At 45.7% G+C, this 72,089-nt stretch overlaps 2 pseudogenes; one reads left to right on the top strand and one right to left on the bottom strand.

The window, feature by feature from the left end:
* The first annotated feature begins 22,230 nt into the window (after positions 1-22,230).
* Positions 22,231-25,597, top strand: LOC123131348 (polyamine oxidase 1-like; annotated as a pseudogene).
* A 12,388-nt stretch (positions 25,598-37,985) lies between these two features.
* On the bottom strand, positions 37,986-39,915 carry LOC123131349 (acetylserotonin O-methyltransferase 1-like; annotated as a pseudogene).
* Positions 39,916-72,089: the final 32,174 nt, after the last annotated feature.

A 72,089-nucleotide genomic window follows, 5' to 3' on the forward strand; every position in this document is an offset into this window, starting at 1 on the left:
AACTTGGCAAGAGCCTGCGGATGACGTCGTGCAAGCGTTCTTCGACAACTTGGAAGAAGTGCCGGTCCACGCTGACGAGCAGAAGAGCCTCACCCGTGACACCACCGACGAGGAGCTGCAGCGCATCGCCACTAGGGCGGAAGAGGTTGCGGCCGCAGCTGCCGCGGGCGTGTTTGGGTTCACTGTGGAGGAGGCGGAGGCTGCAGAGGCGGCAAACCTTGCCGAGCGCGCGGAGTTCATTGGCGAGGAGGAGCCTGCCGGTTCCGAAGCCGAGCCGAGCGAGGCCGGCGAGGAGGAGCCCGAGCCTTCAGAAAACTTGCCGCAGGCGGAGCCCCCGGCCCCGCCAAGAAGGCGCCTTCGCAGGGCCGGGGACGCAGCGGGGCGGCAGCCGGGTCAACAGCCGCCGAGCCGTGCGACGCGCTCTACCGCGGCAAGCAATGTTGCCGCGGGAGCGCCTCACGCAACAGCGGCAACTGGAGCGGGATCTTCCCGGGCCACCGCCACCGCCCCCGCCAAGCGGGCAAGGGATCCTACTCCTCCGCCTCGCCGCACCGGAGGAGGGCCGGACTTCGATCTTTCCGCGCTCAGCTCCGACGAGGAGGAAGAAGAGTAAGTTTCTTTGGTGCTCTTGTAGTTCTTCAATCTTGCTGTTTATATCTTGTATCTGACTTGCTCCAATCTGGACTCCTTTCTTTTCAGGACGCTGGCCCAGAGAGCGGCGAAGAGGGCCAAGGCCGCGGTGATTGTCATCGAGGATGACCCCACCGTGTCAGCAGGAGGTGGGTCCGAGACCACCTTGACGGACCCGGCAATCACTCCTCAAAGCAGCCCCCAGCGCAGCCCCCAGCGTAAGTTCATAGTTTAGCCTTCTGCTGCCGGGCGCGCTTGAGTGCTTTTTCCTTTGTTGATATCTTGCTTGTTGATTTGTGTAGGAGCAGAGCAGCCACATCAGGAGCGCCCGGAAGCTGGTCCCGAAGTGCCATCTGCTTCGACTACGCCGCCAAGGGAGGGGTTCCCGGTAAGGGAGCGCTCTCCGGCAAGGGAGAACTCTCCGGCAAGGGACAGCACCGTCGATCCTGCGGCGACCGAGACCGCAACTGCAGATCTTGGCGCAGGTAATTCACTTGTCCAAAAACTTTCCCTTGGGTTCTTCTTCTTCTGATTTTCTTCTCTTGGATTTTTGATTGATTTTTCTCCCTTCTTCGTTCTTCAGACCCCTCTGCTACTGAGCCAATGGAGACAGAGGGCGCCGGCGAGGAAGGGGCCGGTGCTGATGAGACCGCCGGCGAGGAGGCCGCCAGGGCTGCCGCTGCAGAAGCCGGCGAGGGGTCGGGCGATCGCACTGACGACCCTGAGGCCGCAGGAGCGCCAGGCGCTGCGCCGACCGCCGATCCCTCTGCCGCTTCTGCGGAGCCGGGCTCCGAGGAGCCCCAGCCCGGCGCCTACTTGAAGGCCGGCGACAATATCTTCATCAAGCTACCCTGGGCGTCGAGCTCCAGGGCGCCGGTCGAGGGGGAAACTTTCGACGGGGAGGTGCTCGCCTCTGCTGGACTGTCGTTGGTCGACGCGCCCAGCAGCAGCAGCGGCGAGCCTGAGGAGGAGCAGCTGCTGCGGAAGCTGCTGTCACTCTACCGCGCCCGGCAAGCCAAGCTGGCTTCCCGGGAAGCGCTTGTCGCGAAGGCGGGAGTTGACATGGAGAAGCGCGCGGAGGAGCTCCGGGGCCACAATCAAGAAGCTCTCCGGTCCCTGGCGCAGGAGCGGGAGCGACTCGACGAGGAGCGCACGGCCTTCCTTCTCGAGAAGGCCGAAGCTGAGGAGGAGCAAAGGCTGGCCGCCGAGAAGCAGTCCGCGCGGGAAGGTGAACTAGTGCAGCGGAAGGCCAACCTCGACAGCTACGAGGAAGAGCTCGCCGAGCGCGAGCAAGCACTTGGCGGGGCGCTCAAGGAGGCAAAGGACGCTGCGGCAATTGCAGAGGCCGCCAAGAAAGAGCTGGAGGAGAAGGTGGCGCAGCTGGAGGCCAACATTGGGAAGAGCGGCGAGGAGCTTGCCGCGCTCAAGCGTGAGCGTGAGAAGGATGCTGCCGCCCACGGTGAGCTGCAAGGTCTTCTCGCTGAGAGGGGCAAGGAGCTCAGCGCCGCCAAGGATTCCAAAGCAGACCTGGAGCTGAAGCTGGCCACGCTGACGCAGACGCTGGAGGCCGCCAAGGAGCGGGAGAAGACCTTGTCGGAGAAGGTCAAGGCTGACGCGGCGCTGCTGGAGAGCATTGCAGTTACCCAGAACTCGTTCAGAGACACTGTGGAGCACTGGACCGAGGGTCTGGTGAACATTGCCGCAGTCATCAACGAGGAGCTGGCGCAGCTGGGGATGGAGGACTTTGGGTATCCTTCCGACGAGAGTCTTCAACCCAGCGCCAAGCTCAGCCTGTTCTTCAAGGGCGTGGCGACGGCACTCCAGCGGCTCCGGGAGAGGATCCCGAAGCAGCTGGCCGACGAGTCGCGCAAAATCTGCGCCGGGGTTCTCCAGAAGGTGCTGATGAAGGTGGCCTTCCGCAATCCAGGCCTCAGCTTCACCAACGTCCTCAGGTCCTTGCCGCCTGACGCCGATCTGGATGCACTCAAGGCCCTTGTCGCACCCATTGTGGACAAGGTGAGCGAGATCAAGAGGGTCGAGGGCGGACGCGTAGACTAGGCCGTCCATTTCTTCTTTTCCCTTGCCGCTGCTAATCATGTTATGAAAACATTCTGTTAGAGCTGCGACAAGTTATCTTGTAATATAACTTTATTTCTGTTATCAATTGCTATGTTATTTCCTCTACTAGATTCCTTCCTTTGTATGTTTTTACCCTACGCTTCTAGGGAACTTGTCGGCGCAGGCACCCGAGCCGCGAGCGCTGAGTGCGGAACTTCAGCAGCCTGCTGGCGGCGCTGCTTCCGACAAGAAACCTTGTCGCGACTAGATGCAGCACACTTAAGCTGTTGAGCGGACTCGAAACAAAGTAAGGGCGCAACTAGCCACGAGTTGGTTCCTCCGCGCACAGGTTTTCCATACAAAGCAGGGTCGTTCGAGGAAGATAACTCAAAAATTTAAAAACTGATTGCTCAAACTTTGGCAACTTAGCTTTTCTGTCGTTTGCTTCCCGGCAAGGCAAGACTTCGCTTGAACGACGCCTGGTCCATACCACAATCTTCTCCTTCCCCCCCGGCAAACATGTGTGCGAGGGAACCTTCTTTTCCTTTGTTGAAAAAGAAGAAAGAAGAGAAAATAACGATATGGAGCCCTTCGGCTCGTTACTGCTTACCGGATGTAGGTGCTGCACAAAGTGTCAGATAACGCATGCGAGAAAGAAACTAATGCATGAAATGGACAAGTTGTGCGGAGCACATGGGGTTCTTTTTATGCACGGGATCTGCGCCCGGCTTTGTACAAAGGATTACATGCAACAGCGGCAAGACTTGTACAAAAGGTGGTTGCCGGAACGGGGTTCCGGCAACCGCGCCCTACGGGAAAAACTTACGAAGATGTTCTATGTTCCAGGAGTTGCTCACCGGAATGCCATCTTCGGTCTCAAGGCGGACAGCGCCGGGCCTTGTGACTCGTCTCACCCGATAAGGGCCTTCCCACTTCGGCGTCAACTTGTTGGAATTCTTGGCGGACTGAACGCGCCGAAGAACAAGGTCGCCTTCCTCGAAGCTTCTGGCCTTAACTTTGCGGCTATGGTAGCGGCGCAAAGCTTGCTGGTATCGAGCAGCTCGTACAGCAGCCTGAAGACGATCTTCCTCAAGGAGCAGCGCGTCGTCTTGTCGCAGCTGTTCTTGCTCAAACTCATCATAAGCGAGCACTCGAGGCGATCCGTATACGAGTTCCGTGGGGAGAACTGCCTCTGCTCCGTAGACTAGAGCGAAAGGTGTCTGGCCAGTGGCTCGATTTGGCGTCGTTCTGATCGACCAAAGAACCACCGGCAGCTCCTCGATCCAGTTTCTTCCGCACTTGCGCAGCCTGTCGAAAGTTCTGGTCTTGAGCCCGCGCAGCACTTCAGCATTTGCCCTCTCTGCTTGACCGTTGCTTCTCGGATGAGCAACAGAAGCGAAGCAGACCTTGGCGCCAAGGTCTTGGACGTACTGCATGAAGGTGCGGCTCGTGAATTGCGTGCCGTTGTCGGTGATGATCCTGTTAGGGATCCCGAAACGGCAAACAATTGACCTGAAGAACTTGACTGCTGACTGTGCTGTCACCTTCCTCACTGGCTGCACTTCCGGCCACTTTGTGAACTTGTCGATTGCGACGTACAAGTACTCAAAGCCCCCGACAGCTCGGGGGAAAGGGCCGAGGATATCGAGCCCCCAGACCGAAAATGGCCAGGATAAAGGGATCGTCTGGAGAGTTTGAGCTGGCTGGTGTATCTGTTTGGAGTGGAACTGGCACGCTTCACACTTGGTTACTTGTGCAGTTGCATCCTGGAGGGCTGTCGGCCAAAAGAAGCCTTGCCGGAAAGCTTTGCCGGCAAGTGCCCTTGCGCCTATGTGGTGGCCACATATGCCTCCATGTATCTCTGCCAACAGCTTTTGTCCATCTTCCCGGCAAATACACTTCAATTTCACACCGTTGAGTCTTCTTCTGTACAGTATGCTATCGACAAACTGGTACATACTTGACTGCCGGGCTACTCTTTCCGCTTCTTCTTGCTCTTCGGGAAGTTCTCCTGTCTGAAGGAAATGGACAATCTGCTGTGCCCATGCTGGAGCTTGTGGCTCGACAACAAGGACTAAAGGCACATCTGCTGCTGCGGGAACATCCGCTTCTACGGCAAGGACTTGCGGCCCTGCCGGAGCTTGATGTTCCCCGGCAAGCTTGCCGGAGCAAAACTTGTCGGGAGCGTCTGCTTCAACGGAACAAACCATAAGGTTTGCCGGAGCAGACTGCCCCTCAGCATTCTTGGTGTTGATCTTGGGGACTTTCTTGGCGGCGGCTTCGGGGAGCTCTGCCGGAAAGTAGTCGCCAGAAACCAACTTCCTCTTCTTGCTTTGTCCAGTTGAGGGTGTTACGGATGGTTGAGTCAACTTGAGCACAAAGATCCCTGGTTCCACAGGTAACTTTAGTGCGGCGCACTTTGACAGGCCATCAGCAATGTCATTCTGAGCTCTCGGGATATGTTCCATCTGTAGGCCGTCAAAGTGCTCTTCTAGCTTCCTCACTTCATCAACATATGCTTCCATCAATGGACTCTGGTAGTTCTTGTTCACTTGGCGGACGACAAGCTGTGAGTCACCCCTGACAATGAGCTTCTTGATCCCAAGGTCTGCTGCGATTCTGAGACCGGCAAGCAATCCTTCATACTCTGCAGTATTGTTGGTTGCTTGCTCCTTGGGAAAGTGCATCTGGACTACGTACTTGAGGTGCTCTCCGGTGGGTGCGACAAGCAGCACGCCCGCACCAGCGCCTTGCAGCGAGAAGGCACCATCAAAGTACATCAGCCACTCTCTGCTTGCCTCTTTGACGGGGATGCTCGTCTCTGGAATTTCTTCATCTGGGGTTGGCGTCCACTCTGCTATGAACTCTGCCAATGCTCTGCTTTGGATAGTTGAAGTGCTCTCAAACTTGAGGCCAAAGCTTGACAGTTCCAGCGCCCACTCGACAATCCTGCCTGTTGCTTCTGGATTTTGCAGTATCCTCTTCAGCGGAAAGCGAGTGACGACTGTGATTTCATGTGCTTGGAAGTAATGGCGCAGCTTTCTCGAGGCCATGAGGAGGCCGAAAAGCAACTTCTGCACACCAGAGTACCTTGATCTAGCCCCCTGCAGAAGGGAACTGACAAAGTAAACTGGACGCTGCACCATTCTCTTCTGCATCTTATCATGCTCCTGCGCAGATCCATCTTTGTCGGGACCAGAGCTTGTCGGCGAAGCCCCCTGCTTGTCGCTGGATGCATCTGCCGTGGTTGCTGGCTCATCATCTGCCTCTCTCTCCGCCACTAACGCAGCACTAACCACTTGATTGGTTGCCGCTATATACAGCAGCAACTTCTCTTGCGGCTTAGGTGCGACAAGTGTTGGAGTGGAGGACAGGTATCTCTTCAAGTCCTGCAGCGCAGCCTCCGCCTCCGGAGTCCATTTCATTGGACCTGCCTTTTTCAAAATTTTGAAAAATGGCAGGGCGCGCTCAGCAGATCTAGAGATAAACCTGCTGAGAGCAGCCACGCAACCGGCAAGCCTTCGTACATCCTTGACGCGCTTTGGTGCTTCGATCTGCTCAATGGCCTTGATCTTGTCGGGATTGGCTTCAATTCCCCGCTGAGACACGAAGAACCCGAGAAGCTTGCCGGAAGGGACTCCAAACACGCACTTCTCGGGGTTAAGCTTGAGGTTGATCTTGCGCAGATTTGCAAATGTCTCGTCTAAATCTTGAATCAGGGTCGCCCTGTTCTTGCTCTTGACCACTATGTCATCCATGTAAGCTTCCACATTTCTGTGCATTTGCGGCTCAAAAGCGTGGTGGACTACCCTTGCGAATGTTGAACCAGCATTCTTCAAACCGAAAGGCATCCGTACGAAGCAGTACGTGCCACACGGGGTGATAAATGCGGTTTTCTCTTCATCCTCTTCTGCCATGAAGATCTGATGGTATCCTGAGTATGCATCAAGAAATGAAAGCAAATCACATCCGGCTGTGGAGTCAACAATCTGGTCAATGCGCGGCAAGGGAAATGGGTCTTTGGGACAAGCTTTATTAACATCAGTGAAGTCAATACAAAGTCTCCATTTCCCGTTAGCCTTGCGCACAACAACAGGATTGGCCAACCACGTGGGATGGAGCACTCCTCTGACAAGGCCTGCTGCTTCCAACTTCTTGATTTCTTCTGCGATGAATTCTTGGCGCTCCACTGCCTGCTTCCTGACTCTCTGCTTGACGGGCCGCGCATGAGGACAGACGGCAAGGTGGTGCTCAATTACTTTCCTGGGAACACCGGGGATATCAGACGGTTGCCATGCAAACACGTCGACATTCGCCCGCAGGAAAGCAACGAGCGCGCTTTCCTATTTGGGGTCAAGAGTGGCGCTGATGGTGAAGGTACCACCAGCGCCATCCTCCTTGGCGGACACCTTCTTGGTCTCAGGTGGAGCTGCCATTGCCTTCTTACACTTGCCGGTGGAGCTCGATGGTGCGTCCTCGACGGTAGCGCAGCACTCCGAAGAGGTGCGCTTGCCGGAGTGGGCATCAGAGCTCTTGCCGGACTTGGTCTTCTTCCCCCGGGAGCTTCAGCGGCAAGTGTCTTGCGTTCTGCTGCGGCTGCTGCTTCCCGGTAGATCTTGTCGGCACAGATAAGAGCATCCTTCTTGTCGCCAGGGACAGAGATGACACTTATCGGGCCTGGCATTTTCAGTACGTTGTACGCATAGTGAGAGGCTGCCATGAACTTGGCGAGTGCCGGACGGCCAAGGATTCCATTGTAAGGTAATGGAAAGTCAGCAACATCAAATGTGACCCTCTCAGTCCTGAAGTTCAGTTCGCTGCCAAATGTTACCGGCAACGTGATCTTTCCCTTCGGCTTGCTCCTTCCCGGGTTGATTCCTTGAAATGTACCGGTCTCTTCGAGCTCGCTGTCAGGGATCTGGAGTTTCTGGAGCACCGCGGAGGAGATCAGGTTCAAGCCGGCCCCGCCGTCAACTAGCATCTTAGTGACCTTGAGGTTGCGGATTGTTGGTGAAACCAACATCGGCAAGCACCCGACCGCAGTTATGCGATCCGGGTGGTCCTCAATATCAAAGATGATAGGCGTGCCGGACCATTTCAGAGGCTTGCGTGACTCGATGGGTGGTTCTGCTGCATTAACTTCCCGCACCCACTGCTTGAGCTGACGGTGCGAGGTATGCAGAGAAGCACCACCGTCAACGCACAGGACCTCTGTGGCTTTCTGGAACTCCTGCTCATCAGTCTCCTCGTCATCCATGTCTTCATCGTCGTTGTCATCTTCATCCTTGTCGCGGCCGCGGGGAGGTCTGTCTCCTTGCCGCTGCTTGGCCTTGCCGCGGCGTCCTCCTCGGCCGGGACGTTTCTTGCCGGATCCCCCAGCACCTTCCTGGGCCTTCTCCTTGTCGCGCCGCTCGTATTCAGCTTTCTGTTGCTCAACAAGCTGCTCGACTTTCTTACAGTTCTGGAGATCATGGCCCTTGGTGCGGTGGATCTTGCAATACTGCTTGTTGGTGCCGTCCTGCTTGTCGGCGACCGCCACCTCCGCGGCAACCTCCTTGCCGGAGTCACCAGCTTTGGCTTCCTTGGCGCCACCACCGTTGCCGGACTGCTCAACAACTAGCACCTCTTTGCCTTTCCTCCTTCTGTTGTTCCGCCGCCGGTTTTTCCTTGACGGGGTAGCATCTTCACTGTCAGATCCTCCCGCTCCTACATTCTCTCCGGGGAGTCTCCTCCCTTCCTCAGCACGTGCACACTTGTCGGCCAGTGCATATAACTCACTGACGTCCCTGATCTTGCACATCGCCATTTCCTCCCGCATCCTGCGGTTCCGCACGTTCTGATGGAACGCGCTGATCACCGCGGCAGGGTGGACGTCTGGGATGTTGTGCTGCACACTGCTGAATCTCTGAATGTACTTGCGCAGGGGCTCTCCTTCCTTCTGGGCGAGCAGATGAAGATCACTCTCCTGGCCATGAGGCTTGTGTCCGCCTGTGAAGGCGCCGACGAATTGATGGCACAGATCAGCCCAAGAGGATATTGAGTTGTCCGGCAAGTGCATGAGCCAAGATCTGACGTTGGGCTTGAGCACCAGCGGGAAGTAGTTGGCAAGGATCTTGTCATCCCGTCCCCCGGCAGCCTGCACCGCGATGGTGTAGATGCTGAGGAACTCTGACGGATGCGTCTTGCCGTCGTACTTCTCCGGTACGTCTGGCTTGAAGTTTTTCGTGCTGGGCCACTGGACTTGCCGCAGCTCACGAGTGAACGCAGGGCAACCTACCGCATACGGCAGATCGCCTGGTTCCCCTGGCGCATGCATGTCATCAGAGGGCCCAGCGCGCTTGTCGGATTGACGTCGCGCTTCTCTTCGGCGCTCGATGCGAGTTCGAGCGTCTTCTTGTTGCCGATCATGAAGGACTTGGCGCTGATCGCGACGAGCTCGTGGATCCGACGATGCAGTGGAGTCGCTGTCGAGGTGGATCCGGCGAGTCGGCGATCTTGGCCTTCGGGGCGGTGATTGCATGGTAGTTGCACCTCCACCCGTTTCGTCGCCACCGGCTCGCGCCTGGCACCCTGCCGCGGCGGTGACGCGCTCGGCCGCTGTGGAGTGTCGCCGTTGGCGTAGCCGATGAGACTCTGAATCGTGGCCCTCCATTCGTCGATCTTGTCCGACGTCGGAGGGTAATCTAGGAGAAGTTGAGCTCGCGCCAAAGCTTCTGCTGGAGTGGTGGGTGGCAGTGGCGGACGGCGCGAGGAGCGGGACGTGCTCGAACTTCTAACTATGTTGGAAGGAGCAGTATCCCGTCCAGGCGACCGTGCCCCGCTCGTGCCAGCACGCTGGCATGCATGCTGGTCTTGAGCGCCCCGAGATCCACCAGCTTGGTCTTGGCCTATCATGCGTATGGCACTGCTAGTGCCATGACGCTGTTGGTCTTGCGCCTCCTGAGAGTGGCGTGGAACATGTACAGTCGCCGAGGTTTGTGCAGCCTTGTTCTTGGACCTGGCGGCATCATGAGCTTCCTCGTCGACGTCCATTCTTCCGCCGGCGTCCATTCCACCACCCGTTTGCTCCAACGGTGGCGGAAGTGACGTGGATGGAGCGGCTGCCGCCGAAGTCTTCTTCTTCGGTGGCATGTTGATGAAGGGAATGAAGATCTAGCTCGTGTGAACGCCGGATCAGGTTCACACAATCTCGACGCCCCCTACCTGGCGCGCCAAAGATGTCGGGGAAACTGATCCTCGAACACCTATGGGGCCGGCGGACCGGGCCCCTTTCGGTTCGGCGGGGGGCGGAGATCGCACGAAGAGCAGATCGAGGCGAAGCACACGAGCGATTTACCCAGCTTCGGAGCTCTCCGGAGAGATAACACTCCTACTGCTGCTTGTCTGGTTCTATTCTGTTCTTGCTCTAGAGAGAGAGAGCGTAGTGTCTTTCTGGGTTACGAATGAGTCGAACCCAACTGAACCGAACCCCCTCTACGTTGCGCATGGGCCTCCTTTTATACGCCAAAGGGGTCACCGACAGGTGCCAACGCAGAGAAGGGTACAAATGTAAAAAGTGAGGTGGTTGGTACAGTTATTTGTACAGTGCACCCTACCTAACCCTGACGGCAGGGGACAAGGGCATTAAATGCCCGTCTGAGTCGCCCAAACAGTGCAGAAAAGGACCGTTAGGGGCGCCACCGTTCGCCACGATGGCGATCTTGTCAGCTTCGCATGCCACTGCGCACCGCTGGCTGCACAGCCTCCCGCCACGCGCGCCTGGAGAGGCCCCCAGAGCGACACGTTGGTGGATGTGCTGGAGCGTGGGCACAGAGTGGCCGCCTGCCGCGGCAAGCGCCTTGCCGCTGCTGTTATCTTGTTGGGTCCAGAGGCTTGTCGCTCACCGGGCCTCGAGGTACCTTGGTTGGTCTTCCCGGCAAGCTCCTCTTGCCGGGGCCTTGTTGCCTTGCCAGAGCGCGTAGGCGCGTCGCGGCAAGTTCCTTGGAGTGCCTTGTTTGGCCTTCCCGGCAAGCTCCTCTTGCCGGGGCCTTGTCTCCTGAGCTTAAATACTTTGTTCTTGAATGGCTCCAATGGAACCATGGAGGATCTTGGCGTTCGCCCGGCAAGCCTTGCCGCGGGGTGCTGCAACTGCCCGTGCACAAGTTCGGGGTACTAGGGTACCCCTATTCTAGTACACCGACAGACGTCATCCAACTCCGGGAAGAAGGAATGCCACCCCACTAGTGGGTGGTGCTGAGGTTTGCGTCACTTGCAAAGATCCTGGACATGTCCCCATGTGCTGTCCTAGGGCATTTTGCGGTAGATGTGGTTTAAATGGTCATCTGGTGCCTATTTGCAATACTGTTCTTTCTTGGGAATGTGTAGCTCCTATGTGTGGCTTTCAAGCTAAGGGGAATGGTTTCTTCTATATACATGACGCTAGTACACCCAAGCAAAATACTGATAGGAACAAATATATTGTCATCTCTGTGATAGAAGGGCAAGCTAGTGGCAGGCAGTTGGAGGAGTTCTTTAATGCATACATTAACACAAATTCGAAGTGTTCCGCTAGGTCGATTGGGCTGAATACATTTGTGATGAGATTTCCTTCACCTAGGGATGTTGACAAGGCTTGTTTTGCTGAAACTATGAATATTAAGAGCTGTGGTGACGTGGTGAGTCTCAAAAAATAGTCTGAATCTGTGCGTGCTAAGGGTGTACTTAACATTGCTTGGGTCAATGTTAGCAACATTCCTTTGGATAAAAGATGTGAAAAAAATATTGCTTATGTTGGATCTGTGGTGGGTGTAACTCTTGACATCAACAAATCCACTGTCAATAGACCCGAGTCGGTCAGGATTAAGCTGGGTTGTAGAGATGCTGAGAACATCCCAGCTAAGGCAGAAGGGGTGTTGGGAGATCATTTTTATGATTTCTTCTACTCAGTGGATAAAATTCTGGTTAAAAATAATCCTAAAGAACCTGTGACAATTACCCAGGATGCAAACAAGGGGGTATCACCCAAGAGAGCTAGAATTACAGAAAATGTGCACAATGGTGACCAGGGGGGCTCTTCGTCGACTTTGGGGAACTTCTCTGCTCCACCCAATTCTGTTGGAAGGGGAGTGTGCATGCCGGCTTTAACAGAAAATCTGGAAGAGGGGAATGATGATGGAAAAAATCAAAAAGAAAATGTGGAGAATTTCTCTGAGGAGGAAAGTGAGGAGATTGATAATGAGCTTCTCATTGACTCTATTGCTGCAGAAAACAGAGAAAAACAATTGGAGGGAGGAATATCTCCAGAAACTATATCATATGATAATATTATGGTCAACGCTATGTAGATCATACCCAGTGTTCCACTTGTCAGAGAAAAAACATCTTATCTGGATGCTGTGTTGGGGCGACCTTATGTCACTGAGCTGGAACCTGATGATATCTCATGCCATCAAGTGCCATCGGTTTATTCTGTGCAATCTCCTGACACTTCTGAGGAAGAGAACATGGAGGTGATCCCTACTCCACCTATGGTGGAGGAAATGCAGGTCAGGATGAGCTAGAGAACTGCCGGGGATAACATGGAACATATGGGGGTCCGAGCTGAAAAATTGACCAAGAAGAGAAATCTTCAAGGTAATGAAACATTTCCTAATTCCAACTCATTTGAGATTTTGTCCAATTTAGAAATTGTTGATAGTGCTTCAATGATGGGGGTGGATATCCCTGACAACAACTTTACTGTTATTGATGTGATTAGAGAACTGGAAAAATCCAGAGCCAATATAGCTGAGAAATCTGAAAATATTGAGAAACAAAAAGATAATATGCTATTTATTACCAATGCTGCTGGGGACAAATCCCCACTAAATACTGACTGGATAAGGGATGGTGAGGTGGATGAAGAGGAGTTTACTGTTTTTAGATCTAGAAAGAAGGATAAGAGGAAGGTTAATGTGGTAATTTCCAAACCTGTGACTAGAAGTCAGAAAAACAAAGTGTCTTTTGATGCTGGTTCGACCATGCTTCCTGGTAAACCTAGCAACAAAAGACAATCCCCCAAATGTAAGAAAAAATGATTAGCCTCTTCTGGAACTGTAGGGGAGTGGAAAAGAGGGGTATGGCTACTTGCTTATCTGATCTAATTAGAGATTATTGTCTAGACTTTGTTGGTATTCAGGAAACAATGAAGAAGGATTTTTCCTCTAAATTCTTGAGGAAAATTGATCCAGGGAAGTATTTTGATTGGAGGTGGATCCCTTCAATAGGCAAATCTGGGGGAATTCTTTGTGGTACTAAGGATGATACTTTTGAGGTTAGATCCTGTGTGACAGGTAAATACATCATGAAGCTTGACTTTTGGGATAAGAGGAAAAAATGCTATACTGTATTATGGTTGTGTATGGTTCGGCTCATGAAGAGTATAAAATGGAATTTTTGACAGAGATGTCTAATATGTGTGGCACCACTACTTGCCCTTACATTGTGGGGGGAGACTTCAATATTCTTAGATATGCTAAGGAGAAAAATAAGAAAACCAGAATGAGTCATGCTACTGATCTCTTCAACTCTATCATTAATACATTCGGTCTAAGGGAAATTGACATGAATGGTGGTATATACACTTGGTCTAATAATCAACAAATGCCTACCCTTGCAAAATTGGACCGTATACTTATGTCCAGTTCTTGGGAAAGGCAATTTCCTTTGACCTTTGTCAGGAAACTAACTAGAGAGATTTTAGATCATAGTCCTTTGATCTTGAATACTGAAGATTTTATCCCTAATACAGGGCATAAGAGAGATTTCAGATTTGATCTTAATTGGCTCAAAAACCCTGAGTTTATACCCTTAGTTGCTAAGGTGTGGGTGAAACCTGTGAATGCAAAAGATCCCATTGATGTCTTAAATATCAAAATGAAGAGATTCAAAAAATATTTCAAAGGTTGGGGATCTAACTTGTTTGGGAAATCTAGAAAGAAAAGGAGAGAGCTTAGAGAGGAACTTGAACATCTAGAGAAACTAGAAGAGACTGATGTGCTTTCCCCTGAGTTATACTGTAAAAAGGTTGAGATTTTGGTAGAATTACATAATCTGCTAGTGGAAGAGGAGATTGCATGGATGCAAAAGTCCCATGAAAACTGGTTGCTGAAAGGGGATAGTAATACTGACTACTTTCACATAATAGTGAACGGTAGAAGGAGGAGGAATACTATTTTCTCACTTAGCTGTGGAGATGAGATGATAGAGGGAACAAAAAATCTGTTAAAACATGCAACTGAGTTCTATAAAGAACTTTTTGGACCTGCAGCTGGAAATCTATGCAAATTGAGGGATGATATGTGGGAGCCAAATGAGAAGTTGACAGATATTGACAACTTCATTCTTACTAGGCCCTTTTCTGAAACAGAAATAAAAAATGCTCTCTTCTCTATGAAACCAAATAAAGCTCCAGGTCCAAATAATATCCCCATTAAATTTTTCCAACATTGCTGGGAGATAGTAAAAAACGAGGTAATGCTCCTGTTTGAGTGGTTTCATGACAATAAGCTAGATGTGCAGCGCTTGAATTATGGAATCATCACGCTACTACCTAAAGTTGCTGGTGCTAATAAAATTCATCAGTTTCGCCCCATATGCGTGCTGAGATGCATTTATGAACTAATCACTAAGACGCTTACTATTAGACTAGAACCTTATGTGGATATCCTCTTTAGTAGACACCAAAATGCTTTTATTAAGAAAAGAGATATTATGGATGGAATCATGTCTTTACATGAAATTCTCCATCATACTTATAGTAAGAAAAAATCTGGGATCGTGTTGAAACTAGACTTCGAGAAAGCTTACGACAAAGTTAACTGGGATTTCCTGTTAAATTGTCATAAGATGAGGGAGTTTCATCCACAATGGATTGAATGGGTAAGGAAAATTCTGGTAGGATAGTCAGTGTGAAGTTGAATAATGAGGTGGGGCCCTATTTTCAATGTTCGAAAGGGGTGCGCCAGGGAGACCAATTCTCACCTTTCCTCTTTAATTTAGCCGCTGATTGCTTGACCAAAATGGTGATTAAAGCTTAGCAGAATGGCTTGTTCAAAGGGTTAGCGTCTGATTTGATCCCCAATGGGGTGGCTATCTTGCAGTATGCATATGACACGATCCTGTGGTTCGAAGATAATCTTAGAAATGCTCTTAATATTAAGCTGCTGTTATATCTCTTTGAAGTCATGTCTGGGCTGAAGATCAATTTTCTAAAGAGTGAAATCTTTTCGATACGTGCTGATGATACTACTATGCAAAAATATGCTGAGATATTTAATTGCCAGATAGGTAATTTTCCTATCAAATACCTAGGCATGCCTGTGAGCTATGATGGTTTGAAATGTAGTGATCGGGCCTTTGTAGATGACAAATTCATTGATCATTGTGAAAATTGGATTAGTGAAGCTCTCTCCATGGGGGGGAGGCTGATTAAAGTGAACGCGGTACTATCGCATATTCCTACCTTTTACATGTCTATGTTTCTGCTGAACAAGACTACCTTGGAAAAGTGGGACAAACCCTGAAGAAAATTTTTCTGGCATAGAAAAGGAAAAAAGAAAGGTTACCATATGGTTAAATGGAGCCGTATTTGTCGATCCAAAAAGAAAGGGGGTCTGGGTGTTAAAGACTTGAGGAAATAGAATATCAGTCTTCTAGTGAAATGGTGGTGGAAGCTTGAGAAAAAGAAAGGGATCTCGACAAGATATAGTTAAGGCTAAGTACTTAAAGAAAACTTCGGTTGCTGTGGTTAGACACAAGGCCAGTGACTCACCTTGCTGGAAATCACTCCTGAGAGTGAAAGACCTTTATATGCTGGGTAGAGGTATTAAGTTGAACAGGGGAGATGTGGCTAGGCTCTGGCTTGATAGCCTGGATGGTAGAATCCCCTTCAAAGACAGATTCCAACTGCTCTTTGAGACTTGTATTGATCAAAATTGTACTGTAGACAATTTTAAAAATCTCAACCAGATCTCCTCTTTTAGGAGGAGGATGTCTCATGAGATGATGAAACGATGGGGAGAAATGAATAAAGAGATGTTAACATTGAAACAAAGTGATTTGCCAGATGAGGTTTATTGGAAATTGGATAGTTCGTGCAAATATAATACAAAATCCATGTACACATGGCTAGAAAAGGATATAGCATGATCTAACTTTAAGTGGATCTGGGACGCTAAACTTCCTCTTAAAATTCAGATATTCCTGTGGCAGATGGCACAGAATGCCATCCTGACTAGGGACAACATGAAAAAAAGATTATGGCCTGGGGAGCCTTGCTGTTCTTTCTGTGACAAATTAGAAATAGCTCAACACCTGTTATTTTTGTGCCCTGTTTCCAGGGTGGTGTGGAGAACCGTAGGTTCCATGCTTGGAACCGATTGCTGCCCTAATTCCGTTTGGCAATATTATGCGTGGATGTATAGTTTCTTACCTGGGCTGGACAAAATTTACACCGTTGGCTTGGCTGCTATATGTTGGGCTATTTGGCTAGCCAGGAACCGAGCCACTTTCGAGCTCAAATGGATTAACTCTCCATTTGAAATTGTATTTACAGCTTGTGCCTTCTTGATGTACTGGGCAGGTCTCCAGAAACCAGAGATAGGAGAGATGGTGAAAAAAGGAGCGGAGATGCTGAAGGAGAACACAACACAGATGATGCTGCTTTGTGGTCCCACGATTCCAACCAGGGACGGACATGATGGGAACTGAGGGAGAAGTCGCTGTGGAACATGATCAGTAAGTGTCTGGCGGTCTTGGCGAAGAGTAGAGCTGATGATGCATCCTGGAGTGCGTGCTTGAGGAACCAGGGGTGGTATACTTTCGGTCCTTGCTATGGGTGTCTCTGGTAGTCTTTTCTTTTGGGTTTCTTTTGTTTTGGTTGCTGTGGCCTGGTGCCTGATGATGGAGTTTGTAAGACTTGTGATACTTCCTGTAGGTGTGCGTAGTGCGGTTTTGGGTGACACCCAGGTTTTCGCCCCATGATCTGTTGTTCCTGATGACAGGCGCAGATAGTGGGTTTCCTGGTGTTGCTCCGAACTCGCTTTTCCTCTTTCTCTCTTGCCGTGCTGGTTTCAGTTCCTGAGACAATGTATTTCCGTTATGAAAGTAATGGAAAGGGGAAAAGCCTGGTACAAAAAAATGAATCATTTCCTGTTTGTTCTGCAGAAATCTATACATAGCTTCAAGTCGAAGGGGCACAATCTTACTCACATAGGACAAAAAGGAGTTTTTTTGCCCACGTCCAGGTTGTGGTAATGTAGGCATTCACTAAGTTTATATTGCATGACAACCTTTTTGCTTCTAATTTTCAACAGCAGGATGAGTCTATAGTTGTAGTGTTCTCCTATCTAATGACGCTATCTATTCTACCCTACCTGCTATGTTTCACTAATTTGATTACATGAACAGGCATGCCAATTCTACATAACTTAAGATGTTTTGCTGATTTCATTACATAAACTTAATGAAACTTCCTCTAACGGGATATTGAAATTCCAAACTTCTGATAGACATGTTTATTGATAGATATTTTTTTAAGAATCACGATGTGATATTTACCTGTCATTTGTTTCAATTATCTTTGTTGCGGTTCAACAACCTTGAAGACGGCTACCTCTCCTTCCTCAAGACTAGCTATCGTACGACATCGCTGGAATAAGAGGATCGAAGTTGAAGAGTCGTCAGCTACTGCATCGAGCGAGGGTCCTGGAGAAGAAGTGACCAGTGCTCCCAATCCCAAAAATTCAGCGGCTCACCTTGTTCGAGATGGATGATATGGTCTTGATCCAGGATGGTGGCATGCAGGCAAGGTGGCTCTGGAGATTGAGGGGACAGCCTTGCTTTGCCCGGATTTCAAAGATGGGGAACATGGTGATGTCAGTAGGTATTGGAGGGAGCATACGAGAGGATAGGGGCCCTGTCGGTGATGGACGAGATGCTCTTGATCCGGAGAAAGACGTGTTTGCTGCTCTGTGTTTGTGCTTGATGTGTTTGCAGAGGTAGGTGAGTTTGCACCCTCACTACAATAGTGTATTGTTCCTGACCCTAGATTAAACTATTGTGGAAATTTTATGCAAGGGGGTAACAACATGGAATTGAACTGAAACTAGAGAATAAGTAATGAGTTAGTGTGAATGTGATACCATTCTAATTTTCGCAGTTTGCTCTTCAGTTCTTGTATAGCCTCTCTTATGTTGCTAGGTAACCATGGGGTTTCATCTCTCCCAAATATCAAATTGCAGCAGTTACACCTTTCTTAAGGTGGCTCCAACAAGCAAGAGGTCCACAGGCTCCTGCTAACCGTACTCCTCTGACTGCCCCGAATGATGGCAATGATCAACCACCTGGTAGCTATCCTTTACCACATACACTCCATAATCTATAGCTATACACTGTGTGTGGTGTATTCTGAACACCAGATTCACCCCTGTAAATATCTAAACATGACCATAATATTATAATCTTCCGTTTCACCAATATCGCTTCGGTAGAGGTTGGTACTTGGTTCTTTGAGGCTTACAAGGAAAAAGCTTCCTAGCACTTGCATCACCTTAAGTTGTATTTCACAAATTGGCCATCGGTAGCACTAATAACTAGGATGGGTGTGGAAGCTGTTTTGTTATGTTGACCCCCTACTTCTTGTTGTAATATGTTTGATACTTTTCTGCTTGTCAAACATTTACTCTATTACTAATATCCTTATTTTAACAAGGGGCACCAATAGTCAGTACATGTTTCATTTAGTAGGCAGTATGATCTAATTAATTCACTGTCAGCTTCTCAGGTGGAAATCTTACAGATCCTGCAAACCCTGACCAAGCTGTAGAGAAGCAAGAAGCAGGTGCAGAAACAGGTAATGAGAACCAACCAACAAGTGCCAGAAAGGAGAAGGAAACCCACACAGCTTGCTCGACGACATCTTGAGAGAGGTGTAACTGGTTGTTGTAGGGTTTGTCGCATTACGACGTCCTAAATGTATCTTTTCAAGGTGTCCCTCAACTTTATTTTTGGATAATGCTCCTATATGTTAGTTTTCTGGCGCAACAGATAAATGAATTACGTGCCACCTTTTACAGTATTTTCATCTAAATATGGTTGTTCTATCTGTAGCAAGTCCAGTTTAGAAATTTTTAAACACATCTCTGTGATCCTTTATGACATGAAACTTTGAAGCATTTGTATTTTCACTTGTGCTCGTATAGAAAAGGCTGTCATGGGAAAGGATATAATATGATTCTTTTATTTTTCTAATTGTTTTTTGACTTTGTGTATAGCCGCTAATAAGAAGTCCTTTGATCTCAGATGCGAGTTTTTGGACGAACCCAAATATCTTGCGTCACTGATATACATGCTGACTAGAATGCTCCTTTATTTTGTAAATAGTGCGTGACAAACTTTTTGTTAGAAACATAGATGGAGCATTAAAAGGAGAGAGGGGGGGGGGGGGTGTGCGGAAGGGAGGGAGGAAGAGAGAGAGAGAGAGATAGAGGGAAGGAGGATTGTGAGCTGGATTAAGGGCATCTCCAAGGCGAACCCGCAAACCGCCTACATTCGTCCGGATCACTTTGTCCGAACCACGGAAGCCATTCAACTCGGTCCTATATTGGTCCGCAGGGTGGTCCAGACGCGTTTTCTTTCGCAAACTGAAGACAAAAATGGGGGGCATTTGCGGAAGTCCGGACACCAGACATGTATGACTCTGATACCCCCGGCCAACCCAAAACCCTTTCCGGGCCACGCGCCACCATCCTCCCCATTTTCTCTTCTTCTTTCTCTCCCTCTTGCCTTCACTGCCGCTCCACCACCCTGGCCGCAACGCCACACCCTTGCTGGAACTCTACGTCTGTGTCGCGTCTAGCACTGTAGCAAGGCTCCACCTCACTTTTCCTCGGTCGCCGTTAAAGGTGAAAACAATGTTGGGACGTAATATTTGAACTACTGTTGCGCTATTTGAACGTCCGTACCCATTGTATGCGGCTATTTGAACGTCTGTACCCATTGACTGCGGCTATTTGATCGTGTAGACTTAAAAAAAATTGAGGAATGTCGGATGTATGCGGCTACGGTTGGATGTCGTCATCCCGCATCCGTGTCCGCAGACTGGTCCCCCTGTCTATGCACAGATGCGGGAGGAAATTTGTGGGCTACCGTTGGAGATGCCCTAACGGAGATGGTGAGCGAGCTTGTATTTTTATGGCGAAGAAAGTAGGTGGTGAAAGAAGAAGAAAAAAAGTGATTTGGTGATAAAAGTATATGATAGGCATAATTAGTATTGAGCAAATCGAATATGTATGGCCCGTTACAACACACGGGCAATTAACTATGTAAAAATCATAGAGCCTAGATCTAGCTCTAGCAGAATGTAGCCTGCACATCGAGTTTGGTCATGTGAAGCAAAATAGGTGAGCTGGTGACATGGCACATACGCCGCCTCTTCTCTTCGTCTCCAGAGACGCATGCGCCAAAGAACAAATCCAAGACATGCTACCTGCTTCTACTGATTTCTACATAGAGGGACTCGCTTAGATCATAGGCCAGTCGATTGCTGTCGAGCGTGCCGAGGTGATTCTACCATACTACCAGGGATTGCTCGTAATTTCAATTATCTTTTGTTTGTTAATGACTATCTTTTCTTTACATGTAAAATTTGACATGCATTATATTTATATATATGCAACTGGTACAAACATTCAAAAGCCCGTGGCAACGCACGGGCATTCTACTAGTGTTAATAGTTTCCGACCTTGTCGGCGATGAACGATGGATGTTTAGCTTATTCGGCGAGGACACATTAATAACTTCTAGCCTGATTGAACATTTTAATCATGGAAACACGTTTCTTCTCTGTTAGTTGAACACATATAGATCCTCTAGCATGTTCCTCCATTTGTTTCTTTTAAGAAAAAAGCTTGGTGGTGGAAAAGGTGAAGAATGAGTCAAAAGTCATACTGTCATGTTCGCTTCCATGCTCTAATATAAATTGTGAAGGTGACATACTGAAATTTGTTTGTAGTTGACCATACATTTCAGTTTTTCTTTGATGCTATCATTCAGATGGTCACAAACAATGTTACCATGCATGATGGGAAGAATGTTATTCATCAACCTTCGCCTCCTTTATTACATGATGCCTCTAAGCCTATTCGATGCTCGTTACAATGCTAGAAATGTCATTGATGTTTTGAGTCCTCATACCACTACATGCTAGATAAAAATATCCACTTGGTCTTTCTTGTATGAAGTAAAATTAACACAATGTGGCAAGGGATAATTCAAAACATGTTGCGTTTTGATTGATTTATTTACACTAGCCAGGTAGTCAAAAGTTCGCCAAATATTAGTTCATGCAAGAGGTTTCCTTCATTGCATTTCTAGTTTATAAATTTTCCAAAGAACGGTTTATAATGCGTCTACTCTATTTTTGTTTGTTCATGATATATTATTAAACAATAAAGTTGTACTAATTCACTTGAAAGGACATTATCACAAATAGATATTTTAATTTGTACATCATTGCTATATGTATATCTACAACCCAGTTTTTTTAGTCAGATATTTTTTGTTGTAGAGGTTAACTTGTTTTGCAAATTTGTAAGGATATTTGACATTGTAGTATTGTCATTGATAAAAATACAACTATTTATTTATAAAATTGTATGTTACTATTTTCAATGCACAAGTTTTGACTTCGATACATGCATTCCATATTAGGTGAATATAAATAAAAAATATATTCCTGTATGAGTTATTTTAGCTAAACTGTCTAGAAAATAGTTTGCATCAAACATGAAACATGGTATTTCAGTTACATATAAAAGAATCATGCTTCATGATGTTGCCTGCCCATTGGTTAAGCCATATGTGTTTAGTCACCAAGGAGGGAGGAGTTTATCATACTAATCATCATCGAACACATTATTCTTTGCTGTCTTGAGTAATTGGGCTTCTAACATCCCATGTTGCTTCCAACTCATCCCACGTTAGCCAAGAATAACTTAAGTACCTAGAACTAACAGTGGTTAGTAAAGCAAAGACTAAGCCGATGTCAGGAAAGGGGAAGGAACGACAAACCCGAAGTCAACTGAAAAAGAGACTAGATGCATTGCCTCGCTGCGCCTCGAGTTCACACTATGCAATCTGAACACAAAACAAAAAAAAATTATACGCAGTGCAATTGAAATGGAAGGAATACATCACAAGCTACACATGAAGAATTAATACGAGAACCACATGTGTACACACTATTTCAATTTAAGCGACATGTGCACACACTATTATATCAACGCTAGAAAGCAAATTAAACGACCCCAGTCCCGCTGCGTCTTGCACCGTGTCTCTTTATATACACAACGGCCGAGGGACCACACTATCGTTCAAGACAAGCTAGTAGCAATCTAGCAAGTATCTAAGCTGTGTAAGGAACAGAGGGCGAGAGAGAGAAGGGTGCAAAAGAGGATGAAGCCGCAGGCAGCCGGTTTCTGTGCACGTAACGGACGCAAGTTATTGTGCTTGACACATACAGCCATGGCTTTGGTGCTCGTCGTACTAGCACAAGCTGCCTCCCTGGGCACCGCCGCCGGTCCCAGAGAAATCATCGTCGGTGCTGGCATGTCCTGTAAGATCCTATATATAGCTATGCACTACTACACACATACATTGGACACGGGATAGTTGCAACACGTCACTACACGCAGGCATCATGCTCGGACATTCTATTTGGCCATTAATTATTATTTTGCGCTCTCTCTCTCTCTCTCTCTCTCTCTCTCTCTCTCTCTCTCTCTCTCTCTCTCTCTCTCTCAAACAACACATGATGCACGTTTGTACTACAATGTATATAATTCTTTTCAGATTTTTGGCTTCACTTTTAGTATCTAAAATGAGAATTTTTTAAATAAACTCTGTCATTTAGAGTATTTTTTATTTTGCAAAAAATGAAGTATTAATTATCATGTACAAAAAACCCCGAAAATTATACACACTGTGGTACTAAAATGTTGTTGACCTGCAAAAGGTCTATAATATATGTTATCTGAATGGGTTTGGACCACCGTAATACGGTAAAAAATGTTATCGAAGAGAAAGAAAAAAGTGAAATCATTGTGAGTGGGCTGTTTTGAGGCCACGTAAGTAATGCACAGATGCAAGTTATTTTTTTTGCGAAGAGCACAGATGCAAGTTATTGTGCATACAACATATATATACATTACTAACCGTCATATGTATATGCTTTAGGGATCTCGGCTGGGAAGAGGCGCCGGGATAACCGACCTGGTGATCCTGGAGGCGACGGACCGCATGGGCGGGCGCATCCACAAGACCAAGTTCGCTGGGGTGAACGTGAAGATGGAGGCCAACTGGGTTGAAGGGGTGAACGGGGACGAGATGAACCCCATCTGGACCATGGCAAATGACACCGGAGGCCTCAACCTCAGGACCTTCCGCTCTGACTTCAGTCACCTCGCCGGCAACACCTATAAGCAAGAGTATATGCTTGCGGTGGTCTCTACGATGAGAAACTCGTCGAGAAGATAATCGAGAGGGTGGATGAAGTGGCGGATAGAGGCAGCAAGCTCTCCGGTGCTTTGCACCGCAGTGGCCAGCCGGACATGTCTGTCATGGCCATGCAACGCCTCAACTACCAGTACGTATACAGTTCATCTTCTTTTAACCAGTCTGAACTTGCACCGTTGACATTTTGAAAATTTGGAGAAGGGAGCGTGGGATTGAAATTCTCACTTATACACCTAAAAGTCAGCTGATGTCTCAAGCTCACCCTTTCCACTTGCCCCTCCCTGTATGTACATGTTTCCACCAAGGTCTGAAAAAAAAACTTATCATATACCTTTCCCTTCCATTATATTTTAGTCCAGAAAGTGCATTCCATCAAATGACCACAATTATGTGACTTGAAGTAGTAAATAATGAAATCCATATGTTTTAGCAAATGGTAACCACCGCAGCCTCCAAGAGCCAAATTACATATACAAAAGAGTTATGGGCGCCAAGGAGGTTCGGGTCCTCCTCCTCTTCTTCCTCCTCCCGATCTTGATCGCACTCCTCCGGCACTCCGGCCCTGCTCGGCGTCAAGGCCGAGCCCGCGGCGGAGACGCCGCTCGGCCGGCGCACTCGCAGCGCCGGCATCGTCATCAACGAGGGCGGCCGGCGCGCCTACTCGTCGGCTCCTCCTCCGCGCTTCGTCAAGCCAAAGACGGAGCCGGGGCTCGCGCCGGTGAAGGAGCCGGCTGCGCCGGTGACGACGGAGCTCGACGACGACGACGCGGCCCTGGAATGGGCGCGCAGGGACTCCATAGCGATAGAGAAGGAGCGCCTGGACAAGGCGAAGGAGCGCCAGCGCGCCGCCCTGCTTCGCTTTGCGGAGCGTCGACGCGGCCGCGATGAAGGCGGAGTCGTCGTCATCTGCGACAGCGACGACGACGACGACGATGCGCCGCCACCAGTCCGCCATGGCGACGCCGGGCAAGGGTCCAGCAGGGGCACCCGCGTCAAGGAGGAGAAGGCCGACGACTACGATGGCGGCGACGGCGGCGACTTCAGCCCATTTTTCCTTTAGATTAGTTTATGTATATGTGCTATGCAATGAAAATCCACGAACTTTGCCGAAATGTGCTGAAATTTATCATGTTTGGCCGAATTTTATCGTGTTTAAGCCGAATTTCGCCGAACTTCTTTTATTTTAAAACGTGCCTGGGGGCGGTCCTGGGACCGGCGGTTGGGGACCAACTCGCCCCCAGGCCCAATTTTTGCGCCGGCTCACCCCCAGGCGGCGATTTTAGGCGCCCCCTGGGGAGCCAACGGCTGGAGACAGCCATTGGCGACGTTCAAAAACTTCGGCAACGACGTCTACTTTGTGGCCGACCATCGTGGAGTCCGTCGTGTACCACACTGCTGAACAGTACCTCAAGACAGACCGCAAATCCGGCGCCATCGTCGACCCGCGGCTCAAACTAAACACGGTGGTGCGGGAGATCACCTACTTACCAAACAGCGTCATGGTGAAGACTGAGGACAACAAGGAGGTGTACTAGGCTGACTATGTCATAGTTTCGGCTAGCCTCGGTGTTCTGCAGACTGACCTCGTACGGTTCAACCCGGTTACCCGGAGCTGCCTTGGTGGAAGATAATGTCCATCTATCAGTTCAACATGGCCGTGTACACCAAGATCTTCCTCAAGTTCCCTAGGAGGTTCTGGCCAGAGGCGCCTGGCAAGGAATTCTTCCTCTATGCTAGTGATAGGCGAGGGTACTATCCGGTATGGCAACAGTTCAAGAAGGAGTACCCAGGGTCAGACGTGTTGCTCGTGACAGTTAGCGACGACGAGTCGAGGAGGATCGAGCAACAATCAGACAACCAGACCATGGCGGAGGCGATGGAGGTGCTGAGGAAGATGTTCCCTGGGAAAGATGTGCGGGACGCCACCGAGATCCTCGTGCGGAGGTGGTGGTCCAACAGGTTCTTCAAAGGCACCTTCTCCAACTGGCCTAGCGTTAACCGTTACGAATACGACCTCATTCGGGTACAACTATATATACATCTTCCCTGCATTTCACTCGCCCTACACTTGTATTAACATGATTATTTGTATTTTCCTTTTTCCCAGGCTCCCGTTGGGAGGGTTTACTTCACTGGTGAGCACACGAGCGAAAAGTACAATGGCTATGTCCATGGAGCGTATCTTGCAGGTAAATTCAGAAGTTCTTCTCATGCTCTGCATTGTTAAGTGCGTTTTGTTTTTCCTTTTCAGTTTCTATGAACTCCTAAGATATTCACATGTGATGGGTTTTACCTAGGTATTGACTCTGCTGACATTTTGATCAACTGTGTCAAGAAAAATATGTGCACTTACAATGTCAAGGGAAAGCATGACTAATCCAAAGGTAACTATTCTAGCTAAACGGTTCTTTCCTACTACTGTTTTGAACCCCAAAAAATAAGCTCAAGTGTTGCCTGTCCTATATTTTTTTCCATCTTATTTTTCGTTTCCATTCCCTGATAATGGTATGACATTTTCTTTCATGTTGCAGGTTAACTACAAGGGATGAAGTACTAGAAGTTGCATGTTAACAAGTTGCTTTCCTCGTAGGCACACTTCATGTTAGGCAAGTCTGTTCAAGTTAGGTCGGTGTTTGTTACAGCTACACCTTAGGCAATATTCTCTATATGAAAACCAAGCCATGTAAGTCATCCACACAAAAAGTGTGGTGATAGATCTCTTTGGTAGGCCAAAGCGTGACTAATAATTGTGCATTTAAGGTTAGGAAAACTTGGCAAATATTGTGTGGTAAACTATGGCAAAGTTAGCTTAAAACTAAACGGGCCCAAACCGAGTCAAAGCGCTGCATTAATCTGGTTTCCATCACTATTGGTTACTTCTTGCATCCTAAAATGTAACTCATATTTGGATTGTCTTCAAGTCTAACTTTTTAAAGTTTGGCAGATTTGTAGAAAAAATATAACCTCTAAAATAGGACCTATATACACTTGTCAATATATTTTATTACATATCTATTGGTACGTACTGGTTTGGTGTTATAGATGCTGATATTTTTTTCCTGTACGCTTGGCCAAAATATCACTTAACATTTTGAGATGGACAGAGTATCTTTTTTCATCTTGGGCAACTCATATTTTGTTCTCTTAGTGAGATGATATCTTTTTGGCTCAGTTTTTAGTTGTTCTGATTTACTAATTTATAAAAGTTGTATCAGAAAGCATATTGCCCAATTTTAAAAATTGATTTAGTTCAGATAAGTAAGATAGGAAGGGAATTAAATTGGTAACACTGCAAGTATATGAAAAGGCGATGTGATGAACTATTTCATCGTTATCCATATGAAGCCTGTGAAATACTATTCATCGATGTGGATCAACTATAAAATTAGCCTATGGTATTACAGGCGTGGCAAGGCGTTCATACGCGTCTAAAGAGACCTACTAGTAGTCATCCAAATTTCAATGCTCGCAATTCAAACATTAACTTATATTGTTCATATAATAACAAAATATTCTAATATCTTTATTATTAAAGGAGAAATTGGTGACGATGATACTTCGTCCTCCTTCCCTTGTCAATGTTAGGACAAACCAAATAGCAGGTTGGAAGAAAATCCCGCATGACCCTTGTTAGAATTGTGTCGAATATTATTGTACAAGTTAGGTTACAGTTGGATTTGGTTTTGGACTGTGTGTAGATAGGGTAGGAGTTGTGTCTTAATAAGAAACTTGTATCTTAGGCCTTTCATATATAGTGGGGGTAGACACACGATGTCACCTATGCCAACATAGTAGCACAGGCACGCAGGGGGGCGGCGCGTGTGCCAGCGCCCGGGCGGCCGGGGTGCGGTATTGTAACGGTGTCATGGGGAGGAGCGCCCTTCGTCAGGCCCCGGAGATGTAGCCATGATGATGAACCTCGTTAACAAATCTCGATGTCGTGCTTGTATGATTGCTTGGACCTCGGTAGATCAATGGTGGTCTCGTATTTATTCTAACAAGTGGTATCATGAGTAAGGTTTCTAAGAGGCCGCGGAAGTTGATTTAGAGGAGAACAATGAAGACCGGTGGCTGTGGGGCACGACGTACGTGCGGCAGCGATCGGAGATCGTCGTGTATAAAGCATTCTAGAGATGAAGCGGATTCACGGATCGATTACAAATAAGTCGCAGTTGTCGTCAAGTTCGAAGCTCGGTTCGATGGCCAGCAGCTGGAGCGACTTGGAGTTGGATTATCGATCGTGAGGCAGCTGATACATGTGACGTGTTTTTTGGCAAACCTCTTCGAGGCCGAATCGATGGACGTGCAGGAGTCAGATCTGATCTGTGTGGCGGCGTGTTCAGCGTGTAGCACTAGGACTCCTCCGCAGCGGCGCGTACAAGGCGGCTTCCCAGGCGCTGGGGTCGTACCAGTCGAGAGGGCGTGAGGCGGTGCACCTGCTAGCGGCCCAAGAGCTGGGCGGCCCACATGCGGCAGGCTTTTCGAAGCGGAGGCCTAGCTCGGGACAGCTCGTGGTCCAGCTGGGATTTACGAAGGCCCGCTGGTGGTGCGCGCAGGCGTAGGGAGAGGATGGAGCAGCGATATGCATGCATACGGAGGCTCAGCCAAGAGCTGCAAAAGCAAGTAGACCAAGCTTGAAGTAGACACGTGATTTGTTGGAAAAAAAGGGTCGGTTTCGAGGATTTGCACAGCGTATTGGACATGAAAGTTGCTGGCTATGCATTGGTCGGACTGGATACCAGTGGTCGGATGGAGACGTGATACTCGGCATCGGTCGATGATGATCGGTGGTTCTCTGCAGTGGTGGTTGAGGCAGTGTGGCTAGCTAGCCGGGAGACTCGACCAAGACAACAGAGGCTCGGCGCGGTGATAGCGGCGAGGCGTGCGGTAAGCACGGGACACAGCAACAGGCCAAGGCACTGATGTTCAGACATGTGGTCAGACAAATTATGTAGGGGTGCTGAAGCAGTGTTGACGAGTACCAGATTCAAGGGTGACTGGGTCTATCGATGCCGGAAGATGGACAGGAGTTGACTATGGAGAATCTGAGGAAGTGGCGGAGAGTCTAAAATTGTCAAAAGCTAAGAGAGTACATCGCCGTATATTCTATGGTGTTCGGTGCACATGGCAAAGTGCAGATGACAAATATAGAAGAAGGCAGAGTGCTGTAGCTGTGGGATATGTCAAAGAGTAACCGGGAAAAAAAGATGAAACAACTGCGAATTTGACTCAGAATGACACAGGGCGACCGTGAAATTCTTTCAAGTTTCAGACAAGTAGTCAAGAAAGAGCGATAATGTTGAGTTTAGGTAACTCTTAGATATGGCGTCTAATATGTGAGTTGTTCACTTTCACGCAGACAGCGGTCGGTGTGTGATGTCATTGAACGGATTCTCCAGAGGTTGGAAGCACAAAATAGAGTAATGAGGAAGCACAAAGTTGCAGGTGGAGTCACATGGAGTCTGGGAATAGTAGCGGTGCTCATGGCATATCTCAAGTCCATTGTACATGGAGATTCAACGCATGGATGAACCCAAGATGGTGGAGAATATTCGGCAAGGTGGAGTTTGTTAAAGTTGTGTCGAATATTATTGTAAAAGTTAGGTTACAGTTGGATTTGGTTTTGAACTGTGTATAGATAGGGTAGGAGTTGTGTCCTAATAGGACACTTGTATCCTAGGCCTCTCATATATAGTGTGGCTAGACACATGATGTAACTGTTGGGTTTCGTAGTAATTTCAAAAAAATTCCTACGCTCACGCAAGATCATGGTGATGCACAGCAACGAGAGGGGAGAGTATGATCTACGTACCCTTGTAGATCGACAACGGAAGCGTTTGGTTGATGTAGTCGTACGTCTCCACGGCCCGACCGATCAAGCACCGAAACTACGGCATCTCCGAGTTCTAGCACACGTTCAGCTCGATGACGATCCCCGGACTCCGATCCAGCAAAGTGTCGGGGAAGAGTTCCTTCAGCACGACGGCGTGGTGACGATCTTGATGTACTACCGTCGCAGGGCTTCGCCTAAGCACCGCTACAATATTATCGAGGACTATGGTGAAAGGGGGCACCGCACACGGCTAAGAGCATGATCACGTGGATCAACTTGTGTCTCTAGGGGTGCCCCTGCCTCCGTATATAAAGGTTCAAGGGAGGGGGGCCGGCCGGCCAAGGTGTGGCGCGCCAGGAGGAGTCCTACTCCCTCTGGGAGTAGGACTCCCCCCCTTTCCTAGTTGGAATAGGATTCGTGGGGTGGGAAAAGAGAGAGAGAGAAGGAGGGGGGCGCCGGCCCCCTCTCTCCTTGTCCTATTCGGACTAGGGGTGAGGGGCGCGCGGCCCAGCCCTGGCTGCCTCTTCTCTTCTTCCACTAAGGCCCACTAAGGCCCATATACCTCCCGGGGGGTTCCGGTAACCTCCCGGTACTCCGGTAAAATCCCGATTTCACCCGGAACACTTCCGATATCCAAACATAGGCTTCCAATATATCAATCTTTATGTCTCGACCATTTCGAGACTCCTCGTCATGTCCGTGATCACATCCGGGACTCCGAACAACCTTCGGTACATCAAAATGCATAAACTCATAATATAACTGTCATCGTAACCTTAAGCGTGCGGACCCTACGGGTTCGAGAACAATGTAGACATGACCGAGACACGTCTCCGGTCAATAACCAATAGCGTGACCTAGATGCCCATATTGGTTCCTACATATTCTACGAAGATCTTTATCGGTCAGACCGCATAACAACATACGTTGTTCCCTTTGTCATCGGTATGTTACTTGCCCGAGATTCGATCGTCGGTATCTCAATACCTAGTTCAATCTCGTTATCGGCAAGTCTCTTTACTCGTTCCGTAATACATCATCTCGCAACTAACTCATTAGTTGCAATGCTTGCAAGGCTTATGTGATGTGCATTACCGAGAGGGCCCAGAGATACCTCTCCGACAATCGGAGTGACAAATCCTAATCTCGAAATACGCCAACCCAACATGTACCTTTGGAGACACCTGTAGAGCTCCTTTATAATCACCCAGTTACGTTGTGATGTTTGGTAGCACATAAAGTGTTCTTCCGGTAAACGGAAGTTGCATAATCTCATAGTCATAGGAACATGTATAAGTCCAGAAGAAAGCAATAGCAACATACTAAACGATCGGGTGCTAAGCTAATGGAATGGGTCATGTCAATCAGATCATTCACCTAATGATGTGATCCCGTTAATCAAATAACAACTCTTTGTCCATGGTTAGAAAACATAACCATCTTTGATTAACGAGCTAGTCAAGTAGAGGCATACTAGTGACACTCTGTTTGTCTATGTATTCACGCATGTATTATGTTTCCGGTTAATACAATTCTAGCATGAATAATAAACATTTATCATGATATAAGGAAATAAATAATAACTTTATTGTTGCCTCTAGGGCATATTTCCTTCAGTCTCCCACTTGCACTAGAGTCAATAATCTAGTTCACATCGCCATGTGATTCAACACCAAGAGTTCATATCACCATGTGATTAACACCCATAGTTCACATCGTCATGTGACCTATACCCAAAGGGTTTACTAGAGTCAATAATCTAGTTCACATCATTTATGTGATTAACACCCAAAGAGTACTAAGGTGTGATCATGTTTTGCTTGTGAGATAATTTTAGTCAACGAGTCTGTCACATACAGATCAATAAGTATTTTCTCGAATTCTATGTCTACAATGCTCTGCACGGAGCTACTCTAGCTAATTGCTCCGACTTTCAATATGTATCTAGATTGAGACTTAGATTCATCTAGATTAGTGTCAAAACTTGCATCAGCGTAACCCTTTACGATGAACATTTTTTCACTTCCATAAGCGAGAAACATATCCTTATTCCACTAAGGATAATTTTGACCGCTGTCCAGTGATCTACTCCTAGATCACTATTGTACTCCCCCTTGCCAAACTCAGTGGTAGGGTATACAATAGATCTGGTACACAACATGGCATACTTTATAGAACCTATGACCAAGGCATAGGGAATGACATTCATTCTCTTTCTATCTTCTGCCGTGGTCGGGCTTTGAGTCTTACTCAATTTCACACCTTGTAACATAGGCAAGAAACTCTTTCTTTGTCTGTTCTATTTTGAACTACTCCAAAATCTTGTCAAGGTATGTATTTATTGAAAAACCTTATCAAGCGTCTTGATCTATCTCTATAGATCTTGATGCTCAATATGTAAGCAACTTCACCGAGGTCTTTCTTTGAAAAACTCCTTTCAAACACTCCTTTATGCTTTGCAGAATAATTCTACATTATTTCCGATCAACAATATGTCATTCACATATACTTATCAGAAATGTTGTAGTGCTCCCACTCACTTTCTTGTAAATACGGGCTTCACCGCAAGTCCGTATAAAACTATATGCTTTGATTAACTTATCAAAGCGTATATTCCAACTCCGAGATGCTTACACCAGTCCATAGATGGATCGCTGGAGTTTGCATATTTTGTTAACACCTTTAGGATTGACAAAAACTTATGGTTGCATCATATACAACTCTTCTTTAAGAAATCCATTAAGGATTGCAGTTTTGTTATCCATTTGCCAGATTTCATAAAATGCGGCAATTGCTAACATGATTCGGACAGATTTAAGCATAGATACGAGTGAGAAACTCTCATCGTAGTCAACACCTTGAACTTGTTGAAAACCTTTTGTGACAATTCTAGCTTTGTAGATAGTAACACTACTATTAGCGTCCGTCTTCCTCTTGAAGATCCATTTATTCTCAATTGCTTGCCGATCATCGGGCAAGTCAACCAAAGTCCATACTTTATTCTCATACATGGATCCCATCTCAGATTTCATGGTCTCAAGCCATTTTGCAGAATCTGGGCTCATCGTCGCTTCCTCATAGTTCGCAAGTTCGTCATGGTCTAGAAACATGACTTCCAGAACAGGATTACAGTACCACTCTGGTGCGGATCTCACTATGGTTTACCTGCGAGATTCGGTAGTAACTTGATCTGAAGTTACATGATCATCATCATTAGCTTCCTCACTAATTGGTGTAGTAGTCACAGGAATAGATTTCTGTGATGAACTACTTTCCAATAAGGGAGAAGGTACAATTACCTTATCATGTTCTACTTTCCTCCCACTCACTTCTTTCGAGAGAAACTCCTTCTCTAGAAAGTTTCCGAATTTAGCAACAAAAGTCTTGCCTTCGGATCTGTGATAGAAGGTGTATCCAATAGTTTCCTTTGGATATCCTATGAATATTTACTTCTCCGATTTGGGTTCGAGCTTATCATGTTGAAACTTTTTCACATAAGCATCACAGTCCCAAACTTTAAAAAACGACAGCTTAGGTTTCTTGCCAAACCATAGTTCATATGGTGTCGTTTCAACGAATTTAGATGATGCCCTATTAACGTGAATGTAGCTGTCTCTAATGCATAACCCCAAAACAATAGTGGTAGATCGGTGAGAGACATCATAGATTGCACTATATCCAATAAAGTATGGTTATGACGTTCGGACACACCATTATGCTGTGGTGTTCCATGTGGCATGAGTTTGTGAAACTATTCCACTTTGTTTTAATTGAAGACCAAACTCGTAACTCAAATACTTGTTTCTACGATCAGATCGTAGAAACTTTATTTTCTTGTCACGATGATTTTCCACTTCACTCTGAATTTTTTTGAATTTTTCAAATGTTTCAGACTTATGTTTCATCAAGTAGATATTCCCATATCTGTTCTAATCATCTGTGAAGTTCAGAAAATAACGATACTTGCCGTGAGCCTTAACACTCATTGGACCGCATAAATCAGTATGTATTATTTCCAATAAGTCAGTTGCTCGCTCCGGAGAACGGAGTCTTAGTCATCTTGCCCATGAGGCATGGTTCGCAAGCATCAAGTGATTCCAAAATCCCATCAGCATGGAGTTTCTTCATGCGCTTTACACCAATATGACCTAAACGGCAGTGCTACAAATAAGTTGCACTATCATTATTAACTTTGCATCTTTTGGTTTCAATATTATGATTATGTGTATCACTATGATCGAGATCCAACGAACTATTTTTATTGGGTGTGTAACCATATAAGGTTTTATTCATGTAAACAGAACAACAATTTATTCTCTTACTTAAATGAATAACCGTATTACAATAAACATGATCAAATCATATTCATGCTTAACGCAAACACCAAATAACACTTATTCAGGTTCAACACTAATCCCGAAAGTATAGGGAGTGTGCGATGATGATCATATCAATCTTGGAACCACTTCCAACACACATCGTCACTTCACCCTTAACCAGTCTCTGTTTATTCTGCAACTCCCGTTTCGAGTTACTAATCTTAGCAACTGAACTAATATCAAATACTGAGGGGTTGCTATAAACACTAGTAAAGTACACATCAATAACATGTATATCAAATATACTTATGTTCACTTTGCCATCCTTCTTATCTGCCAATCACTTGGGGTAGTTCCGCTTCCAGCGACCAGTCCCTTTGCAGTAGAAACACTTAGTCTCAGGCTTAGGACCAGACTTGGACTTCTTCACTTGAGCAGCAACTTGCTTGCTGTTCTTCTTGAAGTTCCCCTTCTTCCCTCTGCCCTTTTCTTGAAACTAGTGGTCTTGTCTACCATCAACACTTGATGTTTTTCTCGATTTCTACCTTCGTCAATTTCCGCATTACGAAGAGCTTGGGAATCGTTTCCGTTATCCCTTGCATATCATAGTTCATCACGAAGTTCTACTAACTTGGTGATGATGACTAGAGAATTCTGTCAATCACTATCTTATCTGGAAGATTAACTCCCACTTGATTCAAGCGATTGTAGTACCCAGACAATCTGAGCACATGCTCACTAGTTGAGCGATTCTCCTCCATCTTTTGGCTATAGAACTTGTTGGAGACTTCATATCTCTCAACTCGGGTATTTGCTTGAAATATTAACTTCAACTCCTGGAACATCTCATATGCTCCATGACGTTCAAAACGTCTTTGAAGTCCCGGTTCTAAGCCATTAAGCATGGTGCACTAAACTATCAAGTAGTCATCATATTGAGCTAGCCAAACGTTCATAACGTCTGCATCTGCTCCTGCAATAGGTCCGTCACCTAGCGGTGCATCAAGGACATAATTCTTCTGTGCAGCAATGAGGATAAACCTCAGATCACGGATCCAATCCGCATCATTGCTACTAACATCTTTCAACACAATTTTCTCTAGGAACATATCAAAATAAACACAGAGAAGCAACAACGCGAGCTATTGATCTACAACATGATTTGCAAAATACTAGCAGGACTAAGTTCATGATAAATTTAAGTTCAATTAATCATATTACTTAAGAACTCCCACTTAGATAGACATCCCTCTAATCCTCTAAGTGATCACGTGATCCAAATCAACTAAACCATGTCTGATCATCACGTGAGATGGAGTAGTTTCATTGGTGAACATCACTATGTTGATCATATCTACTATATGATTCACGCTCGACCTTTCGGTCTCCGTGTTCCGAGGCCATATCTGTATATGCTTGGCTCGTCAAGTATAACCTGAGTATTCCGCGTGTGCAACTGTTTTGCACCCGTTGTATTTGAACGTAGAGCCTATCACACCCGATCATCACGTGGTGTCTCAGCACGAAGAACTTTCGCAACGGTGCATACTCAGGGAGAACACTTCTTGATAATTTAGTGAGAGATCATCTTATAATGCTACCGTCAATCAAAGCAAGATAAGATGCATAAAAGATAAACATCACATGCAATCAATATAAGTGATATGATATGGCCATCATCATCTTGTGCTTGTGATCTCCATCTCGAAGCACCGTCATGATCACCATCGTCACCGGCGCGACACCTTGATCTCCATCGTAGCATCGTTGTCGTCTCGCCAATCTTATGCTTCCACGACTATCGCTACCGCTTAGTGATAAAGTAAAGCATTACAGCGCGATTGCATTGCATACAATAATAAAGCGACAACCATATGGCTCCTGCCAGTTGCCGATAACTCGGTTACAAAACATGATCATCTCATACAATAAAATTTAGCATCATGTCTTGACCATATCACATCACAACATGCCCTGCAAAAACAAGTTAGACGTCCTCTACTTTGTTGTTGCATGTTTTACGTGGCTGCTACGGGCTTAAGCAAGAACCAATCTTACCTACGCATCAAAACCACAACGATAGTTTGTCAAGTTGGTGCTGTTTTAACCTTCGCAAGGACCGGGCGTAGCCACACTTGGTTCAACTAAAGTTGGAGAAACTGTCACCCGCAAGCCACCTATATGCAGAGCACGTCGGGAGAACCGGTCTCGCGTAAGCGTACGCGTAATGTCGGTCCGGGCCGCTTCATGCAACAATACCACCGAACCAAAGTATGACATGCTGGTAAGCAGTATGACTTATATCGCCCACAACTCACTTGTGTTCTACTCGTGCATATAACATCAACATATAAAACCTAGGCTCGGATGCCACTGTTGGGTTTCGTAGTAATTTCAAAAAAATTCCTACGCTCACGCAAGATCATGGTGATGCACAGCAATGAGAGGGGAGAGTATGATCTATGTACCCTTGTAGATCGACAACGGAAGCGTTTGGTTGATGTAGTCGTACGTCTCCACGGCCCGACCGATCAAGCACCGAAACTACGGCACCTCCGAGTTCTAGCACACGTTCAGCTCGATGACGATCCCTGGACTCCGATCCAGCAAAGTGTCGGGGAAGAGTTCCGTCAGCATGACGGCGTGGTGACGATCTTGATGTACTACCGTCGCAGGGCTTCGCCTAAGCACCGCTACAATATTATCGAGGACTATGGTGGAAGGGGGCATCGCATACGGCTAAGAGTATGATCACGTGGATCAACTTGTGTCTCTAGGGGTGCCCCTGCCTCCGTATATAAAGGTTCAAGGGAGGGGGGCCGGCCGGCCAAGGTGTGGCGCGCCAGGAGGAGTCCTACTCCCTCTGGGAGTAGGACTCCCCCCCTTTCCTAGTTGGAATAGGATTCTGGGGTGGGAAAAGAGAGAGAGAGATGGAGGGGGGCGCCGGCCCCCTCTCTCCTTGTCCTATTCGGACTAGGGGTGAGGGGCGCGCGGCCCAGCCCTGGCTGCCTCTTCTCTTCTTCCACTAAGGCCCACTAAGGCCCATATACCTCCCGGGGGGTTCCGGTAACCTCCCGGTACTCCGGTAAAATCCCGATTTCACCCGGAACACTTCCGATATCCAAACATAGGCTTCCAATATATCAATCTTTATGTCTCGACCATTCCGAGACTCCTCGTCATGTCCGTGATCACATCCGGGACTCCGAACAACCTTCGGTACATCAAAATGCATAAACTCATAATATAACTGTCATCGTAACCTTAAGCGTGCGGACCCTACGGGTTCGAGAACAATGTAGACATGACCGAGACACGTCTCCGGTCAATAACCAATAGCGGGACCTGGATGCCCATATTGGTTCCGACATATTCTACGAAGATCTTTATCGGTCAGACCGCATAACAACATACGTTGTTCCCTTTGTCATCGGTATGTTACTTGCCCGAGATTCGATCGTCGGTATCTCAATACCTAGTTCAATCTCGTTATCGGCAAGTCTCTTTACTCGTTCCGTAATACATCATCTCGCAACTAACTCATTAGTTGCAATGCTTGCAAGGCTTATGTGATGTGCATTACCGAGAGGGCCCAGAGATACCTCTCCGACAATCGGAGTGACAAATCCTAATCTCGAAATACGCCAACCCAACATGTACCTTTGGAGACACCTGTAGAGCTCCTATATAATCACCCAGTTACGTTGTGATGTTTGGTAGCACACAAAGTGTTCCTCCGGTGAACGGAAGTTGCATAATCTCATAGTCATAGGAACATGTATAAGTCATGAAGAAAGCAATAACAACATACTAAATGATCGGGTGCTAAGCTAATGGAATGGGTCATGTCAATTAGATCATTCACCTAATGACGTGATCCCGTTAATCAAATAACAACTCTTTATCCATGGTTAGGAAACATAACCATCTTTGATTAACGAGCTAGTCAAGTAGAGGCATACTAGTGACACTCTGTTTGTCTATGTATTCACATATGTATTATGTTTCCGGTTAATACAATTCTAGCATGAATAATAAACATTTATCATGATAAATAATAACTTTATTATTGCCTCTAGGGCATATTTCCTTCAGTAACCTATGCCAACATAGTAGCACAGGCACGCAGGGGGAGCCGACGCGTGTGTCGGTGCCCGGGCGGCCGGGGTGCGGCATTGTAACGGTGTCATGAGGAGGAGCGCCCGTAGTCAGGCCCCGGGGATGTAGCCATGATGGTGAACCATTAACAAATCTTGATGTTGTGCTCGTGTGATTGCTTGGTCCTCGGTAGATCAATGGTGGCATTGGATTTGATTTATTCTAACAACCCCAACAGGCTAGTCCACTATGGCAACATACAGAACCCAACAAATTTAGTGAACTACCTCGATCGGTTCAAACAGCGCAACAAGTTTTTTTCCAAGAAATCTTGAAAAACTGGCATAGACCATTGTGTGTCGCTTACCAGAAAGAAAATTCTCTGACTGTCATATGGATGAAGACACTATTTCTAATTTCATAACTTTTATAAGAAGTGCAGACATGGAACTGCTCGAGTAGTATCACAAATATTACTGAAAAATTTATTGTGTAAACAGTCTGCTAATACAACGCAAGGCATTATTCGATAACAGGGACACTACATACCATACATGCTGCTTATTTCTATCAGGGTGTGCGGGCAATCAAGGGTACACTTCAATGATGGATCGAAATCCTAGCATTGGAGTGATCTTGTAATCACTGAATCCGGCTTCAAGGAAAATCTCCCTCCACTGCTTCTCGTCTCGCTCGCCCCCATCAACATGCATCATCTGGACATCAAATAGAACTTGTGTCTCCCTAAGAAGAACACCATCCCGTGACATGCTGGAGTCTATCACGACTTCGACGATTATCACCTTCCCTTTGGCACCTCTACTGATTATTGCTTCTTTGCACCGTCGTAGTACCTTGACAGCATCTTCATCTTGCCACAAGCATAAAACCCACTGGAAAATGGAAGAACACATCTCGTTCAAAGTAGATGTAATAACTGAAGGAAAGAACTAGATGTTGTGTCCTATGTGTACCTTGAGTAGAACAACGTCTGCTGGTGGCACGTACTCAAACAAATCGCCAGCAACAAACTGAACATTACTGATGGCAGGTGCCCCCGCAATCGCGTGTGGGAGGTCCAAGACGGTGCAGTTGATGTGGGGGAGCGCCTTAGCGATGGCTTCCGCCGTGGCACCATGGGCACCGCCGGTGTCAACGAGAGAGGTCCACGCCCTCAAAGATGTTGCAGTGATCCCTGATGATGGTCTCCATAAGGAGGCGGCTATCGGAGACCATGCCAGCATTGAACATGCCACGTGTGCCCTTCTTCGCCGTCATCTCCTCCCGTGTGCACCCATGTGCCACCTCAAAGAGTGTCAGGGCTGACGCTCTCTCGTCGGTGAACCACTCCCCTATACTGCAAAGGGCGGTCAAGGACAGCGGGTCCACGAGCACGCGCACGATGGGAGACTGGGTGCACGAGCTGTCCCCGACGAGGAGGCGCGAGAGTGGAGTGAACTTGTAGTGCATGTCGGTGGCATCATCGTGGGGGCCCTGGTCTACGGAGAAGATGCCGAGGATGGTGAGGGCGCGCATGAGCCGATGGAGGTGGGAAACCTTTGCCGGCTGGATCCCGACCTTGGCGGCGATGTCGGACAAGGTGGCGACACCTCCACGATGGTGGATGGCGTCGGGGACGCGTAAGTCCACCGCGGCCCTCAGCATGGCAGACTTGACGTACGCCATGGCCAGGGGCGGAGCCAGGATTTAGGTATAGGGGGGGGGCAAGCCAAGTTGGCAAAAACAAATCGTGCAACGCAAAAAAAAGGTTCCCCTGTACTATAGTACTGTTTTGTGTCAACACTACTAAAACATAGCTAAATTGATATTAATTCAAATTTGCCTTTACAATTGCCAATAAGATCGAAATATAAATAATTTCATCAGAAGATAACCTAGTTTTACTCTTCATTACCACATCGTAGATTAGACAATCAAAGGAAATTACAAATGAATTAGCATTGTAAATCACACCATCAAAATAATTAAAATTGAATGTGCAATTTCAACTCATATTAAACGAGAATTCAGAGGGCTTTGATAGTGCTAACCTTGGAGCTGAACCACTAGAGAATTGACAGGCTGTATCTGTAGGACGATTTGCCTGTCGCGCAGCTGGTGCCCCCTGATTTAATCTTCTTCTTTTGTTGAGGATCTCCACTGATTTAATCGACCTCGTGAGTTAGAAGTGCAAGAGGCGGCGGCCGCCGGCAGCACTAATGGCCTCAGGTCACACGTTAATCATGTCGAGGCCTTTTTTAAGCAACGACAGAGGAGCTAGCGGGTTGGAGAGCGGAAGGAGGCAGGCCGTGACCATGTGTGGGCTCTCTGATGGGCCTTTTTCTTTTCAGATTTTATTATACTCTCCATTGGAGTTAAGGGGGGCCAAGTACGTGTATATTCACCAAATCCGGTCGCTGATTACTCGTGCTTCTGAGTATTTGTCGATCGTTAGGGGGGCCAGGCCCCTGCTCGCCCCCCCCCCCCCCCCCCCCCCCCCCCCCCTGGCTCCGCCACTGGCCATGGCGTGGTGGTAGAGCTCAAGCTGAGCTTGGAGCAACCCCTCCGTGCTGATCATCACATTGTTTTCAGTTTCATTTTCGACATGCACCGCGATACGTTTTCTTTTCAGTTGGTCACTAGGGAGAAGAGATGGTAGGCCACCTGAATTTTCCATCAAGGAAAATTCAGGCAAAACTCAGAACTATTATAGTGCATGAGAAGACTTGAGGGAAATGGCAGAAAAAGTAAGAAACTAAAACAAGTTTAAGGCCGATCATCAGCATGCCTAGCATCTGCGAGCACCCCATGCTCGGAATTCTCAGGTAGCCTAACCGCGTCGTCGTCGTCTTTGCCGTGGAGAAGTTTGTGCAGACGGGGGATGCAACAAGGGGCGAGAGCGTTGAAGACCACGCGGGCGCCATGATATGTTGTGTGTGGTAGCAACGCTGCTATGGCCATGGGGTTTTTATACTTACAATTATGTGTTCGATTTTCCATGGTACTGCAGTTAGCCTTGCGCGTACAGGAATGCCTAGCTAGGGAAATGATTGCGCAACCACCATGCATGATCTATCTACCTGATCAATGTCTATCTTTTCGGACTCTGGACGGACGTGGATATATCAAGCGACAAAAGCAATCACGTCGGAGACGAAAGCATGCACACCGCCGATGGACATGCGACAAGCTGGCTAAAGTCATGCTTTATCCATCCGTTTCTCTAAGCGGTTGGAGCTGGTGTTTCCATCCATGCACGGCGACGTATCTTTTGCTGGAGTCTACGTGCCCCTCCATTGATCGATGACGTTCCATGCGCCACTAAAACAGTGCACTCATACACCCTGCCCTAGGGGTGGAGCGTGGCAAGAGAAGGTAGACACACGAAAGAAAAGAAGTGGTACACAGCCGACAATTTTGCGGCCGATGCATGTACGGCACTAGCTAATCACAGTTAGATTAAATCCCTCCATAAATAATGAACATGAGATCCTACCATCATCCACATGCCGTACATAAACAACGTGTGCGAAGCTATATATTCCGATCGACAAAACACACTGTATTGAGAAAAAGAAGGGGCATGCTATCTCCCTATTACATTTTGCCCTTAGGTCCATGCACGAAATCCAAAAACAAGCGTGGTCTCAACAATGCAAGAGTTTGTTAAAGCGTGGACAGGAGAGAATCTACTTTGTCTGCAGGCCTGGACGACTAGTTCTCCGACGAGTCACACGAGGGCGGGTCGGCGTGCACATGTGTAGCTACGTCGCCCGATTTGTCTCCAGGATGCTGCACGAGCCTATATAATAAACTCTGAGAGAGACCACACTGGGAAAGGAGAGTGCAAACGACTAGCTTATATAAACACAAGCAGGAACTCTCATATTTACCATGGCGAGCACTACCAAGGTAGTGGTGATCTTTGGCATTCTTGTTTTACTGCAGGTGTCATGCACCGCCAGTGAGGTCCGCGACCTCCCGGCGGTGATGTCGGTAAACGGCTTCGGGAACGGAGAGGAGGGCGGGCCAGCGAGCTGCGACGGCCAGTACCACAATGACGACCTCTTCCTCGTGTCGATGGCTTCAAAGTGGTACGGGACTGGCCTCCGGTGCGGAAAGATGATCAGCATCAAGAGATTGATCGGGACCTCCGTGCAGGCCATGGTCGTGGACGATTGCGGGGACGGCTGCGGAGATAACGAGATCAGTACATCGGCCGCTGTGTGGAAGGCCTTGGGGACCGACACCAGTACCGGCGAGGTTCCCGTTCTCTGGTCGGACGTCTAACTGCAACATGGTGCTCGGCTTAAAGATGAAAATTTTCACCGTAAATCAAGTAATCCGCTTTCGACTTCTCAGCAGTGATAGTTTGTCAGCATAGTCGTTACTACTTGCTCGCCTTCACGGCAGAGTATAGTTGATAAAATAAAATACTACATGTGCACATGCATATGCATGACGGGAGCGGATAATATGCTTATATCTACGGACGAGGATTTGGAGCACTCGGGTGCTCCGCACCCCTATACGAACAATTCATTCAAAAATATACCGGGAAATTTGGAAAAAAACATGGGATTTTGGGATATCAAACGTGGGTTCCCGATCTACTCCCGTGTGAAATTTCATGAAAAAATACCAGGAAACGTATTCAGGGCAAAAAAGACAAAAAATTCCTATATATAGAAAAAAACTGTTTGGGTAGATTTTTGTTCGGACAGTATTTCCTTCCCCATGAATAAGTTTTTTGGAATTTTTTCACAAAATTTCACATGGGGGTAGATTGGGAAACCAGGTTTGATATTCCCAAATTTCAGTTTTTTTTGGTATTTTTTATGATTATTTTTCGTATAGGGATGTGGAGCATCCAGGAGCTCCTGTGTATTTTCCTATATCTACTCCCTTTGCTACTAAATATATGTCTTTTGATAGATTTCAGTTTTTTTGAGGGAAATGCCATCATGGCGGTTTATATTTCATGTGAGAATAAAGATACATCGTTTGTTAAAACATCCACTAAGAAACCCGGGGGCTCCGATTTCCAAACAATTGTTCGAGACACCTCCGAGTTCTTAGCTAGCACATCCGCCGCCATATTGGCTTCCCGAGGGCAATGGCTAAAAACTATAGAGATAAAATTGCTAGATAAGAAAGTGCATTCTTCATGTATTGCCGCTGCTGGTCCTAATGAATTCCCGCCACTCATCATGATCTCGATTACCTCCAGACAGTCCGCTTCGACATAGATTTTGTTGCAACCAACTTCATTCGCTAGTAGGAGGCCATCTCGTAGTCCTCCAGCCTCTGCCGTCGCTGCGTCTTCCACAAAGGGTATATCACTGCAGGAAGCAGCGACAAAGAAACCGGCCTCATCACGCAACACTGCTCCCGTACCCCCTGTACCAGTGTCCTGATCAAAAGCTGCATCGACATTAGGTTTGATGACGCCCTCAGGCGGCTTGGACCAGCCATGTCTTTTAATTTTAGTTTGCTTCAATCTTGCTCGTGAAAAGTTCTGCCCTAAAGTTGATATAGCTTGGGCCGACCTTGCTGACTCATAGATGTTTTCATCGTGTGTGTATTTGCGTCGTTCCCACCAAGCAAAATGAGTAAATGTGGACTCTAAAATATGTCTATATACATCAGTACTACCAAGTAATTCCGGGGGGCCGACCACGTATACCTCCGTAGGCAACGTCATTAGGAAATCCCCGTCGCTGTGGTATACGCCGTCGCAGGCCGCCGGCCGGCCGCCCTCATCTCCTTCTTCGTACCCGTTCACCGTCATCGTTCCTGCCTGGAAGCCGGCGAGGGACGTCCCTGGATCAGCGTGGTGCCGGGCCACAACGCACGATTCGCCCTGCAGGAACACAAGAACGCCAAAGGCGATCTTGGTGCTGCCCCCCATGGTAATTATCGAGCGAGTTCCTGCTTGCGTTTCTATGCTAGCTTAGCTTGCTGCCCTCTGTGCTCTCTCAAGGGTGTTGGTTCATTCGGGGAGTTCATAGGCAGCAGGTCACTCGTGGCATAGGGAACTGGGTACTGATTTTCACTCCATGCGAGGAGGACAGGTTCAAATTCATTGTTTCACTCTCCAACGTGGGACCTGCCCACAGACAAGATGGAAGAGATGCTTCTAATGATGTCCTTCACTCCATGCGAGGAGGACAAGTTCAAATTCATTGTTTTACCCTCCAAGGTGGGACCTGCCCACAGACAAGATAGAAGACATGCTTCTAATGATGTCCGCTCTCTCAATGACCATCAGGTTCAACACTTAAAAAAGGACATGGTTGTAAGTTGCGTTTAAAAAACAACCCGACAAGGAGTGTTTTTATTGTCTCACAACATCGTATCAAGACGGTACAAGGATAACGAGTTTACATCCGGTCTTAACACATCTAAGTAGCAACATAGTCAAGAAAAGAAGGTGGAATACATAGCAACAAAGGGTAAAAAAAAGGCCGATGGAGGAGGGCTGATCTCCTGAACATCGATCATCATCCGTGTTGAATAAAAACTTCCTTGACTGTATCCTTAGCTAATTCACATGTTCATGTATGTTGTTTTTCAATCAATTTGTTGTTTTTTCTAGTAGAAAACGGGGCCAGGGAGAAAGGAAATCAACGTTGTTTTGATGTTGCAAGGCCTTATAGTTATTTGTTTGTCTTGGTCGCAGCCATGCATGTGGGAGTCTATGAAAACAAGTTCATTTATTCTAACTTCTCTAACAATAGATATAGTTGTACAACACAGTGTAACCAGATTTTTTTGCGATATGAGTTCAATCCCTATACGGGTCACTCATTTTACTAAGGATGCTATATTTAGTGCTTAAGAAGCTGAGTTAGTCCTTATGTAATCATTGTTGTACTAGGTTTAGAAACTCGCTCTAAGTGGTACTATTCTGTATCTCGAGGGCTAGATTGCTTGCTTGTCTCACACATCCTTTCCAATTGTCTTTTCACAGAACTTCTTTCACTTAATTTACTGAACTGTAACCTGCTCTTTTCTATCCGGTAGTGTTCTTGCTCTGTTGATGCAGGGGTATAGGAGGGCATCACGAATATTTTGGAGTTGCATCCATTCTCTGCAATACAAATACGATACTGTATTGTGATATATTCGCTATTGTATGGCTGATTTTGAAAAATCTTTGATTTTCAGTATTTTTTATTCTACTCACACGATATGATTTTTCCATGGATGTATATCTGTACATTTTTTGTTGAAATAGATCAAAAATACACTTCAATTTTTTGTGTGAAACATTCATTGTTGCCAGGAAAAAAAACCATTTCAATTGTCCATACAAAATTGAGCCACACAGCACGTTTATAGTTAGTTATTTGTCTCGCTCGCAGCCATGCATGCGGGCATCTATCAGAATAAGTTCATCTATATTATTGTAACTTCACTTTCATTAAATGCATTTCTACGACACAGTGGGCGGTATTCTATCTTTTCGATTTTGGTCTATTTTTTGACAAGTGATTACAATCCCTATATGAGGGACTCATTTTATTATGATTGCTATATTAAGTGAATAAGAAGCTAATGTTAGCCTTTATGGAATCGTTGATGTACCATATTTAGGAACTAGCACTATGTTGGATCGTTCTATATCCTGAGGGGTAGACTACTTGCCTACTTCACTCATTTCTCCGGTTGTAGGAACTTTTTATTTCACTAATTTTATTCTACTGTATGCTTTTAGTGGGCGGTATAGCAGGGCACAATGAATACTTTGGGGTTGCATGCTTTCTTTGCAATAGATATATACAAATGTATTCTGATTTATTTGCTTTTGTATGACTGAATTTTGTCATGAGTATTTGATTTTATATCTTTTCATTTTAATTTTCTGTGCTTGGATTATTAGATCAATAATTCGCATTCACCTTTTAGCGAGAGATTAAATATTCATTTGATTAACGTTATTATCATACTTCACATGGTTTTACACCTTTATACATTTATGCCATGATTGGAAAATCATGTGCACATAGAAAAATCGATCCTGAAATTCAACAATGGACATATTTTCCATTGACATTATGAGCATTTAAGAGAGTTCTAATGTTTTCAGTCTCTATTTCTAATGAAGCAGTTGGTAGCCTATTATGGTTTTTTTCGTCCTCCTCCCACCTCCCCTGGGTTTTTTCGTCCTCCCTCCCACCTCCCAATTTCGTTGGGTTTTTTTCGTCGGTTTTTATTCGCCCCCCTCCCACCTTTCAATTTCGTCCGGTTTTTATTCGTCCCACCTCCCACCACCCCCTCGTACCGGTTCATTTTCTCTCCACTCTTTCCTCGCAAACCAATAATTTCCTAACATACAAAAGATCACAAATCTATCTTTCCTTACCCGAATCAATCGCTCCCTACATCAGTGCATTTCTTTATAAAGAAAACTAACACGTAAATCTTAACACATTGTAAACAAATCCCGTTATGGACCTAATTAATTTATTATGAAATCTATACGTAGTCGCATTGGTTCTTTTTCTCTCCATTCTTTCCTTGCAAACCACTAATTTCCTAACATAGAAAAGATCACGAATCTATCTTTCCTTACCCAAATCAATCGATCCCTACATCAGTGCATTTCTTTATTAAGAAAACTAACACGTAAATCTTAATGCATTGTAAACAAATCCTGTTATGGGCCTAATTAATTTATTATGGAATCTGTACGTGGTCGCATCTCTCCCCTCGTGAAAAAATCACATCCATCTCCCGTTAAAAAGGAAAAGAGAACATGAACAATCAATCCCACACCCTGCATCTCAGTAGCAAAAAATCGCCCCCGCTCTGCTACTGCGCCTCGCCGTGTGCCTGTCTCGACCCATGCCTCGCTTTCATAGCTGGCTGCCACCGTCTCCACCGCCACGTACAAGAAAACAGTGGGCAAAACCATCCATTCAAATCGCACACCCCCACCCTCCTCCCAAAGGAACCATCCATCTCTACTCCTAATCGAGCAGTTGGTAGCCTGGTACGGTTTATTTTCATGTGGTTTTTCTTCGTCCCATCCTCCCACTGGTTTTTCTCCCTCCCATTAAAAAACCAAATCCCATTAGGGGGATCTTGTTTCATGCTTCCTTTGGTAGGTGTTGATTCAATTCAACTATGTAAACAATAAGTAATTAAGAATTCAGAAATTGCACCATATATGTGAGATCACCTTCCTAAAAGACAGACATAAGATTTATCTCGATAACCTTCCATAATAAAATGAGATATTTCTTCATAAGTAATCACTAATCCCGCGGGCTATGTAATTTATTATTATCATTATCTCTACTATTAATTGAGAATCACAAGTTTCATATGGGCGTACGCATCCGGTGTGTCTATTATATTTCTTGTAGAGCCACATGGACTCGGTCATATTATATTTCTTGTAGAGCCAGACAAGCTACATTCTCAAATCAAGTGTGTCTATTTAAATGTCAAGAAATTCGTTAAGGGAATGTGTCTAACATTAATCGGTAGTCGTCATCTTTGGCGTTTGTAGCAGCCATTCATGCGAAGATATTTTAAAAACCGAGCACTAAGTCAATTTTGAAATCAAACCATTGATGCAATAAATTAGCTAGACAGTTAATTACATATGCAATTAATTAGGTCCATTTAAATAGGATTTGTTTGCACCGAATCAATTTGGAAGTTGAGTGATTAATGCAATTCATTAATTTTTTAGACAATTATTTATGCCTACAGATAATTGGAAGTAGGGATATTTTACAATTAGTCAAATAATTAATTGATTTGGTTGACGGTTAATTAGGCATGCAAAGAATTAAGTAGGTAGGTCGTTAATTATTTGTGTACTCAATTAATTAAGCAAGCAGTTAATCACAACGAATCATTTTGAAAGCGCTCGTGGGCAAGGATGATCAACGGGCTCTCGACTGCATGGCCAATCACCGAGCACCGCTTGTCAACATGGACAACGGCCACCATGCTCTTGCGACATGGGCAACCTAGCGTTCACCTAGATGGACGAAGACTATGCTCCGCAGGATGTCCACACCCTGACGGTTGCCGAAATATTCGCGGGTGAGGACAAGATGACACAACATTGGCCAGGTGGTTCATGCGATAATAAGAAGAAAGAGTGTTCCAAGAACAAGAAGGAAAAATAACTAAAGCCACCAAATGGTCCATGGTGTTGGAGAAAGAAAAGAGTGTTCCAAATAATAAGAGAGACAAAAAAGAGTATTCTTGAAAATAAGTAGGAACAAGAACTAAAACTGACGAGAAATGAGAAATAAGAAGATGAGGCGTTGATGACGAACACACTAATGTTGATGTGGTGCTGGTTAGCGCCAATGAAACGCGTTAGCGAAGACGCGAGGAGTAGAAGGTGTAGGGAAAGACGAGGAAGAGAAGAACGCCAATTATCCCTTCTAGCATATGTGGGATGTAGGTGCGGCTTATTGGCAACTAGGAATACGTTCATGTTGCCACTCTCCTCCAATGTGAATGTGCATTTGTAAAGTTGAATGAACGTTTGAGAATGCTATCCGTAGTTATTTGTTGCTTTTGTGTCAACAGTATGTTGTTAGTTTAACCCACTCTATTATATTGTAAACATGAAAATTTTCATCTTTATTGCAATGCATGGCGAAGATGAGGTCGATGTGATCTGGTTCTAAAGGAGGTCGCTCCAACGAGAAATGTCCCGCTACGGCAGAAAGCCAATCAGGAATGGGAGGTTCCGACAGAAAAAAGGAAGGCACATCGTTGGATGAGGTTTTTTGTGTTGAATCCGAGTGTTACAGATAACATTGCGGATAGCCCGTAGCAACGCACGAGCGTTCTCCTAGTAATAATAAAAGGCCATCCCAAAGATATGTCTAACCTCTATTTCTTTTTGAATGTTTATTTGAAAGAATCACTATGCTCCTCCTAATATTGCTAGCCTGTGTGGCCGCATGGGTTGACGACTAGTACTAGTAATTTTCCTTTTCCTTTTTTTTGGGTGGGTGGGTGGGTGGGGAGAGGCCTCGAGCATGTCGAAGCCCCCTGTTAGATTCGCCGCTGGTTGATACATACGCATGATGTGAGCGTATAATCTGCTTATATGTAAGTGGCAGAGTTTTGAATTTTGGCTGAGATAAATAAATATTGTCCGAAATTTGGCCATCTTGGCCAGGCCTGATATATGTCTTTTCAGCCAAATATGTTTGGCCCGATCTGAATTTTTGGCCTAGCCCAACTTCTGGAGCCTTCGCATCACGGTTTGCCTAGGGCCAAACATTATATTTGTACTCCTCAAGGTTATGGTGCTCTGTTAAGCTTTTGTTCCGTTCTGATTTCCAATTTTCAGTCAAATTTCATTCCAACATCCAATATTTGGTTTTGCTATTCCGTCCGAACCGGAACTTCTGAAATAGCCGAATTTCGGCCGTCTCATTCATAGGCGGAAAAAAACACAAGCCCACAGTGGTGTCAATCATGTATGTTTGTTTGTGACAGTATAAGTCATTGTATGTAAGACAATCTAAGGTTGCTACTCGATGATAAATATACTTCACGGTCCTCTAGTATGTTTTGTTGTATTTTTCTCCACATAACTACAATTTAGCCCAAATTATGTGGTCTCCTTTTCCTTTAAAGCATAATATAATGAAAGGAACATTCCTATTTCATCAAAAGAATAACAACTAAAAATATGCTATGAAATTCATGGAGTCATTTAGGTCCACGTGTACCAGTAAGAACTAGATGAACTCGTCTTGAATGAAGTGACATTTTTTTTATAAAGGGTGTTATTTATGAATTCTTTAGATATATACACATGTATACCCGCAACAATATGCGGGGTATCATCTAGTTTACATAAACAGCATCATTTGTAGCTTCTAGGAGACTAATATAGCAGGAACAGGTACATCTTCTGAAAGTATGTGTAGTTCACAATTGAATCAAATGAAACATTCATACGAAGGTTGCAAAGAAATTAAAAAAAGAGCCTACAGATTGGAGCTAACTCCTTCAATGCACTTCTTTTTAAACCCTCAACTACCCTGATAAGAAAGTTAACAAAGAAAAGATTACATGACCGTAAAACTTTAGAAGATGTACATGATGAAAAGTTGATGAATCTATCAGAAAAAATGTATCGCTGTTTTGTAATAGTTGTGTGTAGTTGTTGGCTTAGTTGTTTTATTTACCTACGATTCTTGAAACTAATAGACCTTAAGTATGGAGCATACTCAATGCTTGTATTTTTACAAGCTTGCATCCAAACGACGCCAAGCACTTACATAGCCAGTATCATCCCTTATTGTTTGGATTTTTTCATATGGTCAAGCCGGTCTCTCATATACAAGATTTGTAACCTAGAGAACAGAAACTGCAACATATTGCTCTCCAAGCAAAAAAAATTGTTTATTTTTAGATTGCTTATCACATGGACCTTGTGGAGCTCTCCAAGCATGTTCCCTCGAAAATATATGTTTTATCTTTACTCACTAAAATTCCTTTGGTGATGACTTTAATTTTGTTTCTCAAATTCACCGAAAACAACAAGACTTTGGTTAAAATAATAGACCTATAAAAATGGAATTTGTGATGCTATATATGCACATCGTCATAAGAAGCGTGTCTGTAGTGGTGATGCTTTCTAGGGTAGAGATCGAAATAGAAGCATCCTAGAAAAATGTCCCTACATAGTTGTTTTGTCGTGTTGGCTGAGATCATTTTACATGGACTTCCATTCTTATGCACGTATGCATGCAGGTACTTTAACATTACTGTTTACATGGGTACTAGTGCAGAACCGGGCAATAGCACCGGTTCGTAAGGCCCTTTAGTGCCGGTTCGGTAACCGGCACTAAAGTATGGGCACTAAATGTCCCCCCCCCCCTTTAGTACTGGTTCAGCACGAACTGGTGCTAGAGGGCAACCACCACGTGGCACGAGCCAGCTCCGGGGGCAGAGAGCCCTTTAGTACCGGTTGGTGACACCAACCGGTATTAAAAGGATGGGGGGGTTTGGGTTTATGATTTCTTTTTCATTTAATTTTGTGTTTTTCATTTAATTCTTTTTCGTTTGCTGGTATTTTACGATACTGCATATTGTACACATTATGCATATATATAAATAGAATTTCTAGTAGAACCGATTATATATATATATATATATATATATATATATATATATATATATATATATATATATATATATATATATATATATATATACACATGTGTGTATATATGTGTGAATTAATTAATGGTGGTTGTGAGACATTCGATGATATATATATATATATATACATGTGTGTATATATGTGTGAATTAATTAATGGTGGTTGTGAGACATTCGATGATATATATATATATATATATATATATATATATATATATATATATATATATATATAATTAGCTAGCTATATACAATTTCTCCTAATTGGTGCCTTCGGAGTCAGTGACATTAGCCTAATTGGTGCCTTCAGAGCACGATAACAATTGGAAGTGGTTCATGGGGGCGGTAGCGGGTAAAAGTATTCTCCTTTGGGATCTATGACCTGGTCGAGCAAAAATCCCGCTATTTCCTCTTGAATTGCTTCTATACGGTCCTCTGGTAGGAGCTTCTCCCGCACCTCTTTGAACTGTTAAGAAGGAGATCAATATGCATGTGTATTAGTTGTGTGACTAGATATCGATAATGGTGTAAAAATTGTGAATAGTATTCTGACAAACGTACCCATTCCTGTCTTTGAGATCTGCTCCTTTCGGACGCCATCATGCGAATGTTCTCGCAAACGTAGTATGCACACAGATTATTCCTCGGCGCCTGCTTCAGGGCCTTTACGAGAATGGAATTTGATCAGATAATAATTAATCAAGCATGATAATTAAAGAGATAGCAGCTAGCTAGCTAGTACTACTTAATTACTTACCTGGGGTCGATACCATTTCAGATTTTGTTTCCATTGGCCTGGAGTGACTTTGATGAACTTTGCCCAAGCCCTGCCCGCCGACAAAGAACATGAATAAATGGGTTATTAAATAGTTGTTATCAGGAAATGACGAACTAATTAAATAGGCCGAGATATAGTTAATAATGATTGAAATTACCTGTTGACTATCCCCTTCATGATGGTGTAGTCAGTTGGTTTCTTAAGTAGTGAGTCTAGTACTTCAACTGTTCCTTCATCAACTTTAATGATTAACAAGATCCAGTAAAATCTGCATGCACACACGTTTGCATGTCTTAATTAAGCGGGCATATGTAAGCAAAAACATGTAGCTAGCTAGTAGGCAAACACAGAATTTGTAGTACAAGACAGTGTGACTCACTCGAAGTTGTAAGGAAGTAGTATATCATCATTGTATTTGAGTCGCTTGAAGAACTCTAGCATGCTTTCCTCTACACTTTTTTCGTAATATGAATCTAATTTCCATGTGTATTCATTAATGGTATTTGGGTCAACGAACCCAATGCCATAGCGTCCACCTTTTTTCATTTCATAAATCTTCATCCTGCATAATACCAAAGAAAAGAATATAGTGAGGATAATTACAGGTAATGATTGATCAAAATGATCACTACAGCTAGCTTGAGACTTAAATTACAGAAAGAAATCACTTATAGACAATAGCAACTGACGATAGATTTGTCGAGTGCGTCTTGATTGTATAACTGAAATAGTTCTGAATACTCAACGGACACAACTTTCTCATGGTAGTAATGATCCTTCTTGACATCACCATGAGGGACTCTCGATTGCAATTCTTGGTAATGTCCATGTACAATTGATGCAATTCATACATTCTTGTTGGGAGCTTCTTGACCTCGTCTGGCTCGACCAAAGGTTGGCCCCGGACATATTTCCGTTTTATTTCCTCCTCTCTAGTCGGAGACATGGGCTCGATATCGAGGAGTTGTCCAACAGTGATCATGAGGCTTTTAGCCTGCTCATTATGCTCCTCGGTTATTACCATATCGCCCAGCCCGGAAACGTTAACGGTTTTCCCACAATAATGTTGGGCTCGCGTACTCTCATGTGTTGTTGGCACAACAAGCGGGGGGGTTGATTACGCCGCCTGTTCTCCTAGCTGGGGAACGGTTTTACCGCTCCTTTTGCCAGCTGATTTGCTCGAGCTCGAGCTCGCCTCTTTCTGTAGACGTGCTCGATTTAACTTCTTGATGTGGCACTCATAGTCTGTGTCAACAGGCTTGGGAGCTGGTGCTCTAGCCATACGAATGAAGTGGTCAATCTTTTCCTCAGGCACTTTCTCCCTTGACGGCGGTGGCGGTTTCGATGCAAAATGGGCTTCCACCTCGGCCTTCGATATGGCTACGTTTTCCTCCTCGGACTTGTCGTAAGGCCTCTACGGAAGAGGCGCGAGGCTTGGACCATATTGAAATCGCTTGCCTCCGCCTGTACCTCCAGTACTACCTCAACTTGTACCGCTACGCACCATAGCTGAGGCGGCTCTCTTCCGTGATTGCTGAGGCGGCGAAGACGGCTGACGTGGCTGAGTTGGAGGAGGAGGAGTGTCCTGAAGCTATGCCGAACTTGGAGGAGGAGTGGCCTGAAGCTGTGCCGGACTTGGAGGAGGAGTGGCCTGACGCTTTGCCGGACTTGGAGGAGGAGGAGTGTCCTGAAGCTGTGCCGGACTTGGAGGAGGAGTGGCCTGACGCGTTGGTGGACTTGGAGGAGCGGGAGTCTGCTGACTCGGTGGCGGACTTCGAAGAGGAGTCGGATGACGCGGTGTCGGTGGCCTTCGAAAGATGATGCAATCCTTTCTCCATAGGATGATACAATGGTTGACCTCTCCCAGTGTGTGCTCATCGTCACCTCCGGAAATGTCAAGCTCTAGCCCCGAATATTGGTCCACCACCTCATCAACCAAGACACGAGCATAGCCCGCTGGAATCGGGTTGCAATGGAAGGTTGCCTCGGGGGGATTTGTAAAAGCAAGGACGTCCGCCACCTTCATGGATATGTTCTTCATTTTGAAGTGTAGCTCGCAATTAGTGTTCTCCATGATGTCATCCACTGGGTAGCTATCCAGCAATGTGTCGCCCGGGGCGGAACCCACGCTGCTTCTCGGTATGGATGGGACGGTGCTATTCAATGCTAGATCATTCGCTAGCTACTGCAGCTGCTGAGACCCCCTTTGCTGGCTAAGTGAGTCGATCTGCTCCTGCTACCGCTGGAATTTGACTGCCAAGTCCACATGCGCTGATTCTAGGCCTTGAAGGCGTTCATAGTCCAGCTTCCTCCGCTCCTCCTCCATCTTCCCCTTCTTCTCCTACGCAATCTTCTTTCTCGCACGGGTTCTATAGTCGGCGTTCCAGTCCGAAAACACCTCATACCACGGAATAGCGCCCATGCCTCGTGTTCTTCCCGGGTGTTCAGGATTTCCCAGGGCACGCATAAGCTCGTCGTTCTCTCTGTTGGGCTGGAACACCCCCGATCGAGCCTCTTCTATTGCAACAAGTAGCTTATCTTCGGCTCCGTCCAGACATGCCTTCTTCGAAATTTTGCCTGTCTTCGGGTCCAACTCCCCCCCATGCGCATAGAACCAAGTCCTGCACCTGGGGGGCCAGCTCAATGTTTCTGGAGTGATACCTGCATCCTCCATCTCTTTCTCAGACTTATCCCACTTAGGCATTCCCACCGCATAGCCACCTGGCCCCAGCTTATGGAACTTATCCATTTTTGCGGCATTGACCTTGTTTATTCTCGACCGTTCCTTAGATAATTCCGAATCCTTGAATTTCATGAAATCGTCCCAATGAGCACTTTGCTTCTCTAGTGTTCCCTCGAATACTGGAGTCTTCCTTCCTCCCTTGACGTACTTGGCCCATTCACGATTCTTGTGGTTGTTGAATGTAACCGCCATCTTCCTAAGAGCAGCATCCTTGACTTTCTCCACATTTGCATCTGTGAAATGATCTGGTAGGGTGAAATGTTCCATGAGTGTTTCCCAAAGCAGAAGTTTTTGTCTGTCGTCGACAAAAGTAACTCCTGGACGTGGCTTTGCTGGCTCTCTCCATTCTTGAAGGGAGATCGGGAGTTGGTCCTTCACAAGAACTCCGCACTAACGAATGAACTTGTCCGCAATCTTCTTAAGCGCTAATGGTTCGCCATTAGGTTTGATGGCCTCGATATTGTACTTTACGCCCTCCTTCAACTTTTTGTTCGGGCCTCGTTTCCTTTTGCCTGAAGATTTGCTCGATCCGGATGGCTGAAAGAAGAAAGATTGATTCGTTAATATATCTTCAAGTCATTTAAAACATGTGATGATCACCAGATGCCTGCTTATATAAATATATATACCTCGCCGGTCTTTGTTGTTTCAAGATCAACATTTTCTTCGTCATGTTCATAGTTCATGACTTCATCAATTCGGCCGTCGCGATCGAATATCATATCACCCTCCCCGGTGTTGTTTAGATATTCGGAGCCGTCATAATCTTCTTCATTCCGATCATCATCTGGCCCGCGAGGATTGCGTATGATATTGAACAGGGCCTCTTCTCCTTCTCTGCTGGTATTGTCCGCCATAGGTTTTATTTAACTAATTCAAAAGAAATATATTCAAATTACAATGCATGGATGCAATCAATTAATAAGGAAAAACTGAATCAATCATAGTACATAATAAGCATCATCGAATATAATCTCGAATACGTCGTCTCGAATAATAGATATAATCTCGAATACATCGTCTCGAATAATATATATAATCTCGAATAAATCATCTCGAATATTATATATCGAATACATCACTAGCTAGCTAGCTAATAAAGATAGAATACTAGAGAGTAATCTAGGCGGTGGACAATCAAAGTGAAGGAACCATCACTGGATCATAGCTCGGGTGATCTCCCCAAAGAACCTGCCAGGTATTGGAGAACCTGACGTCCATAGCAACCATGTAGCGATGGACGTGCTCGTCCTCCTCTCTGACACGGCGACGTACCACCTCCGGCGGGGCTGGCTCCCTCCGCACCGAAAGTGGCCCACGCGAACGCCACCAAAGGAGATGAGGGTCGACGACAGGACCCGGGACCGGGTTCCTCACCAAGCGTCGCGCCCCTAAAGATAGCACCTCCCAGTGCCAGCCCGGTGAAGCCCAATCCAGGACATGGGTCCTCTGAAGCAGGACGTCGTCGCGAACGGGTCGACGGCGAGGATGCGGGCCGGGCAACTTTGACAACAAATACTATATGCCGCAAAAGTAAAGTAACATTTTTTAAATGATGGATTGTGATTTCATATATGCAAATTCTAAATTTTATAACTAAAACTAACATTTCTAATATTTCTATAACTAAAACTAAGATTTCTAATATTTCTATAACTAAAAAACATTTCTATATAACTAACATTTCTATATAACTAACATTTCTAATATAACTAACATTTCTATATAACTAACATTTCTAATATTTCTATATAACTTACATTTCTATATAACTAACATTTCTAATATTTCTATAACTAAAAAACATTTCTATATAACTAACATTTCTAATAATTCTATAACTAAAAAACAGAAAGATTGTGTGTGTGTGGTACATGGCAGCCGGGGCAGGAGCTCACTGGCGAGGCGCGACGACGGGGGGCGGCGACGGGGATGGGGACGGAGACGGAGACGGCGACGGGGACGATAGGGACGGGGACGGGGACGACGACGGGCGGTGACGGGGGCGGCGGCGACGGGGCAGAGGAGAAAGAAGCAGAGGGAGAGATGAGAAACTGACAAATTTTTTGAAGTGTTTTCTTATATAGAACAACCTTTAGTACCGGTTGGAGCCACCAACCGGTACTAAAGGTCTGTTTTGGCCAGGCCAAGCGGCGGGAACGACACCCCTTTAGTACCGGGTGGTGGCTCCAACCGGTACTAAAGACCCCCCCCCCCCTTTAGTACCGATTTGAGCCACCACCCGGTACTAAAGAGGGTGCGCTGACGCAGTTGCAGTGCAAAATGTTTAGTCTCACCTCGCTAGCCGAGGGGCGTTCGCACTGGTTTATAATCCCCAATGCGGTAGCTCCCTCGAGCTCCTCTCCAAAGCAGGCCTACTGGGCCTAAATGTTTTATGCTGCCCTGTGGGCCTACTGGGCCTTTGCGGGCCTGCATCCTGGCCCAACAACAGGTTGGGTTTCTAGTCATATGCAGGCCGCTGTGGCGCAGTAGGTGGGCTTTTTTCCTTTTTTTTGTTTTATTTATTTTTGAGTTGTTTTTTGCTGTATTTAGAGTTTCTTTGTGAATAGTTTTGCTTTAGGTACAAAACATTACAAACTTTCTGTTAGTACCGGTAGTTTACAAATTTGAATAGTTTAAATTTTGAATTATTTGAAATTTGTGTTAATCACTAGTTTGTGAATAACTTAACTTTGAAAATAGATTTTTCAGTGATTCTTTTTTCTTATGTTTAATATTAGTGTGTTTTGTCATTATATTCAATTTGGTAATGCTTAGGTTATTTTAAAAATGAAATGCCTTTGTAACGGATGAGTTTTCGTCCGAAACCCTGATACTTCGAAAGAGATTGTCCATTTTGTACACGAAGTGCATCTAGTTTTTGCGGTAACTCTCTCTACTTTTTTGCACATGCTATGTGGATGAAATTATGATACCATGCCAACTTTCAACCTTTTCTGAGTTCATTTGAAATGCTTTTCAATTTCAGGGTCATTTAGCTGAAAAAATCAGTAAATGCATGAAAGAATTTGCTTGCACGTAAAATTTCTTCGCGTTTCAAATGCCAAAACACATAACTAGCTACCCTAACTATTATAGAGATTCCCTTCTGGGTGTGAAACACAGAAGAAAGTGACGATAGTGAAGCCGATCACATCCCAGATCTTTGGTTGTGAAACTTTTTCTTCGCGTGTGTCCCTTTGCGTCGTAGCCATGGAAAATTTTCAACATTTAACTGGATGCTCGGGTCAATATTCACTGTGAATGGAGAAATTTCATCAAACTTTTCATAATCTCCTGACATGTCTGTCTTGTCATCCACTCCCACGATGTTTCTTTTTCCAGAAAAAACTATGTGCCGCTTTGACTCATCGTACGATGCATTCGCTTCTTTATCTTTTCTTTTTCTCGGCTTGGTAGACATGTCCTTCACATAGAAAACATGTGCCACATCATTGGCTAGGACGAATGGTTCGTCTGCATACGCAAGATTGTTGAGATCCACTGTTGTCATTCCGTACTGCGGGTCTTCCGTTACCCCGCCTCGTGTCATATTGATCCATTTGCACCGAAACAAAGGGACCTTCAAACCACGTCGATAGTCAAGTTCTCATATGTCATGTATATAACCATAATATGTTTCCTTTCCCGTCTTGGTTTCTGCATCAAAGCCGACACCACTGTTTTGGTTGGTGTTCTTCTTATCTTGGACGATCGTGTAAAATGTATTACCATTTATCTCGTACCCTTTGAAAGTCACTATATTCGAAGATGGAAACTGGGACAACAAGTATAGGTCATCTTCAATATAGACGTCATGCATGGTACATGTCTGCAACCAGCTGGTGAAACTCCTGATTTGTTCACGTGTAATCCAGTGATCAGACCGCTCCGGGTGTTTGGAGCGTAGCAAATTCTTGTGTTCATCCATATACGGAGCCACCAAGGCGGAATTCTGTAGAATTGTGTAGTGTGCTTCAGTGAGAGAATGGCCGTCCATACATACTCCTAGCATGCCTTTTCCATCCAGTCTGCCCTTATGCCGCGATTCAGGAACACCAATCGGCTTAAGGTCAGGAATAAAGTCAATAAAAAACTCAATGACCTCCTCATTTTCATGGCCCTTGGAGATGCTTCCTTCTGTCCTAGCACGGTTATGAACATATTTCTTTAAGATTCCCATGAACCTCTCAAAGGGGAACATATTGTGTAGAAATACAGGACCAAAACGTTAATCTCTTCGCATAGGTGAATTAGGACATGCGTCATGATGTTGAAGAAGGATGGTGGGAACACCAACTCAAAACAGACAAGACATTGCACCAAATCATTCTCTAACCTTGGTATGATTTCTGGATCGATTACCTTCTAAGAGATTGCATTGAGGAATGCACATAGCTTCACAATGGCTAATCGAACGTTTTCCGGTAAAAGCCCCATCAATGCAACCGGAAGCAGTTGCGTCATAATCACATGGCAGTCATGAGATTTTAGGTTCTGAAACTTTTTCTCTACCATGTTTATGATTCCCTTTATATTCGACAAGAAACCAGATGGTACCTTAATACTGAGCATGTATTCAAAGAAGATTTCCTTCTCTTCTTTGGTAAGAGCGTAGCTTGCATGACCCTGATGTATGTCGTCTTTTCCGTGCATATGTTGCTGGTCCTCCCGAGCCTCAGGTGTATCTTTTGTCTTCCCATACACGCCCAAGAAGCCAAGCAGGGTCACATAAAGATTCTTCTCAGGTGCATCACGCCGATTGCGGAGCGGACCTCTAGGTCTTTCCAATAGGGCAGGTCCCAAAATATAGATTTCTTCTTCCACATGGGTGCGCGTCCGTCAGCGTCATTCGGAACAGGTTGTCTACCAGGACCCTTTCCAAAAACCACCTTCAAATCCTTGACCATATCATATATATCAGCACCAGTACGGTGGCGAGGCTTCGTCCGGTGATCCACCTCACCTTTGAAATGCTTGCCTTTCTTTCTTATGGGATGCCTGCTCGAAAGAAAACGACGATGTCTCAAGTACACATTCTTCTTACAATTAGCCAAATATATACTGTCGGTATCGTCCAAACAGTGCGTGCATGCGCGGTATCCCTTGTTTGTCTGTCCTGAAAGGTTACTGAGAGCAGGCCAATCATTGATGGTCACGAACAGCAACGCCTTTAGGTCAAATTCTACCCCCCATGTGCTCATCCCATGCACGTACACCTGTTCCATTCCACAGTTGTAAGAGTTATTCAACTAATGGCCTTAGGTACACATCAATGTCGTTGCCGGGTTGCTTAGGGCCTTGGATGAGCAATGACATCATAATGAACTTCCGCTTCACGCACAACCAAGGAGGAAGGTTATACAAACATAAAGTCATAGGCCAGGTGCTATGGTTGCTGCTCTGCTCCCCAAAAGGATTAATGCCATCTGCGCTTAGACCAAACCATACGTTCCTTGCATCATCTGCAAACTCCTTCCCGTACTTTCTTTCAATTTTTCTCCACTGCGACCCGTCAGCGGGTAGTCCTAACTTTCCGTATTTCTTACGGTCTTCTCTGTGCCATCGCATCGCCTTGGCATGCTCTTTGTTTTGGAACAAACGTTTCAACCGTGGTATTATAGGAGCATACCACATCACCTTGGTAGGAATCTTCTTCCTGGGGCGCTCGTCCTCGACATCACCAGGGTCATCGCGGGTGATCTTATAGTGCAATGCACCGCATACCGGGCAAGCGTTCAAATCCTCGTACTCATCGCGGTAGAGGATGCAATCATTAGGGCATGCATGTATCTTCTGCACCTCTAACCCTAGAGGGCAGACAGCCTTCTTTGCTTCGTACGTACTCTCGGGCAATTCGTTGTCCTTTGAAAGCATATTCTTTATCATTACCAGCAACTTTCCAAATCCCTTGTCAGATACACCATTCTCTGCCTTCCATTGTAGCAATTCCAGTGTGGTGCCCAGCTTTTTCTTGTCACCTACGCAATTCGGGTACAACAATTTTTTGTGATCCTCTAACATGTGCTGTAACTTCTTCTTCTCCAAATCACTTGTGCAGTTTCTCTTTGCATCGGCAATGGCCCGACCTAGATCATCAACGGGCTCATCCGATGCCTCTTCTTCAGCTTCTTCCCTCATTGCTGGCTCAGCTTCTTCCCGCATTACCGGCTCAGCTTCTTCCCTCATTGTTGTATCATCGTATTCAGGGAACCCATGGCCAGGATAGCTGTCGTCGTCCTCTTCTTCTTCATTGTCTTCCATCATAACCCCTCTTTCTCCATACTTGGTCCAAACATTATAGTGGGGCATGAAACCGGACTCAAACAGGTGGACATGAATGGTTCTTAACGTAGAGTAATTGTGACCATTCTTACAGCCAGCACATGGACAAGGCATAAACCATCTGCCCGCTTGTTTGCCTCAGCCGCAAGCAGAAAAGTACGCATGCCATTAATGAACTCGGGAGATCATCGGTCATCGTACATCCATTGCCGGCTCATCTTCAATACACAGCACCGAAAACACCAAATTAATACAATACATAAAGATCATACAACACTTAAATGCAACAAACAAATAACTCTCTAGCTAAAGAATTTAAATGCAACAACAAATGCGATCAAGACCGCAACTAAGATAACAATTGATCCAACATCATAATGATACCAAGCCTCACTATGAATGACATATTTTCTAATCTTTCTAATCTTCAAGCGCATTTTCTCCATCTTAATCTTGTGATCATCGACAACATCGGCAACATGCAACTCCAATTCCATCTTCTCCCCCTTAATTCTTTTCAATTTTTCCTTCAAATCCTCGTTTTCTCTTTCAACTAAATTTAACCTCTCGACAATAGGGTCGGTTAGAATTTCCGGTTCAACTACCTCCTACATACAAATATCTATGTCAACTTGATGGGCATAATTTGTCATAAACACGTAATGCGATGAATAGTTTTAAAAGGAAATATACCACATCCGAATAATAACCCGGACGAGGCCCGACGGGGACGGATATCAAAACCATGACACTATGTATAACAAACAATGTATGGGTAAGATAATTATACGAGTAACTATATATCCAAATCACACAAACATTATTTTTTTATATATAACTTCATGAACAAGAGGCTCACCACAAGATGGTGCCGGTGACGGGATGTTGCGGGCGATCGACGGTGGTTACGACGGAGATTTAGAAGGCACTAAGTAAACCACACCTACATATGCAAAGTAAGTGTTATTTTTGACCTCAAATTGCATATAAATCAAATACTAGCACATATATATAATTCCTCCCAAATTACTAAAATCAAAAATCAATCACTATATAAAGCATTGCACGAGCTAATCTAGCAATGAGGGATGAAAGGACAAAGTTGCTAAGCTTTGTGATCATTTGAATGGATGGGGGCCTTCAAATCTTGACAAATTTTGGGCAAAATATGTGATGAGCTTGAGAGGAAGAGGGAAAAGAACAGAGAGGAGAGGGGAAAGGGGAAGAACAGAGCGAGCTCGGGTGGACGAAGGGTCTATGTAGGACGACCTTTAGTACCGGTTCGTGATACGACTCGGTACTAAAGGTGCTGGTGGGGCCCCGGACTGACAACATCTTGCCACCACTCACTTTAGTACCGGTTCGTGGCACGAACCGGTGCTAAAGGTTCACCACGAACCGGTACTAATGAGAGCGGCCGGCTAGCCGTTGGAACCGGTACTAATGTGCTTCACATTTGACCCTTTTTCTACTAGTGCGTTTTCACTACTATACTTGTACCGACTTTCGTATTCTTATTTTTGGAAAAAGCCTAACAAATAGAAAAGGAGGGAGTAGTGACTTACACTCTTACAAACTTAAATTGAATGAATAAATAAATAAATAACTGAATGCAACTTTCAGAAAAGAATATTTCCTGGACACATATAGCGCATTTTTCTAACACGATCGAGGTTAATCACCAGCCACTGTACCTTGATGGCTTGATGCGCATCCCGTGCGTAGCTCGGAGAATATTTCCACAGACAAAAATAGCAAAACTTGCAAGAAGATGTTGAAGCCCGGTATGCATTGGTCAGTGCAGGAAAATAGCGAGCTGAGATCTCACTTTACATTGACTGTCACCGTTATAGACCAACACTGGTTGACACTTATAAGTACATTATTTGTACTATATATGTATGCTTCACACACCACGCACGCATGCAAGTACTCCCTCTGTAAACTAATATAAGAGCGTTTAGATCACTATTACTTCATTACTATTTTAGATTGATCTTTTTCACTCAATCACTCTGATAGACTTGCTAGGACTGATACGTACGATGTTTCATTGCACAGACCACGTGATGGGCGCGACACCGGCATTGGTGTCGAGCCCCAGGGCATTCCACACGGCGGCTGATGTCCCCAGCTCGTCATCCCCGCAGTCATCGCACACGTCCACAACCATCGCCCTCGCGCCGCGCCCAGTTTGCGTGCTCGTGATGCCTATGAACTTGTTGCACAGGCTCCCGCCCGCGTACAGCTCCGTAGGCAGCGTTGTCAGGAAATCTCCGTCGCTGTGGTATATGCCGTCACACGCTGCCGGCCCGCCGCCCTCCTCTCCTTCTTCATACCCGTCCACTGTCATCGTTCCTGCCTGGAGGCCGGCAAGAGACGCCCCTGGATCAGCGTGGTGCCGGGCCACGACGCATGATACAGCCTGCAGGAACACAAGAACGCCTAAGATAGCCACGACCTTGGTGGTGTTCGCCATCGTAATTACCGAGCGAGCTCTTGCTTGCGTTTATAAGCTATAGCTTTGCTTGCATTCCTGTGTGATTTACTCTCTTAAGGCTGTTGTTTCGGCGAGTTTATGTAGGATCGTGCTGCAGCCTGGAGACAAAACAGCCGAGCTAAGGCAGCAGGTCACCCATGGCATAGGGAACTCGGTACTGATTTTCAATCCATGCGAGGACGACAAGTTCGAATGCATCGTTTCACCCTCCAAGGTGGGACCTGCCAAACACAAGACAGGAAGAAATTTAGACAATAGACATGTTTTTATTGGTGCCCGTTCTCTCAACGACTATCAGGTTCAGCACCAAATAAAGGACATGGTTGTAGGTTGCGTTTTCTTCCGATATTTATTGGCTCACAACGTCGTATCAACACAAGATACAAGCATAATAAGTTTACATCCGGATTGGAAAAGTTTACATACAACCTCAACCTTAGCAAAGCTCATTGAGGTTCAGATTGAGGGGGAGTGTTAGAATAGTTGTATAAGGATAGGACTTGTTGTTTAAATTTGTACTTCATCTCTATCTCTTCTCTCTCTCTCTCTCTCTCTCTCTCTTAGCTTTCCTCTCCTGACTTATGTAACAATCGCTCTGATCGATCTCCACAACTTGTACGCCAAGGCTTATGCCATATATATACAGATGCGGCCCGAGACAAAGGGTTCAACGCTTTCCAATCTATTTTACAGCCCGTGCGTTACAACATAGAACACATTATAAAAATGCAAGGGAAAAAACAGAAAAGGACTATGTAGTACTCCCTCCGTAAACTAATATAAGAGCGTTTAGAATACTAAAGTAGTGATCTAAATGCTCTTATATTAGTTTACAGAGGAAGTATGTTTTTACCTTCTCACGGCGCCCTAGATGTGCAGCGTATTAGCCATTACCTACTATCTTGTCCGTCTGGCCGTCATACACCACTGTGATGGCTCCACATGATGGCAGCTTGCAAGGTGTGGCAGCCTTGGTGATTCGGCCACTTAGCCCCGGCCTCCTACTCCTCTACCCAATGATTCAGCCTACGGGAGCACGCAAGAACGTACCTGTGGAAGGCAGGTGTCCTTAGCTAGCGAGACCTAGCTGTGTGAGCATCTGGTCTAGGGCGTCCATCCTCTTTGGTTAGTCAGAGGCCAACACGACAACGGACAGCTCCAAGATATAAAGCATTAGGAACATGGAGCATGTACATCACAATAAAACCAATGGACAACATGGCACAACAGCACCCGAGAATATGTCGAGGAGGCCACATCTTCCTCGACTCCGAATGCCATCTATAAAGTTTTTTGTTTCCATATACCATAAATGATAGGTGATAAAACGACATGATTTTTGGAATCTAATCCTGAAATACGAGGTCACAAGTGGACATGAAGAAATGGTTGAACCCAATGGCAATGAGATGGCTCCAACCTTAGAGAGTTAGAGGTATATCTTAGCAAGCGTGCAAGTGTTCCTTACAATCATTGGTTCATGAGTTTTTTTTTGCAAGAGAAACTTTCAATCTATTCATCTTCAATGATGATAGTACAACGAACACTAGAAATAATAAAGATTACATTCAGATTCGTAGACCACCAAGCGACGACTACAAGCACTGAAGCGAGCCGAAGGTGCGCCGCTCTCATCGCCAGAGCCGGGGAAACCTTGTTGTAGTACACAGTCGGGAAGTCGTCGTGCTAAGGCCCCATATAACCAACGCATCAGAACAGCAACCGCCACGGATGAAGAGTGTAGATCAGAAGGTTCCACCTGAACGAATTGCGAACGACGAACAGATCCGAGCAAATTCACCAAAGACAGATCCACCAGAGACACACCTTCACACGCCCACCTATGATGTTAGATGCATCACCGAAACGGGGCTAGGCGGGGAGACCTTTATTCCATCTCGGAGCCGCCACCGTCTCGCCCTCCTGAGTAGGACACAAACCCTAACAAAGCTCGAAAAAAATGTAAAAACGAAGCCCTCCCACCGGCAAGGGCCAAGATCCACTCCGCGTCCATGGCCCTAAGGCCAACGAAAACATCCTTAAAACATAAAACGTCCACTCGTTTATGAGTTGATCCGGATTCACAAAAGTGTCAGGTTCTCCTAATCCAAAATATGCACGGTCTGAAAGGTAGATCCATTGAAGAATTGGTATAGAGAAATAATCATGCTTTATGATAGCACACAAGAAGTTCCGGTTGAAGATTTACATATAAAGGTTACACTAATGAATGATTCAGGACTAGCAGTAATAAAAAACGCACTCGTTCAAACTTCTTCGAGCACTCCTCCCTATCCAACTACTGTTCTTCCACCCGAGCGTAGTAGCTGGAGGAGGCGCCGCTCGAGTGAGAGTGTGGCTTCTTGACCATCTATGTCCATGGTCGACAATGACCCGTATCAACCCACGGGCATATTTACTAGTTTACGATAAAAGAACAAGACCGTATTTGATTTCTACATTTGCATGGACACAAATGCCCAGAAAAAAAAAGGAAAAACACAATCCACTCTGACTCAACCGCCGCCCCACTGCTTCAACCGCCGCGGCCACCCCACTCCTACAATGTTTCCCCATTATCTTCCCCGACGGCTTCCCATAGTCGGCCCCAGCAGTAACTCCTGGTGACCCCGGGACGTGGATGGCCAGGCCGGCCGCGCAGGACACCTGCAGGAAAACAAGGACGCTAAGGGCATCTCCAATGGGAGACGCTCAAATAGGCGCTTATGGCAAGGATTTTAGGCTAAGCGTCTGTGCTAGAGTCTGCACCTCCAACGCAAGTCGCAAATAACAGGCGCTCCACGAGTTAAAAATGAACAGAAACGTCAAGCGAAAAGGCTGGAGCGCTCGATGCCTAATTTTGCTGCGGCGCTAACAAATGAGCGGGTTTTGGCTGGGAATAAGACATAACGGATGGGATTTTGACCCTGGCGTCCCGTCTTAGCGCTCCTGTTGTAGATGCCCTAAAGATTACCACCGCCTTGCTAGAGCTCGGCACGGCGGTTCAGCGATCGAGCTCCTGCTTGCATTTAAAAGCGACGTATATGTTAGCTTGCCATGTGCCCTTTATATTTTCTCTCAAGGGCGTTGGTTGAGGGCTTTATGTACTCGTGTTGCAACATGTAGACAAAACAATCTACGTACTCAGACACGTGACGTGCATGCCAACCTCGTGTGGCTCATCAAAGAGCCTGCAGACAAAACAAGGATTCTTCCCTCGTAGTATACTAGCCTTCCCCGCGCGGCGGCACGCCACGGCTGTCAATACGGCACATTTGTATTTTCATATTGAAATAAATGCTTATTATTTTATGATAGGATATTATTTTACATTGAGTTATATTTATGCGCCCTATCAATATGTTGCGTTTATACATGATGCATTTGTTGTATACAGTGAATTTCAGTTTAAGTAAAATAACTATGTGAATAAGGTTGTAACCACAATAGAGGAAGTCATACTTAATTAGAATCAAATCGAAAAGGAGACATTTATCTTCACCATGTGTGGTACATATTAGGGAAAGCACATGCTGATATATTTTTAATAAGATTAAACATGGTACATTCACTTCTAGTGTACTTCATTCTGGTGGAGCTCCCTGTTGGATTCGTGCCCATGATGAAGTGTTAAATGGCCTTTGCAAATTGTTACAGAGACATAATGTGATTTTTTTGTGCACGAGTATATTTTTTTTTACCTTTAATCTTTTTTCATTCCAAGTGTGGAAAGTGTAGATGTCCCCTGAGTTACCTGTTCATTTGAGCCACTGCTCACTAGTTGGATCTTGTGTTATTTTCTATATAGTACTATATAATTTCTTTTTTGCGAGGAAAAAGAAGTTTTATTCCATAATAATAGTGTTACAATCAAGAGGTAGTAATTGTTCTATAAATGGGGGTCCTTGCCCAAGCCACACAGAGGTGGCACGTTGGTTACGACTATTTAGAGCCGACCAATATATAAATTAATTGTTTAACATACACAATAAATAATTATGCACTCCAGGTCAATATAACAATGTTTTATAAGTGAAATTAAGATATCTGGAATAACCAGTGGAGCAAAAATCTAAGAGCAAATGCTAGCAAAATGTCCATAAACAAAATGTACTAAACCTTAAAAAAATGCATGGAAGCCTTCCCTTGAAATTCAGATCTTACATGCTCATGCATCATAGAACAAGTTTAGATATCTTGAGACATGAGCATACAATTGGGATGAACATTGATCCAATCTAAATAACTTGGACACAACAAGATCTAAGGTAAAAGCGAGAAGGCTGAACATTTATTGCCAGATATGCGCCAAGTGACCAAACATGCTGTAATAATCTGTCCCAATTTAGTAGAACTCTCTCAGATAAATAAAGCGAGTAAGAAAGTTCAGGCATGTAATATTTTGAACGCAATACGGGTCTGTTTCTGACCGTTGTACATGAATTAAAACACAGAACCGGAGACCTGATTAAAAAATCTGAAATCCCACGTATTCACAAGAAAAGCTTATTATGAGAAAAACTTAGCAAGTAACCAGACACATGCGGACTATTAGCCTGTACTGCATTCTCAAATTCACTTTCCATCAAAGGCTTGCTGAACCAAATCCTTTTGAAACGTACCTATATTCAGTGAACACAACATGAACAGTATTAGTCCGTCTGCTCTAATATGCCACGAATGGCAAATTTCAAAGCAATAAGTTTTTGTGCACGCACTTTAATGCTCCAAGAATTCTCCGATGTACTTATTCAACCAACTATTGTTGGTAGCTCTTATCTACAAACTGGATTTTATGTTGTACTCTTTGTAAACTAATATAAGATCGTTTAGATCACTAAGTAGTTCTCCTTGTACATAGCATTTTCCCCTGACCTTCTAGTGACCGGGAAGACACATGATTTTTCCGACGGCCTGCGAGCAAAGGACCAGGAAGACACGTGATTTTTCCGACGGCCTGCGAGGCAACGGGGAAGCAGCGGTGAGTATGCACATCAGCCGGCAATGGTGGTAGAAAATGGGCTGTTCCAGGAGACAAAGTTCTGTACCAGTGCACAGCAAGCCAGTTACTATAATTAGTTCTCAGTCTTTTGATGCCTTAGAAGCACAAAAAAATGCCATGAAGCCTTTAGCGTTCCTAAATATGTCTTCTTTGAGATTTCAATACACACTACATAGTCCAAAATCTCTAAAAAGACTTATATTTAGGAACGAAGGGAGTATCAAATAGGAAATATACAATTGTACGGATCACATATGACAGTTTATACCAATACTTTGGATGGAAATAAGCAAAACTAACATCCAATGGAGGTTATTCAACTATTATGACGGTAGCAGAAGAGTGAGCGACACATCCGGTGCAGGTAGTGACCCTAGAAATAAGGAATAGTATTTTCATGGGTTAATTATCCTTTTGCCCTCAGTGGTGTCCATGTACTCAGTTTTGCCCTCAGATGCGAATTGTCCTCAGTTTTGCCCCTACTCCGAGCACAACAACTATGACGAGGCCAAACGGTCATATTTGAGTCCATTCCGTCCGCCGGCGTTAGTAGTTGTGGGTCCGGAGTTTACACGTGGGACCTCGTGGACGTGGGTCCGGAGCTGACATGTAGGCCCGTGCAACTAACTCCCCAAATCATTCTAGCTCACACCCATCCGCCCGGTCGGCTGTCCTGCGCCGCCGCCGCCGCCACCTGCGCCGCGGCCAGCACCTGCCCCGCCACCAGCTGCACGGCCTGCTCCACCGCTACCTCCCTGCGCCTATGCTCCACGGCTACCTGTGACGCCCACCACCTCCCCGCGACGCCATGGGTGGGGCGCCCGCCACCTGCTCGATCCGCGGCGCGGCCTCCTTCCGTGCGCCCGGCCGGAGCGCTCAAAGGTGGGGGGCTGCTGGAGCTATTTAAACTAGGAGAAAGAATGCTAGGGCGAAATGGTGAGCAGCGGCGACCCCGGAGTATTTGGCGAGGCAGGTATCGGGCTGGAGATCCGCCGCGTCCACGACTGGGTTCCCGAGGGGTAAGTCTCGCCTCTTGTTTAGATTGAGCTTAGTTGTGCATTTGAACACTCGATTCGAGTAGGTTTGCCCAATTAGTGTGCTGATTGCGTCTCTGTTTTTCGCCGGTTAGGATGGAGTTGCGGTTTGCTTTCATGGTGCACATTAGATGGGACCGGTACATGTTCGATGCAAAGGATAAGAAGAAATACCAAGGAGGTTTTGATTATCGGTTGCCAATGGCTAGTAATTGGAGTTGCAGACAATTTGGGGAGGTAATTTGTAGCCAATATCCTTGGGGTTTGCTTGATGAAGTGGTATACAAATACTATGATGGGGAAAAGAATTGGGTGACAGTTAGTAATGATGAAGAGCTAGCTACCATGTTTGTTAGGCATAAAGAGAAAGATAATTTTCATGTGAGGCTGCAAGTTGATGTGCTTGAGCAGGCATTTGGACCTAGGATGGCGGGTGCAACATCTCGGGGAGAACCAAGTCGTCGTAATGGCATCTCTAGCCAGAACAATTCAGTTGGTGCACGGCGACGTGGTGGCTCGACAAGTGTGGGCAACAACAGTAGGGCCCCCCTTGAAGTGGAGCCTGATGGCTACAATTCTGGGGTTGATGAAGAGAAGCTATATTCTGATGTTATTCGGAATTTACGACGGGCGCCTCGGACTGAAAATCAAGATGAGGCTCACAATGTAGTCCGTGTGGATGATGACGCGATGGGTGAGGACGAAGACCTTGCAGCTGTTGAATGGGAGAAGGTACAGTTTTTGCATCCATGAATGAGTGTAGAAATGCACTTGTGACATACTGCATCAAGGTAGAACGTACTTTCAAAGTTGACAAGAATGATCAAGTACGTTACAAAGTGCACTGTCCGACTGAAGGTTGTCCATGGAGGTTGCTTGCATCTAAAATGCGGAATAGCACTAATGTTCAGGTCAAAGTGAACCCTTTTAAGCACACATGCCAGGAATCAACCCTTAGAAAGGATACAATCAGTAGAGCCAAGTCAAGATGGGTGGCAGAAGAAGTAAAGAAGTGGGTGAAAGAAAATCAGCAAGTGGGTCCAAAGGAATTGCAGAAGAACATCAAAGATAAGTTCAAGATAGATTTACCATACACGAGGTTGTTCAATGGTAAACAACATGCTATGGATTCTATTTATGGTAGCTGGCAGGAAATTTTTCAATTGTTGTATTCATTCAAATGTGAAGTGGAGAGGACAAGCCCAGGTAGTATTGTAGATATTGATCACCACACCATGGAGTACACATTCAGGGGAGTGACAAAGACCAAGGAATGCTTGTCGCCGGGGTTTTTTGGCAGGCTGCAGGCCTTATTTGGCTATTGATGCCACTTTTCTCACAGGGAGGTTTAAAGGACAGTTAGTAGCAGCTTGTGCAGTTGATGCACATAGTTTTGTATTTCCAGTTGCCTATGGTGTGCTGGAGACAGAGTCTGAGGAGAGCTGGACTTGGTTTTTGCATAATCTCCGCCGGGCTATTGCACATCCCAATGGGTTGGTCATTCATACAGATGCCTGCAAAGGTTTAGAAGTGGCCGTGGACAATGTGTTCCCTGGAGTAGAGCATAGGGAATGCATGCGTCACCTTGCTGCAAATTTCATGAAGAAATTCAAAGGAAAGGTGTATACCGACAATTTATGGCCAGCATCTTTGACATGCAGTGTGAAGAAGCACAACTACCACTTGAGGCAGTTATACATGAATCCCAAAGTGAAAGAATACTTGGAAACACACCACTCCAAGTTATGGGCCAGAAGCCAATTCAGTGAAGTGAGCAAAGTTGACTATGTGCACAATAATCTAGCAGAGTCTTTCAACTCAACGATCCGGAAACTAAAGGGTCATTATGTGGTGGATTTGCTTGACAGGATAAGGATAGAATACATGCAGAAATTTCATTATCGTGCAGGAATAGCCGAGGCAAAATTCATGGGCCACATTATCATCCCTGCCGTGATGAATGAACTGAAGCAGAAGACAACAGGCTTGGAAATGAACATGACTCTTTGCTCGGGTACCACAGCAGAGATATCATATTTGGATAAAGAGAAGAGGGAATGGAGATATCCAGTGGATTTAGAAGCTAGAACTTGCAGTTGTAGGCAATGGCAGATAACTGGGTTGCCATGCATTCATGCCTTGTTTTTCATCACTTCTCTCCCAGGTCCAGCAGGGAACATACAACAGTATGTGCATGATTACTACTCTGTTGCAAGGTTCAAAGCCACATATGCTTATGCCTTGCCTGCTATGGAGGGAAAACAACAATGGGACATGGTGGACCCTGGATTCAAGCTTTGCGCTCCAATTCTGAAGAGAGCAGCAGGTAGACCAAGGAAGAGTCGAATCAGACCTCGCAGCGAAGGAGCTGGACTTGGAGCGAGGAAGCGTAAGTGCACAAGGTGTGGTGGGTCTGGTCATTTTGGTAAGTATTGTGATAACACAGTAGATCCAGCGTTCGGAGAGAGTTTCGATGAAGGCTTCGATGAAAATGTTGGTCAGCAGCCGGTTGCCTCAACAGATGATGAAAATGATGGTCAACAGCCGGTTGCATCAGATGAGGATTTTGACGAGGTTCCAAATGATGATGGTCAACAGCCGCATGATTTTGACGATGATCCAAAATATCCTCCAAATAATGATTCAAGTGAGGCTCCAAATGGTGATCCAAGTGAGGCTCTAAATGGTGATCATGGTGATCCAAGTGAGGCTCCAAATGATGATCCAAGTGAGGCTCCAAATGGTGACCAACCTTCTGTTGTTGTGAGTTCTGCTAGGTATGTAAATCTTGCAAGGGTCAAATACTACTGTACATCTATCACTTGACATGATCTCATTACCGTTTATGTTTTGCACAGCTCTATGGTAGGTTTGAAGAAGACGCGCAAGGTACCGACAACCAAGAGAAGAAGAGAAGAAACAATGAGCACAAGGTGCACGAGGAGCAAAGTGATGGCAAGAAGCTCAAGGAACAGACAGAAGCCCCAACGCTATCTATGAATAATTATGAAACATTATGAATAAGGGATGATGTTGTATTATGAAACATTTATCACTTGACATGTTGTATTTCTGTTGGATGATGTTGGACCTATGTTAGAAGTATGTTTGAC

Source organism: Triticum aestivum, chromosome 6A (assembly GCF_018294505.1).
Source record: "Triticum aestivum cultivar Chinese Spring chromosome 6A, IWGSC CS RefSeq v2.1, whole genome shotgun sequence".
NCBI lineage: Eukaryota > Viridiplantae > Streptophyta > Magnoliopsida > Poales > Poaceae > Triticum > Triticum aestivum.